General features: G+C 45.0%; 3 protein-coding genes and 2 long non-coding RNA genes across 6 annotated transcripts; 2 read left to right on the plus strand and 3 right to left on the minus strand.

Annotated features, from left to right (window-relative positions):
- Positions 1-4,401: 4,401 nt before the first annotated feature.
- On the minus strand, positions 4,402-6,777 carry LOC118381484 (uncharacterized). Its single transcript, XR_004825105.2, has 2 exons — positions 5,107-6,777; positions 4,402-5,010 (listed from the first exon to the last, which is right to left on the minus strand). It is a non-coding gene; the product is annotated as an uncharacterized LOC118381484 (long non-coding RNA).
- Positions 6,778-6,924: 147 nt separating this feature from the next.
- Positions 6,925-13,524, plus strand: LOC118381472 (heterogeneous nuclear ribonucleoprotein H-like). Its single transcript, XM_035768415.1, has 10 exons — positions 6,925-7,076; positions 7,623-7,726; positions 8,019-8,174; positions 8,340-8,483; positions 9,264-9,402; positions 10,367-10,551; positions 11,892-12,004; positions 12,082-12,217; positions 12,343-12,519; positions 12,648-13,524. The coding sequence occupies exons 2-10, from the start codon at positions 7,642-7,644 to the stop codon at positions 12,731-12,733; spliced, it is 1,221 nt and encodes a 406-aa protein (XP_035624308.1). The 5' UTR covers positions 6,925-7,076; positions 7,623-7,641; the 3' UTR covers positions 12,734-13,524.
- A 54-nt stretch (positions 13,525-13,578) lies between these two features.
- Positions 13,579-31,319, minus strand: LOC118381448 (RUN and FYVE domain-containing protein 1-like). 2 transcript variants are annotated; one of them, XM_035768396.2, is made up of 15 exons: positions 30,969-31,319; positions 28,327-28,497; positions 27,890-28,109; positions 27,562-27,747; positions 27,284-27,419; positions 17,860-17,961; positions 17,633-17,749; positions 17,309-17,476; positions 17,082-17,179; positions 16,846-16,965; positions 16,632-16,761; positions 16,458-16,552; positions 15,752-15,800; positions 15,446-15,523; positions 13,579-14,573 (listed from the first exon to the last, which is right to left on the minus strand). In XM_035768396.2, the coding sequence occupies exons 1-15, from the start codon at positions 31,291-31,293 to the stop codon at positions 14,427-14,429; spliced, it is 2,142 nt and encodes a 713-aa protein (XP_035624289.1). In that variant the 5' UTR covers positions 31,294-31,319; the 3' UTR covers positions 13,579-14,426. The 2 variants fall into 2 exon arrangements, with proteins under 2 accessions (XP_035624289.1, XP_035624281.1); XM_035768388.2 differs by having other exon boundaries at positions 28,327-28,500.
- LOC127927961 (uncharacterized) lies at positions 22,844-25,859 on the minus strand. The gene is made up of 2 exons (XR_008129728.1): positions 24,047-25,859; positions 22,844-24,014 (listed from the first exon to the last, which is right to left on the minus strand). It is a non-coding gene; the product is annotated as an uncharacterized LOC127927961 (long non-coding RNA).
- Positions 31,320-34,483: 3,164 nt separating the features above from the next.
- On the plus strand, positions 34,484-40,526 carry LOC118384060 (proheparin-binding EGF-like growth factor). The gene is made up of 6 exons (XM_052514732.1): positions 34,484-35,300; positions 36,298-36,534; positions 37,382-37,574; positions 37,912-38,070; positions 38,572-38,660; positions 38,868-40,526. The coding sequence occupies exons 1-5, from the start codon at positions 35,258-35,260 to the stop codon at positions 38,642-38,644; spliced, it is 705 nt and encodes a 234-aa protein (XP_052370692.1). The 5' UTR covers positions 34,484-35,257; the 3' UTR covers positions 38,645-38,660; positions 38,868-40,526.
- The last annotated feature ends 30,988 nt before the right edge of the window (positions 40,527-71,514 follow it).

Here is a 71,514-nt window from a genome sequence, read left to right on the forward strand (position 1 = left end):
GTGTGTAGGCTGATTAGTCGGGCTATGTTAACCAGTAGGCCCGCCTGCTCTTTGTGCGGGATTGTTTTGTGTGTAGGCTGATTAGTCGGGCTATGTTAACCAGTAGGCCCGCCTGCTCTTTGTGCGGGATTGTTTTGTGTGTAGGCTGATTAGTCGGGCTATGTTAACCAGTAGGCCCGCCTGCTCTTTGTGCGGATTGTTTTGTGTTGCTCTGAGCACGTTCGATGTTGGCGTGTTTCGTTCTTGGGTTTTTTTCCGGACTGTTTGAGTCCCCGTGTTTGGGGCATTTGTTTTGTGTGCGCCCTGTGTTTCGTGGGGTGGCTTATGTTCGCCGTGTGTGCAATAAATAGCACTACCCTGTACTCTCTGCTTCCTGTGCCTGACTTCACACCCACTACTCCCAGAGTGTTACACCAAGTGAAGTACCCCTGAGCAACAAAGGGGGTTATAAAACAAGGTCATTTGAATACATCCCATTGGTCAGCATACTGCAAAAATAGCAAGTAATGAAGAGGTCTGGACCACCTTGAATCAAGACCAAAAGCCACATCATGATGAGATTCTAGAAGACTTTACAGACGGTGAATTGTTCAAATCCCAACCTAACAAAGCAGAGCCTCCGTCTGCAGTTTTACGTAGATGAATTGAAAGTTGTCAATCCACTGGGTTCTAAAAAAAGCAAGCACAAATTGACCACTGTGTACTTTAGATTAGGAAATCTTGACCACAAGGATACTCCCCAACTCCAGAATATATACCTCGCCACATTGGTTCATCACCGCCTCATTCGAATACAAGTCACCACTTACTAAGAAGCATTGGAGCATTTGATACGTGACATCCAGGAATTGGAAGCACTGGGTGTAAAGTTAACATGCAATGGTGAAAACAAAACCTTCTGAATAACAATCACAACAGTCTCAGCAGACAATCTCTCCTCACGCAGGGTTGCGAAAAAACGTTTCCTCTGGTCGCATTTGTCGCTTCCAGACATTGCATCGATGTATTGGCATCAAAAAAGCCTGTTGCTTCTCTCAGCTGAATCACGTGCCATCTCCCATTATGTATCTGTTTCCACCAGACGTCATACATAACATTCACGAGGGCATCATACCCACATTGCTCAGACTGGTGTTAATTACTCTTCACAATTACTCTTGTCCAGATCAACAATGAGATTGAGAACTTGTCTTATGGCAACGAGATGTGTATTCTAAACCTGCTCCACTATCCGAGAGAGTCCAAAGGAAGAATGGCCATCTATCAGGAAGTTCATCAGAACAATTTGCACGTTTTCGTTTACTCCCCAAAATGATTGGTAGTCAAATACAAAATGGCAGTGCTTGGAATCTGTCACGTTCTGTCCATCGTTCGTATGTGTTTTCCTTGTTTTAGTGTTGGTCAGGACGTGAGCTGGGTGGGCATTCTATGTTGTGTGTCTGGTTTGTCTATTTCTATGTTTGGCCTGATATGGTTCTCAATCAGAGGCAGGTGTTAGTCATTGTCTCTGATTGGGAACCATATTTAGGTAGCCTGTTTTGTGTTGGGTTTTGTGGGTGATTGTTCCTGTCTCTGTGTTTTGCACCAGATAGGGCTGTTTTTGGTTTTCCACGTTTATTGTTTTGTAGTGTTCATGTTTATCCATTTTTATTAAACATGAGTCAATATAACCACGCTGCGTTTTGGTCCTCCTCTACTTCACTACAGGAAAACCCTGACAGAATCTCTACCTCCTGTTTCGAGTGGTATCTGATGTCATCTTGGCCAGCGTTTTAAGAAGATCCTAGATCCCATATCTGGCAGAAAAAAAATCACTGAATTTCAAGCTCTCTTCCAGGGAAGACAATCGCAAAGATGCACTACCTCGTCCACTACCCTAGCCTGCTATGGACCTTTGATGCACTACCTCGTCCACTACCCTAGCCTGCTATGGACCTTTGATGCACTACCTCGTCCACTACCCTAGCCTGCTATGGACCTTTGATGCACTACCTCGTCCACTACCCTAGCCTGCTATTGACCTTTGATGCACTACCTCGTCCACTACCCTAGCCTGCTATTGACCTTTGATGCACTACCTCGTCCACTACCCTAGCCTGCTATGGACCTTTGATGCACTACCTCGTCCACTACCCTAGCCTGCTATGGACCTTTGATGCACTACCTCGTCCACTACCCTAGCCTGCTATTGACCTTTGATGCACTACCTCGTCCACTACCCTAGCCTGCTATGGACCTTTGATGCACTACCTCGTCCACTACCCTAGCCTGCTATGGACCTTTGATGCACTACCTCGTCCACTACCCTAGCCTGCTATGGACCTTTGATGCACTACCTCGTCCACTACCCTAGCCTGCTATGGACCTTTGATGCACTACCTCGTCCACTACCCTAGCCTGCTATGGACCTTTGATGCACTACCTCGTCCACTACCCTAGCCTGCTATGGACCTTTGATGCACTACCTCGTCCACTACCCTAGCCTGCTATGGACCTTTGATGCACTACCTCGTCCACTACCCTAGCCTGCTATGGACCTTTGATGCACTACCTCGTCCACTACCCTAGCCTGCTATGGACCTTTGATGCACTACATCGTCCACTACCCTAGCCTGCTATGGACCTTTGATGCACTACCTCGTCCACTACCCTAGCCTGCTATGGACCTTTGATGCACTACCTCGTCCACTACCCTAGCCTGCTATTGACCTTTGATGCACTACCTCGTCCACTACCCTAGCCTGCTATGGACCTTTGATGCACTACCTCGTCCACTACCCTAGCCTGCTATGGACCTTTGATGCACCAGTCCTCCATGCGATTTGAAGCGAAACACCAGTATTTCAAGAGGCTCTTAGCAGTTGTGGAAAACCTTAAAAATACAATGAAGACCCTGGCTAAAAGACATTAGCTCAGACAATGCTGGGAGCAAACCAACAACAACTGCCTTGGCAACAACAACACACTGTATGGACCAATAGACTTCTAACTGAGACGTCCCACTGCATGCACTTCCAAACTCTGCCCATGTAGTGTTAAGTGCCAGATTCGGAGAAACCATCAGAGCAAAATGTGTCACCAAGACAATGTCCATTGCAGTGAACAACGAGCGGTACAATGTAGGAGACTATCTGGTTATCGACACTCATTCAGAATGGACAAGTGTGGACCTGATCCTACAACAGCACTCTGAGATGCTTTGTGAATAAAGGACATTTAGCCTTTTTCTATAGACTTTGATCGTGTTTGATGCTGTATGTATCAACATTTGATGATATTTATATTTGAGTTTCAGATTGAGATTGGTGAGGATTCCTTCAGTCAAGAGTTACATGTTGAACAGATGCAGGTGGACTGCCAAGAAAAGAGACCGAACATAAGTTCCCTACAAGACTAAATGAAAAGGAATGAAAAAGGAAGTTTTTATGAAACAAGGTACCAAGGATATCTTAAAACTGTGCCCAGCACTCCATTTGTCAGCCATTGTAGAAAGAAATTGTAAAAAACACAACTAATGTAGAATAGCCAAGAACTGTCATCTGAATCTAAGATATATTAATAATGCATTATAAACAAATAGACTTTCAGATTTTCTCAGAGATGAGAAGCAAATTCGGTATGGATGTGGACAAACATTCTGTCCGGATTTGACCCAATGGCCGCCAAAATCATTGCAGAGGGGGGTGTGCCGTGGAGTTGCTGAATCTCTACAATAATGCAGCTGTTCTAATTCTATTGATTCTAATCCAGCCATTTTATTACACACCCCATTACACAGGTCTGAAGGTCACTGCAGCAATTTTATTACACACCCTATTACACAGGCCTGAAGGTCACTGCAGCCATTTTATTACACACCCTATTACACAGGCCTGAAGGTCACTGCAGCCATTTTATTACACACCCTATTACACAGGCCTGAAGGTCACTGCAGCCATTTTATTACACACCCTATTACACAGGTCTGAAGGTCACTGCAGCCATTTTATTACACACCCTATGACACAGGTCTGAAGGTCACTGCAGCCATTTTATTACACACCCTATTACACAGGCCTGAAGGTCACTGCAGCCATTTTATTACACACCCTATTACACAGGTCTGAAGGTCACTGCAGCCATTTTATTACACACCCTATGACACAGGTCTGAAGGTCACTGCAGCCATTTTATTACACACCCTATTACACAGGTCTGAAGGTCACTGCAGCCATTTTATTACACACCCTATTACACAGGTCTGAAGGTCACTGCAGCCATTTTATTACACAGGTCTGAAGGTCACTGCAGCCATTTTATTACACACCCTATTACACAGGTCTGAAGGTCACTGCAGCCATTTTATTACACAGGTCTGAAGGTCACTGCAGCAATTTTATTACACACCCTATTACACAGGACTGAAGGTCACTGCAGCCATTTTATTACACAGGTCTGAAGGTCACTGCAGCAATTTTATTACACACCCTATTACACAGGTCTGAAGGTCACTGCAGCCATTTTATTACACAGGTCTGAAGGTCACTGCAGCAATTTTATTACACACCCTATTACACAGGTCTGAAGGTCACTGCAGCCATTTTATTACACACCCTATTACACAGGTCTGAAGGTCACTGCAGCCATTTTATTACACAGGTCTGAAGGTCACTGCAGCCATTTTATTACACACCCTATTACACAGGTCTGAAGGTCACTGCAGCCATTTTATTACACAGGTCTGAAGGTCACTGCAGCCATTTTATTACACACTCTATTACACAGGTCTGAAGGTCACTGCAGCCATTTTATTACACACTCTATTACACAGGTCTGAAGGTCACTGCAGCCATTTTATTACACACCCTATTACACAGGTCTGAAGGTCACTGCAGCCATTTTATTACACACTCTATTACACAGCTCTAAAGGTCACTGCAGCCATTTTATTACACACCCTATTACACAGGTCTGAAGGTCACTGCAGCCATTTTGCTCCTCCCCTACCTCTTCAAAGAAGATCCAAGTGGGCTGTACGTCACAGACAGGGTATGTATTTCAGACAAATAAATACATGCAAAGTTAGTAGTAATGTGTGAGGTGTGATGTGCTCAGTTGTTAACTTACTGTTTGAAATATGATTGAGTAACCTTCATCATGAGAGCCACATTCAACTCTTCCTGGATGTGGAGGAGCTACTCACTGAAGAGCTGGAGGACATCTCCATGGGATTGGGAGTGGCAATGGGGGGTCCATTTCCTTTTTAATATTGAGTATGCAGCATCATTAAAAAGCACTACGCTGTTCATTCAGAAATGTGTTCTGGGAATTGATGAGGGAAACTTTTTGCTGTAGAGAGGGATAAGGGAGACCAGAGATTTCTGTGAAGTCTGCAAGTGAGATTTCTGGGACTTTTAAAGTTAATAAAATGAATTTGTGACTTTACAAGTTCACCACTCAATGTTATTTGTATTACTATTGTTAATAGTATTATTGTTATTGTTCATAATGGAATACATGGGACATAAAAGTTTCCTACGGGAACCTTAACACCCTAAAAGGTTATTTGAGGAGCATTTTTAAAAGATTCCTTGGGGAAAAGGTTCCTGAAAGCAAAGAGAGTTCCAAACCTCTCTGCCAATGGGCGAATTCGATTATAGACCGGACACCGGTCTGTGGCCTGTACATGTTGTCAACAAGGCAGCATGTTGCATCATCCAGAAACGCACATCTCTTTTCTACAAAATACATGTTCGATTTTTATTAAAAGCTATTACTTTTGCATGTGAAAACACATAATCCCACTCATTACCTTTAGTACTTAACCAGGTCACATTTGTTTTGTGCAGACTTCGCAGTGGGCTTTGAACTGGGCACCTGCCTCATGCCTGGGAGGAAGCCCGGTTTCAAAACTAATCCAATCAATTTTCACCCGGTGCAAAACACGCATACTGTCACGATATCCACTGAAGGTGGATCCTCTCCCTGTTCGTGCGGTGCTCGGCGATCCATTTTTTTTATTTTCGTTTGTGTCTGTCTGTTTTTTCTTTACACCTGTGTCCTATTATTTATTAACCTACGCTGCCTGCTATTATGTGTGCGGGATTATTTGCTGTTATTATTTGCTGTTGTTGCTATGTTAGGGGTGCGTGTTTGCGCCACGGGATTTTCTTTTAGGAGTAGAGGTTTCTCCTCCGTGTGTTGCGTTTATTCCCTGTGTGTGGCGACTTCGTTTGGGCGTGTTCTCCCACCTGTTGTTGTTGAGTTGGTACTTCTAATAAACGATTGTGCTACTGGGGCTTCCTTGCTCTCCTGCTCATGATTCCTGAACCTCCCTCATTTTAGAAGGCACGCAACACATACCCAGGGCAGATTAATCAAATCCCCTCATCCTCCGCTATTTTTCAGCATCCTTGGCCAATTGTGCGTCGCCCCACGGACCTCCCGGTCGCACTAGCGCGAACCCAGAGTCTCCGGTGGCACCGCTGGCGCTGCCTTAGACCACTGCACCACCCGGGAGTTAACTCAATTAAATGTGTGTTCCTCTGTGAACTTGAAATTTGAGATTTAAGGCACGTTCCAGTATAGGTTGTTTTCATTTGCCAGGCACTCTTCACAGATGATCAGATGAGAAATGCACTTAATCCCATTGCGCCACACTAATAAAAAAGGTTTCTGGAGGCACCTTTAGGTGTTCCTCAGATTGCAACACTGGCGGAACCCCTATAGGTGCTTAAATGTTATATTAGGAATGTACCTTAGAGTAATGTGAGTGCATTTTTTTTCTCAAGAGCTTTGGAAAGCTATGGAAATTTTAAATTTGAAAGCAAGAAATAGCTTGCAAGTTTCACAAGAAACTAGATAGGTGTCGTTTAGTCTTCAGCATTGGTACAGTTTTCATTTGAAAGATTCCTCAGTGAAATGGGGCCAGAGACAGGGCCCAGATAGGCTACGTCATACTTTTTGGGCGTGGACCAAGTTAGCAAGCTAGGAGCTAGCTAGCAGAAACAGACCGCCCTGACACCCCGAAACACAGCTAGCTAGCTATACCACCAATCGTGGTAGTGATAATATTGTCACTGAATTCTAATTAACAGGTATCTATGTTTATTTTTCAACGAATGTGATTTGTGATAATACCTTTAGCTTGTGAGTCCTTGCTTGCTGTTTAGGTCAGCCAATTTGATCAAGCTAGCAAGCCAGGTAGCGAACGTTAAGCGCTAACTTATCTAGCTAACGCCAGGCCTGACATTTGTGTCGTGACTGTCGACGATAATTAAATTATTCTTATCTAATAACGTTAGACACATTGACTTAATCTAGCTAGTTTGTTATGTGTAAATGAAATAGTATGTTTCGTGATAATGTATTTAGCTAGCCAGCTAAATGAATATAACTGACGTTAGCTAGCTAGAAGCAACAATGCGCTAGCTACATTCATAATGCGCTCGCCTGTTAGATAGCTAATCATGTCTTGTGACGTTATACATTCTAAATCGCTGCAAATGCTACATAACTTCATTCACTTACCTAAAAGTAAAATACAATGTAGATGGCCAGCTAGGTAACTAGCTAGCTGAGTAAAGGTAATTAGCTAACGTTATCTAAGCATTGGTACCCTGATGCTTCTTTACTTTCCTCAGGTTTAAGAGAATACCAACCATGTCTGATGGAGAGGGTTACGTGGTGCGTGTGAGAGGCCTACCATGGTCCTGCTCTGTGGATGAAGTACGGAGGTTCTTCTCAGGTAACACCTTTACGATAAAACCTGAATAATAATATATAATAATAATAATAATAATATAATATAATATATAATAATATATATGCCATTTAGCAGACGAAAGCGACTTACAGTCATGTGTGCATACATTCTACGTATGGGTGGTCCCGGGAATCGAACCCACTACCCTGGCGTTACAAGCGCCATGCTCTACCAACTGTGCTACAGAAGGACCGCTTGCTACAACACCTTTATAGCCAACACCTCTCACATCTGAGATAACTGTGAGTCCCTCTACCCTCTTCTTGGCATATAGATTGTAAAATCGCCAACAATGGCACCAGCATCCATTTTACCTCCACGCGTGAGGGCCGACCCAGCGGAGAGGCCTTCGTTGAGCTGGAGAATGAGGATGACCTGAAGATCGCTGTGAAGAAGGACAGAGAAACCATGGGCCACAGATATGTGGAAGGTGTGTGTGTCACTGTCCAAGTCTTCCTGGAGTTTGTGTTTGCAGCTGAAGCATAATATGTGCCTTGGGACTTCACTTTAGTCTACATTTCTTAACCTTTTACACTATGTAACACTAGCAGTAGTGACTTTGGTCTTTGTGTTGACTTGACTTGTTTGTCCACAGTTTTTAAATCCAACAACGTGGAAATGGACTGGGTGATGAAACATTCTGGTCCAAACAGCCCAGAAACGACTGGAGACGGCCTAGTCAGGCTCCGAGGCCTCCCCTTCGGCTGCAGCAAGGAGGAGATTGTCCAGTTCCTCTCAGGTACCAGTAGCTAGCTCCCACTGGTTCACATGAACACCCCCATAACATCCTGGAGGAGGTAAACCGTACTCAGCCCTCATCAATGATCCAGGATCATTTACATATTTCAGTCATTTAGCAGATAATCTTATCCAGAGCGACTTACATTATATAAGCTATAGTTTGTCCAGGATTTCCCCCATCACCTAAGTTTCTCTATCACTGGTTTGGTCCCAACAAACACTTTTTAAAATGAATTATTCTGTACAATAATTTGGCCTGACTTGCTAGTCCCGTCTGTCACTTTTCTTTGACAGTTGTCCTTTGGTGTTTTCCCATGAACCCACTATATCATAACAAAGATGTAATTCATCCCACTGGGACAATTATAGAATGGGTGGGTACTAAAGGTAACACAAGTACTGCCAGAGCCACTTATTTTCATTCCTTCACACCTACAGTCGCTTCCTCTTCTGTATCCTTCTCGCTCTCATTTTCTCCCCCTAATTTTCTCCCTAATTTCCTCTCTCTAATTTTCTCCCTCATTTTCTCACCTTTTCTCTCTCTCGACACTCTTTCCTCTCATCCTCCTTTATGTTCCCCCAAATGCAGTAAAAGTAAGTAGCCTGAATGGTTGCTGAGTCTCATTGGTTAAAAATACTCACCTGGTATGTACAGTACATGTCGTAATGCATAGTTTTCATGAATAAATCAAGCAACAAACAGAGAAAGCTACCTTTCTGTAACTGGGCATGTGATTTACTGTGTCCCCCACTGGGGTTATCTGTCCTTGGGTTGAAGGGTTGGAAATCGTGCCAAATGGGATAACATTGCCGCTGGACTTCCAGGGGAGGAGTACGGGGGAGGCCTTCGTGCAGTTTGCTTCACAGGATATAGCTGAAAAGGCTCTAAAGAAACACAAGGAAAGAATAGGGCACAGGTGGGGATGGTTGGTTGGTTGGCTGGATAAAGTTGCTGTTCTTATGGTGTACAACTTACAAGCATTAACAGGTATACCTGACACTCAACAGAACAGTTAATTTAAGACAACACATACTCAGATATTGATTGTAAAGACACATAGTTACAATATCAGATCAGAACACACTAACACTCATTCACTCACAGCAGTCTTTGGGAAAATGAAGCACATTATCTTGTTCTTAAACCATTGGGAGATAGATCATATTCTGAGTTTAGTGCCGAGGTGTCTTGTAAGCTCTCAGGTTTGTCACCAAGTTTGGTTGAGAGTGCAGAGTAAAAATTGCAGTTGAATTTGGGCATATCCATTTGACCCTGATTCTTAAGAGTGAAGCTGATTGGTTCCTGGGCACTAAACATCACTACAGGTAGCCAATAGACAGACAGGATTCTCCCAGGTGTTCTAACTCACTGAGGGCCAATCAACACGAGGACACGGACCCTGCACACTGTCACTCACAGGTAATGCTCAGAGAGTGGGTCTCCATGGATAACAACAGAACAATGACCATAGCAGGGACACAGATTGTACTGTAACATCACTGTTAACTGTATCGGGTATCTGCAGGTGACCATAAGAAAAGTGCCTGTTGTACTGTCAAGGCTTTTATACTAGACAGTATACTGTTACCCACCAGATCAAGTCTCACATAGATCAAGACTCACCTACCTATGGAGCAGTACTGCACTTGGCAGCACTTGTCCTGAATTGCCCAACTTTATCAGTACCCTCAATGACAAGCAAATACACCAAAATGTCAGCTTATCACCTGCATATTGAACACCCAACTTTATTGGTACCCTTTCCATTTGAACAGACACATTGATTCAGCCTTAGGAGCTGTACAGTAACTAGCTCTATTCTACACCTCCTCCTGTGTGTGGTGGTCTTCATGGTGGTGTGTGTACTGTATGTATCTCAGGTACATTGAGATCTTCAAGAGCAGCCGTGCCGAGGTGAGGACCCACTATGAACCCCAGAGGAAACCTATGGGGATGCAGAGACCGGGGCCCTATGACAGACCGTCTGGGGGCCGTGGGTACAACATGATGGGGGGCCGAGGAGGGGGCTCCTACGACAGGGCTAGACGCGGAGGCTATGGTGGAGGTGTGTGTTGGGGAGAGGGTGTGTGTGATGTCTGCACAGTGTAAGAAGATCTTGTTTTGTTTCAGCCGACTGGATTAATTGGGAGCCATTATCAGTCATAAATGTTTATCATAACATGATGGTCTCCCAGTCATGCTCTTCCTAGCCCTCTATCATGACAGTATGATTTCTCCAGTCATGCTCTTCCTAGCCCTCTATCATGACGGTATGTCTCCAGTCATGCTCTTCCTAGCCCTCTATCATGACGGTATGATGTCTCCAGTCATGCTCTTCCTAGCCCTCTATCATGACGGTATGATGTCTCCAGTCATGCTCTTCCTAGCCCTCTATCATGACGGTATGATGTCTCCAGTCATGCTCTTCCTAGCCCTCTATCATGACGGTATGATGTCTCCAGTCATGCTCTTCCTAGCCCTCTATCATGACGGTATGATGTCTCCAGTCATGCTCTTCCTAGCCCTCATATCTATCATGACGGTATGATGTCTCCAGTCATGCTCTTCCTAGCCCTCTATCATGACGGTATGATGTCTCCAGTCATGCTCTTCCTAGCCCTCTATCATGACGGTATGATGTCTCCAGTCATGCTCTTCCTAGCCCTCTATCATGACGGTATGATGTCTCCAGTCATGCTCTTCCTAGCCCTCTATCATGACGGTATGATGTCTCCAGTCAGTCATCTATCATGCGGTATGATGTCTTCATGCTCTTCCTAGCCCTCTATCATGACGGTATGATGTCTCCAGTCATGCTCTTCCTAGCCCTCTATCATGACGGTATGATGTCTCCAGTCATGCTCTTCCTAGCCCTCTATCATGACGGTATGATGTCTCCAGTCATGCTCTTCCTAGCCCTCTATCATGACGGTATGATGTCTCCAGTCATGCTCTTCCTAGCCCTCTATCATGACGGTATGATGTCTCCAGTCATGCTCTTCCTAGCCCTCTATCATGACGGTATGATGTCTCCAGTCATGCTCTTCCTAGCCCTCTATCATGATCATGACGGTATGATGTCTCCAGTCATGCTCTTCCTAGCCCTCTATCATGACGGTATGATGTCTCCAGTCATGCTCTTCCTAGCCCTCTATCATGACGGTATGATGTCTCCAGTCATGCTCTTCCTAGCCCTCTATCATGACGGTATGATGTCTCCAGTCATGCTCTTCCTAGCCCTCTATCATGACGGTATGATGTCTCCAGTCATGCTCTTCCTAGCCCTCTATCATGACGGTATGATGTCTCCAGTCATGCTCTTCCTAGCCCTCTATCATGACGGTATGATGTCTCCGTGTCCCAGACCAGTCTCTCCATAACTAAGGTGTATGTGTCTAACCTCAGGTGTGTCTGATGGGCGGTATGGTGACAGTAGCTCCTCCTTCCAGAGCACCACGGGTCACTGTGTTCACATGAGGGGTCTGCCCTACAGAGCCACAGAGACTGACATCTACAATGTGAGTTCTAGGATATACTACTAAGAATGGTCTGTGTGAGAGATGAGAATAACACTGCTCCCTCTCTCTCCCCGTAGTTCTTCTCTCCTCTGAACCCAGTGAGAGTGCATGTAGAGATCGGTCCTGACGGCAGAGTGACAGGAGAGGCTGACGTGGAGTTTGCTACACATGAGGATGCTGTGGCAGCCATGTCGAAGGACAAGGCCAACATGCGTGAGTCTTTATACATGTTTTAGCCGGCCACCGCCATTATGAAAGGCACTCTTAAATGTTTCTCTCTTCCTCCCCACCTTAATATGATGAAATGCATGTACTAACCAGCTGTCTCTGTCCTGCAGAGCACCGCTATGTGGAGCTGTTCCTGAACTCTACAGCAGGGGGCAGTAATGGCTCGTACGGCAGTCCGATGCAGGGGGGTATGGGAAGCCAGTCCTCCTATAGCAGTGGAGGGCTGAGCTCTGGATACTCTGGAGGCTACAGCAGCCAGGGCAGCATGGGAGGTTACAGTGACTATAGTGAGTATCAGCTCTGTAAAACACACCCACCTGTTCACATGTATCTACGCATGACCCGGACTATCAAGCTTTAGACTGTGTGATCTCTGAACTCCTCGGTCCTATAGTGTGTATCTCTCTCCTGTCAGGTAACCAGGGCGGTATGAGCAGCAGTTACTATGGCGGCAGTGGAGGCAGGAGTTCCAATGGCCTGGGGTCAGGATGGGGGATGTAGGTCTTTAACCCAGCATGTGTTCGGCTGGAAGGAATGGAATTGTAGTTCCCACCTGGTCTTTTGGATGGGTTTTGTAGTTCTGAGCCAATTTATAGTGAGGGTTGGGAAATGTATTGTTTTAGGCTGATTGTATTCATGGTTGAGGCTCCTTTGAAGTTAGGTTGGTAGAAATGAGCCGTTTTGTTTCCATCCTCTCATCCTGTTGTTAATGACAGGACTGCAGCAACAAACCGTGGTTGTTTCATCTTTACCAGGAAGTGTGTGTTTTGTTTTAACGAAGATTCAAAACAACCAACTGTGATTTACCCAACAGTAGTTCACTTTATGTTGATCTGAGCTTTTATTTGACCATTAAGTGACTGACTTCAGGGTTGGGGTAAATTCAATTTAAATTCCAGTCAATTCAGAAAGTAAACCAAATTCCAATTCTACATTTTCATAAGTGAAAAGCATTGACCCTGCCGGACTGTCATATCTGAGCGTATGAACCAACACTTCTGTAAATAGTCTTCTAGATGTTCCTGGACTTTTCTCCAGTAGCTGCAAAGATATCTAGCCTTTCTGTTGAAGTCTGAAACAATGTTAGAATAATGGTGTGTGAAGTTGTCATTTTACATGGTGAACCAAGAGCACGTTTAAGTTTTATATGAGAGGGTTTGGGGGAATTCTCCACGAGGGATGGATGCTTTACTTAGTTGGCAAACAAACCTGAACTGTTTAAGGTTTCTTTCTGCCTATGCAGAATTCTTTGTATTTCTTGTAAAGTGAATACAATTTGAAGATGTTTTACATGTCTTTGTTTGTCTTGTTTGAGGTGAGTAGTTTCCTATACAGTAAAGAAGAAACTCATTCAGATAAGTTTATTAAATATCTTGATAGAAAACGTTGCTCAATGACTGGCCTGGCTGTTAGTATGCATAAAACTCATACATTCTGAAATAACATCAAGATACTAAGAACATTCCTTTGTGTCACGAAGTGAAACTTTCTAATGATTCTATCTATATAAATCAGCTCTAAGACTGTTTCAAAGCTAAATGAAAAACTTCTGCTCTAAATTACTATAATAAAGTCAATCAACGTTGCTATTCTTGAACTGACCTTCAATAATAGTATTGAATTTAAATAGTTCATCTAACATGTCCCCACAATTGAGGGATTGTTGCATAGTCGGTCATTCATATTACAACAAACACTGATGTTCCAATACCCTGTGGCTCCCTTCAACGACAACTATCATTTTAAATGTGGCATCTTAGAGGGTATATATGGAGTATAACTGGGAATGGAGTTTGTTCGTAACAATGAACAATTAGCCCCGCTGACTCACTATTGTTTATTGATCTTATTTAGTGAAATCCCTCCAGATGAGTTTAAAAGAGAGAAGGCAGTATTAGCCCAAGAGGAGGGTAGAACCCTCTACTGTTCAAAAGTCAACAGTGTCCAAAAAAATTCCATCCCGAATTTCAGGTAAGTGGCGAAACAACTTTATAGCTCACACCAAATCTCCTGCTCAAATTGGATTAATATGTGTTCTCAATGACCAAGAGTACTGTGGGCTTTGAGCACAGCCTCGAGAGAAGAAAGATTGAGTGTCTGCGTGTGTGTGTGTATGAGGGTCTGCTTGTGTGTGTGTCAAGGAGTGTGTGTATGAGAGTCTACTTGTGTGTGTATGAGGGTCTACTTGTGTGTGTCAAGAGGAGGTGGAAGAGGTGCTCCTCTGCAGCAGTAGGGAGTGGCAGATGTCACAGACCCGTACAGGTCGAGGGTAGGAGGGCAGGGCCAACTCATTACTAGAACAACTGTTACAGTAGATATCTCCACAGTTCCTACAGTGGTGCTGCAGAGAGGGAGAGAAAACAATGTATAACTATTTGTAACACTTGTGGCAAATGAGAGCGTTTCAAAAAGGCATTTATATACTGAACAAATTTTAAAAACGCAACATGTAAAGTGTTGGTTTCATGAGGTGAAAAGAACATCCCAGAAATGTTCCAAACGCACTAAAAGCTTACACTTAAATTTTGTGCACAAATGTGTTTACATCCCTGTTAGTGAGCATTTCTCTTTTGCCAAGATAATCCATCCACCTGACAGGAGTGGCAAATCAAGAAGCATGATCATTACACAGGTGCACCTTGTACTGGGGACAACAAAAGGCCACAAAAATGTGCAGTTTGTCTAAAGTTAAGGGCACGTGCAATTAGTATGCTTGACTGCAGGAATGTCCACCCGAGCTGTTGGCAGAAAATTCAATGTTAATTTCTCTACCTTAAGCAGCCACTAATGTCATTTTATGGAATTTGGCAGTACGTCCAACCGGCCTCACAACCGCAGACCACATGTAACCACGCCAGCCCAGGACCTCCACATCCGGCTTCACCTGTGGGATTGTCTGAGACCAGACACCCGGACAGCTGATGAAACTGAGGAGTATTGCTGTCTGAAATAAAGTCCTTTTGTGGGGAATAACTCATTCTGATTTAGTGGGCCTATTCCCTCCAGGTTCCACCCGTGGCTACACCCCTACCCAGTCATGTGAACTCGATAGATTAGGGCCTCATTTATTTATTTCAATTGACTGATTTCCTTATATGAACTAACTGTAACTCCGTAAAATTTTTGTCATGTTGCGTTTCTTTTCGTTCAGTATAAATCTTTTACATTTGCCACAGACCATCGTCCACAACTGATGGATGGACAGAGCTTTACCTTTCTGCGAGCGATAGAGAACTCCTTCTGACAGTGTTTACACTGTGTAGCCTCATCGTCTTTCAGCCAGGCTTGGCCCTGATGGACACGGACAGAAAACAATGCTCAATCACAAATTATTACAGAAATTAGTGAGCGTGTGTCTGTCGTGTATGTGGGGGTCATAGACTTCTCCTTGTACCTGAAGGACCCTATGACCAGCGGTGAGTTTCTATGTTTCGTCTGTTCTTCACTTGTAAACTCCATAGAGACTTGGTATAACGGTGGGCTAGGGGAAGTGTTACTGTAGGACAGGGAACCCCTTACCTTCAGAGCTTTGTTGACCTCTTTGAAATCCTCCATCTTCAGTTTAGACCTAAGAGAGTCACACAAAGATAAAACAGATGGAACAAAGGAAGTAAATGAAGAGGGATGTTAAGAGGATTAGGAGTGGGCCTAGTTCAGTACTCACTGGCTGAGGTGTAGGCCCATCTCCTGTAAGGCTGTCTAGTATAGTACTCACTGGCTGAGGTGTAGGCCCATCTCCTGTAAGGCTGTCTAGTTCAGTACTCACTGGCTGAGGTGTAGGCCCATCTCCTGTAAGGCCGTCTAGTACAGTAGTCACTGGCTGAGGTATAGGCCAATCTTCTGTAAGGCTGTCTAGTACAGTACTCACTGGCTGAGGTGTAGGCCCATCTCCTGTAAGGCTGTCTAGTACAGTACTCACTGGCTGAGGTGTAGGCCCATCTCCTGTAAGGCTGTCTAGTTCAGTACTCACTGGCTGAGGTGTAGGCCCATCTCCTGTAAGGCCGTCTAGTACAGTAGTCACTGGCTGAGGTATAGGCCAATCTTCTGTAAGGCTGTCTAGTACAGTACTCACTGGCTGAGGTGTAGGCCCATCTCCTGTAAGGCTGTCTAGTATAGTACTCACTGGCTGAGGTATAGGCCCATCTCCTGTAAGGCCGTCTAGTACAGTACTCACTGGCTGAGCTGTAGGCCCATCTCCTGTAAGGCTGTCTAGTATAGTACTCACTGGCTGAGGTGTAGGCCCATCTCCTGTAAGGCCGTCTCCTGCTCCTGACAGGTCAGCTGGAGCTGCTTCTTCTCCTGACGAACTTCCTGCAGCTCCTAGAAACCCACAGAAACCAGCTCAGAAGAAAAACGGGAGGTAGACTTCTCTCTCCGAGTGTGTGAGAGAGACACTGACCATGTGTAGCCCCTGTATCTGTTGTAGTTGGGTGCGTAGCTCGGTGCTGTTGTCCTGTTCTCTCTGTAGAGCTCTCTGAATGGCCTGTCTCTGCTCCTTCTCACTGCGCAGATCACTCTCCAGACCCAGCCTAGAGAGACAGGGGAGAGTGGATCACAACGTGTGTGTGTGTGTGTGTGTGTGTGTGTGTGTGTGTGTGTGTGTCCATACGTACCTCAGTGTGTCCAGGTCAGACAGCTGTTTCTGTAGGGAGTCTACTCTGCCCTCCAACTCGGTCCTCATGTCTCTCTCTGTCTGGTCACTCTGTCTTCGATCACGCTCAGAGTTCTGCAGTCTGAAAATACAATTAGTTTTCAATCATGTTAAAACACAGAAACCATTAAGGACACCACAAATGTAGTATGTTTACTATTCTTGTGGGGACTTCTGGTTAAACACGTCCACACAAACCTCTGCTCCATCTCTTTAATGGTGGTCTCCATCTGGTTAATCTTCTCCTCCAGTTGTCCCTCTTCCTCCTCCTTCCTCTGGGCCTCGCGCTCACAGTCCTACACACACACACACACACACACACACACACACTCTCTCTGTCAAGAGGTGTTGCTGCGTAAGTGAGAGTGTGTGTCATGTTTGTGTGAGCTTGTGTGTGTTTGTGTATTTCTGTCTGTGTGTGTTACCTGTGTTTTATGGAACATCTGCAGGTTGAGGGTTTTGACCTGGTCTAGTTGTTGTCGGAGGGCTTGCAGTGTGTCCTGTTTCTCATGTGTGTCTTTCTCCAGCAGCCTCATGGCCATCTCCATCTCCTGCTTTAGTCCTACCTGCAGCTTCAGCTCCCTCTCCAACTCCTACACACAGGAATAAAAGGTACAGGAACACACACACCTATTGTAGAGGCAATATAACACATGCTAGTTAGCTAGGATCTCAAAGAAATGTAGAGAGTTGTTTATCTTGCTGTTTCTCACACACACACACACACACACACACACACACACACACACCTGTCTGATGCGTTTCTCCTCCTGGTACTGTTTCCACACCACACTGTACATCTCATCCAGGCCCTGTCGTGTCTGTCTGTATGTCTCCAGCTCTACTGCACTGTCCTCCAGGGTCGCCTAGGAAGTCACACAGGATGTGAAATGCCATATCTTCATATTGTCTGACTTAGATGACAGTCGTACAGACTGAAAACGGTTGTAGATGCATAGGAAGTGAGTGTCCCGACCTCCTCTTTCTTCTGACTGCTCTGGACGATGGTCTCATTCTCATGTCTCAGGGTTTCTTGTTCCTCCCGTAAAGAGTTAATCCTGTCTGTCGCTGCCGTCAGCTGTAGGGTTATAACACATCCATAAGCACTATGTAGGGTTATAACACCCCCATAAGCACTAGGGTTAGAACACATCCATAAGCACTTTTTCCCCCTTGTGATTAATCTCATTGTGTGAAAGTGTTAAAATACACAGAAAACATCTAAACAGATCATCTATACAGCTAAAATCTACAATGCCATGTAAAAACAAGTTGACATTGAGGTTAAAGTGTGCTTTTCTCAATTTACCTAATTTTGCTAACTTACAAAATGAAGACGTCAATATTCTTGTAAAGTTTAGCAATTAACTTGATAATAATATTTTATTTTTATTGACAGCCCTAGACAATAGGGTTATAACTAGGTATGTGAATCTTTCCATGTATCTACATACATGGGCTCAGATACGTTTTAGTTGGAAATGAGTCGGTGCAATTCGTTTTGATTAGAGCAACGAATCAATGCGATCCGATGCACTAACATTTGTTGCCAAAACACATGACTTTTCCATAAAAAAATGTAATCTGCTGCTGAAGGATCTCATGAGCTAGGCCCCTGAGCTGAGTTGTGTGGGTGCTAGTAAGTGATGGATACTGACCAAAAACAAAAGCAACATGTAAAGTGTTGGTCCCATGTTTCACGAGTTGAAATAAAACATACCATAAATATTCCATATGCACAAAGGTTATTTCTCAAATTTTGTGCACAAATGTGTTTACATCCCTGTTAGTGATCATTTCCAAGATAATCCATCCACCGGACAGGTGTGGCATATCAAAAAAATGATTAAAACAGTATGATCGTTACATAGATGCACCTTATGCTGGGGGTAATAAAAGGCCACTCTAGAATGGGCAGTTGTCACAACACAATGCCACAGATGTCTCAAGTTGAGGGAGAGTGCAATTGGCATGTTCACTGCAGGAATGTCCACCAGAGCTGTTGGCAGAGAATTCAACGTTCATTTCTCTACCATATGTCATATTAGAGAACTTGACAGTACATCCAACCGACCTCACAACTGCAGACCACGTGTAACCACGCCAGCCCATGAACTCCACATCTGGTTTCTTAACCTGCGTGATCGAGTCCAGCCACCCGGCTCAGCTGATGAAACTGTGGGTTTGTACAACAGAAGAATTTCTACACACACGGTCAGAAAGCGTCTCAAGGAAGCTCATCTGCGTGCTCGTTGTCCTCACCAGGGTCTTGACCTGACTGCAGTTCGGCGTCATAACCAACTTCAGTGTGCAAATGCTCACCTTCCATGGCCACTTGAACACTGGATAAGAGAAGTGTGCTTTTCACGGATGAATCCCAGTTTCAACTGTTCCGGGCAGATGGCAGACAGCATGTATGGCGTTGTGTGGGCAAGTGGTGTGCTGATGTCAATGTAGTGAACAGAGTGCCCCATGGTGTCGGTGGGGTTAGGGTATGGTGCAGGCATAAACTACGAGCAACAAACACAATTGCATTTTATCAATGGCAATTTGAATGCACAGGGGTACAGTGACGGGATTCTGCGGCCCATCGTCGTGCCATTCATCCGCCACCATCACCTCATGTTTGAGCATGATAATGCACAGCCCCATGTTGCAATAATCTGGACACAATTCCTGCACACTCACCAGACACGTCCCCTTTCTTCCATGGCCTGCACACTCACCAGACACGTCCCCTTTCTTCCATGGCCTGCACACTCACCAGACACGTCCCCTGCACACTCACCAGACACGTTTCTTCCATGGCCTGCACACTCACCAGACACGTCCCCTTTCTTCCATGGCCTGCACACTCACCAGACACGTCCCCTTTCTTCCATGGCCTGCACACTCACCAGACACGTCCCCTTTCTTCCATGGCCTGCACACTCACCAGACATGGCCTGCACACTCCCCTTTTCTTCCATGGCCTGCACACTCACCAGACACGTCCCCTTTCTTCCATGGCCTGCACACTCACCAGACACGTCCCCTTTCTTCCATGGCCTGCACACTCACGTCCCCTTTCTTCCATGGCCTGCGACACGTCCCCTTTCTTCCATGGCCTGCACACTCACCAGACACGTCCCCTTTCTTCCATGGCCTGCACACTCACCAGACACGTCCCCTTTCTTCCATGGCCTGCACACTCACCAGACACGTCCCCTTTCTTCCATGGCCTGCACACTCACCAGACACGTCCCCTTTCTTCCATGGCCTGCCACTCACCAGACATGGCTCACACTCAGACACGTCCCCTTTCTTCCATGGCCTGCACACTCACCAGACACGTCCCCTTTCTTCCATGGCCTGCACACTCACCAGACACGTCCCCTTTCTTCCATGGCCTGCACACTCACCAGACACGTCCCCTTTCTTCCATGGCCTGCACACTCACCAGACACGTCCCCTTTCTTCCATGGCCTGCACACTCACCAGACACGTCCCCTTTCTTCCATCACCAGACACGCCTTTCTTCCATGCACACTCACCAGACACGTCCCCTTTCTTCCATGGCCTGCACACTCACCAGACACGTCCCCTTTTCTTCCATGGCATGGCCTGCACACTCACCAGACACACCAGACCCCCCTTTCTTCCATGGCCTGCACACTCACCAGACACGTCCCCTTTCTTCCATGGCCTGCACACTCACCAGACACGTCCCCTTTCTTCCATGGCCTGCACACTCACCAGACACGTCCCCTTTCTTCCATGGCCTGCACACTCACCAGACACGTCCCCTTTCTTCCATGGCCTGCACACTCACCAGACACGTCCCCTTTCTTCCATGGCCTACACACTCACCAGACACGTCCCCTTTCTTCCATGGCCTGCACACTCACCAGACACGTCCCCTTTCTTCCATGGCCTGCACACTCACCAGACACGTCCCCTTTCTTCCATGGCCTGCACACTCACCAGACACGTCCCCTTTCTTCCATGGCCTGCACACTCACCAGACACGTCCCCTTTCTTCCATGGCCTGCACACTCACCAGACACGTCCCCTTTCTTCCATGGCCTGCACACTCACCAGACACGTCCCCTTTCTTCCATGGCCTGCACACTCACCAGACACGTCCCCTTTCTTCCATGGCCTGCACACTCACCAGACACGTCCCCTTTCTTCCATGGCCTGCACACTCACCAGACACGTCCCCGTCTTTGGATTGATGTGAACGACAGCGTGTTCCAGTTCCGGCCAATATCCAGAAACTTTCCACAGCCATTGAAGAGGAGTGGGACAACATTCCACAGCCATTGAAGAGGAGTGGGACAACATTCCACAGGCCACATTCAGCCTGATCAACTTTATGTGAAGGAGTTGTGTCGTGCTCCATGAAGCAAATTGTGTGTGGGGGGGTAGAAGTTGTCAATGTAAATAGTTTGGGTAGCCATTTGATTAACTGTGTTCAGTAGTCTTATGGCTGGGGGGGGTAGAAGCTGTTAAGAAGCCTCTTGGACCAACAAGGCTGTCATTGTTGTCGGTGATCAGGCATACTACTGTTGTGTTGTCAGAAAACATAATGAGGGTGTTGGAATCATGCTTGGCCACACAATCGAGGAGGAACAGGGAGCACAGGAGGGGACTAAACACTGGGGCCCCTCAGGGGTGCGTGCTAACAGTGAGTGTGGCAGATGTGTTGTTGCCACCCTTACCACCTGGGGACGGCCCGCCAGGAAGTCCAGGATCCAGTTGTGTTTAGTCCCAGGGTCCTTAGCTTAGTGATGAGCTTTGTGGGCACTATGGTGTTGAACGCTGAGCTGTAGTCAATGAACCAAATTTTCACATAGGTGTTCCTTTTGTCCAGGTGGGAAAGGGCAGTGTGGATTGACATTGCGTCATCTGTGGCCAGCCTTTCAAAGCACTTCATGGCTACCGACGCGAGTCATTTAGGCAGGTTACCTTCGCTTTCTTGGGCACAGGGTCTATGGTGGTCTGATTGAAACATGTAGGTATTATATATATATATATATATAGTCAGGGAGAGGTTGAACATGTCAGTGAAGACATAACAAAAAATATGTACTAACCCCTCCACCACCCTCTTCGGAGTGAAAACATTTGCCAGATGTTCCGCGCATGCTCGGAGTACACTTCCTGTTAATCCGTCTGTCTCCGCTGAATGTTGACCTGTTTAAAAGTCTTGTTCACGTCGGCTACGGAGAACGTGATCATACAGTCGTCCGGAATAGCTGGTGCTCTCATGCATGCTTCAGTGTTGCTTGCCTCGAAGTGAGAATAAAAGGCATTTAGCTCATTTGGTAGGCTCGCATCACTGGGCAGCTCGCATCACTGGGTTTCCCTTTGTAGTCCATAATAGTTTGCAAGCCCTGCCACATCCAACGAGCGTCAAATCCGGCCGGTGTAGTATGATTCAATCTTAGTCTTGTATTGACGCTTTGCCTCATCTGAGGGTATAGCAGGATTTCTTATAAGTGTCTGGATTAGTGCCCAGCTCCTTGAAAGCGGCAGCTCTAGCCTTTAGCTCGGTGCAGATGTTGCTTGTAATCCATGGCTTCTGTTTGGGATATGTATGTACAGTCACTGCGGGGACAACGTCATCAATGCACTTATTAATGAAGCCAGTGACTGAGGTGGTGTACTCCTCAATGCCATTGGACAACTCGGAGTGAGCTTCTCTTCTTCTCCCGCTTCGACCATGCAGTGCGGGTAGCAAAAGTGATGTCCTAGTTATTAAACTATTAAAGTTACCCTGTATATGATCATATATACTGATTGTTTAAAGCAAAACTACCAAAACTATTGCTGATAATAATCCAAAATATAATGTAATCCTCGATCAGCATGCAGGCTCTGACCAGATGAGAGTAAGGTCTCCAGTAGTATTTTAAGGTCATTTCCATGAGCACCAACACGTGAAGTTCATAGGAACATTACAACAAAATTGGGTGTCAAATGAAAGGTAAGAGTCTATATTTTAGAGTAATTAAGGCAAAGAATTATAATATATACAGTTGAAGTCGGAAGTTTACATACACTTAGGTTGGAATCATTAAAACTCGTTTTTCAACCACTGCACAAATGTCTTGTTAACAAACTATAGTTTTGGCAAGTCGGTTAGGACATCTACTTTGTGCACGACAAGTCATTTTTCCAACAATTGTTTACAGACATATTATTTCACTGTATCACAATTCCAGTGGGTCAGAAGTTTACATACACTAAGTTGACTGTGCCTTTAAACAGCTTGGAAAATTCCAGAAAATGATGTCATGGCTTTATAAGCTTCTGCTAGGCTAATTGACATTATTTTAGTCAATTGGAGGTGTACCTGTGGATGTATTTCAAGGCCTCCCTTCAAACTCAGTGCCTCTTTGCTTGACATCATAGGAAAATCAAAAGAAATCAGCCAAGACCTCAGAAAAAAAAAAAATTGTAGACTTCCACAAGTCTGGTTCGTCCTTGGGAGCAATTTCCAAACACCTGAAGGTACCACGTTCATCTGTACAAACAATAGTATGCAAGTATAAACACCATGGGACGACGCAGCCGTCATTCCGCTCAGGAAGGAGACATGTTCTGTCTCCTAGAGATGAATGTACTTCAGCGCGAAAAGTGCAAATCAAATCCCAGAACAACAACCTTCTGTTTTACACTGCCCTGGTGCGGAGGACCTTCTGTTTTACACTGCCCTGGTGCGGAGGACCTTCTGTTTTACACTGCCCTGGTGCGGAGGACCTTCTGTTTTACACTGCCCTGGTGCGGAGGACCTTCTGTTTTACACTGCCCTGGTGCGGAGGACCTTCTGTTTTACACTGCCCTGGTGCGGAGGACCTTCTGTTTTACACTGCCCTGGTGCGGAGGACCTTCTGTTTTACACTGCCCTGGTGCGGAGGACCTTCTGTTTTACACTGCCCTGGTGCGGAGGACCTTCTGTTTTACACTGCCCTGGTGCGGAGGACCTTCTGTTTTACACTGCCCTGGTGCGGAGGACCTTCTGTTTTACACTGCCCTGGTGCGGAGGACCTTCTGTTTTACACTGCCCTGGTGCGGAGGACCTTCTGTTTTACACTGCCCTGGTGCGGAGGACCTTCTGTTTTACACTGCCCTGGTGCGGAGGACCTTCTGTTTTACACTGCCCTGGTGTGGAGGACCTTCTGTTTTACACTGCCCTGTCTTGTGTAGTGCACTGGAACAGTGAGACAGTGGTCCTGACAGAGGCTGGTCCACCTGTCTGATGTGATGGCCAGCTTTGGCACGTCCTTCAGCTCAGTCATCACATTGGCCTTTTCTACACCAGATAGAATGAATGTGTCACTGCGGTAACTCCTGGAGGGAGGGGTAAATTTGGGGTTGAGTGCCTTGCTCATCTCCCTACATTAAAAAAAAAGATTGTGTTGAATTATCATTATTGAATTATTGTGTTGTGTATTGTGGAGTGATGGGACTAACATACAACCCTTTTATACTACTGTATCCTAAAAATGAATACAACTCAATATACAGTGGGGTAAAAAAGTATTTAGTCAGCCACCAATTGTGCAAGTTCTCCCACTTAAAAATATGAGGCCTGTAATTTTCATCATAGGTACACTTCTACTAAAAAATATCCAGAAAATCACATTGTAGGATTTTTTATTAATTTATTTGCAAATTATGGTGGAAAATAAGTATTTGGTCACCTACAAACAAGATTTCTGGCTCTCACAGACCTGTAACTTCTTCTTTAAGAGGCTCCTCTGTCCTCCACTCGTTACCTGTATTAATGGCACCTGTTTGAACTTGTTATCAGTATAAAAGACAACTGTCCACAACCTCAAACAGTCACACTCCAAACTCCACTATGGCCAAGACCAAAGAGCTGTCAAAAATTGTAGACTGAATCTGCAATAGGTAAGCAGCTTGGTTTGAAGAAATCAACTGTGGGAGCAAACATTAGGAAATGGAAGACATACAAGACCACTGATAATCTCCCTCGATCTGGGGCTCCACGCAAGATCTCACCCCAGAACCACACGGGGGGACCTAGTGAATGACCTGCAAAAGGTAACAAAGCCTACCGTCAGTAACACACTACGCCGCCAGGGACTCAAATCCTGCAGTGCCAGACGTGTCCCCCTGCTTAAGCCAGTACATGTCCAGGCCCGTCTTAAATTTGATAGAGAGCATTTGGATGATCCAGAAGAAGATTGGGAGAATGTCATATGGTCAGATGAAACCAAAATATAACTTTTTGGTAAAAACTCAACTCGTCATGTTTGGAGGACAAAGAATGCATACCTACTGTGAAGCATGGGGGTGGAAACATGCTTTGGGGCTGTTTTTCTGCAAAGGGACCAGGACAACTGATCCGTGTAAAGGAAAGAATGGGGCCATGTATCGTGAGATTGAGTGAAAACCTCATTCCATCAGCCAGGGCATTGAAGATGAAACGTGGCTGGGTCTTTCAGCATGACAATGATCTCAAACACACCGCCCGGGCAACGAAGGAGTTGCTTCGTAAGAAGCATTTCAAGGTCCTGGAGTGGCCTTGCCAGTCTCCAGATCTCAACCCCATAGAAAATCTTTGGAGGGAGTTGAAAGTCTGTGTTGCCCAGCAACAGCCCCAAAACATCACTGCTCTAGAGGAAATCTGCATGGAGGAATGGGCCAAAATACCAGCAACAGTGTGTGAAAACCTAGTGAAGACTTACAGAAAACATTTGACCTCTGTCATTGCCAACAAAGGGTATATAACAAAGTATTGAAATAAACTTTTGTTATTGTCCAAATACTTATTTTCCACCATAATTTGCAAATAAATATTAAAAATCCTACAATGTGATTTTCTGGATTTTTTTTTCTCATTTTGTCTGTCATAGTTGAAGTGTACCTACGATGAAAATTACAGGCCTCATCTTTAAGTAGGAGAACTTGCACAATTGGTGGCTGACTAAATACTTTTTTGCCCCACTGTATACTGACAGAGTGTTACCTAAAGCCCTTGGACTCCACTGTTGCAAAAGGGTGTAGGCCTTTCACTATGAACTTGAGCATGGCTAGGTGTCACTCATTCACCCTCTCCTCAAGTCATCCTCCCACTAACTGCTAGCGTGAAGGGGCTTTGGACTGGTCTTTGGCTTGGACCTGCGGCATTAGAGGGAGGAGTGGGTTAGTTCATTGTAGCTGCAACTTTAACAAAAAAGTAACAAGATCTTTAAATGGGTGATTGAATTTCTGAACGCACCCATAGCTAAACAATCAGCTGGCTAATGGTTCCTTTTGATCATGAACCCATGTTCTCATAATTTAGTTGGACAGATTTCTCGTGTTTCCGCCCTTACAAGAAAAAGTATTGCGGCAACGAACATTGTCAGCATCGCCTCTGGTGTAACAAACACTTTTAAACATTTAGTTCTCTCCGCCATCGTCACTAATTAAGAGCAGGGTCTTTCGTGTGTGTGTGTGTGTGTGTGTGTGTGTGTGTTGTAGCGTCAGAGATCTCTTCTGGATAGGGAATAGAAAAAATGCAACAGATGAATGTCTTCATTTTATTGCAAATTAGAAATGGTTTATGAGAAAATGTGCAAGATAATGTTTATGTAGCAATAATAATTAGGAAATGTATTTTCTAAATTTCACCAGTCCTGAAAGAAGAACTCATAACATCGGAGCTTATCGATACTACAGTCTTTCATAATTTAGCCCCGGTGCCGGCCCGGTACCCATCCCTACTAATTAGTGACCTTAATTCATCAATCAAGGAAAAGGGAGGAGCGAAAATTCGCAGACACTCTGCCTTCTGTGGAATGAGTGACACCTGTGCCATTAATTGTTTTTGGGATAAAAACATTGAATTTGGCCTTAATGCTTTTAGCCCATAGAAACACATGGAATAATAGCTTCATACATGGATAAACATTTAACATGTCTTTAACCCCTTATTTTAGGCACTACACTATCTCCATATACCGTCGTATACACACACTTCCATTCATTTTTTAAACTGGTATCTGGCTAACTTCAGACTAGCCTTGTGGGGGTTGTGGGCATCCTAGAGCAAAACGTATGTGTTTGTGAGAGACTCACCTTTCCACAGAGGGGTCCTATTAATGTGTAGCCCAAACTGTTGGGACGTTACAGACAGAAGTTGGCAGATCGGCTGTACCTACTTCAGACGAGTACCAAGACGCTTGTGGAGGTCGTAGGGCAAAACGGAGAACACCATCGTGTTCGTGAGAGATTCTTCTTTCCATAGAAATAATAGTTTTACAGGCAAAACAATTTGGACGCAAAGACGTGTTTGTGAGAAGAACGATTTTAGGGATGCCTTATGGTCTGCAGTGAATTGAGATGCATCCCAAATAGATCTCTAACTTAATAAATCACTACAACACAGAAGCTCCTCTGACCTCCTCAATGAGCTTGCTGTTGGTCTTCTCTATGGAGTCCATCTTGGCCTGCAGGTCAGTGACGGTGCAGCTCAGGTGTCTGTTCAGCTCCTCGATGTAGTGCTTCTGGTCCAATATGGCCGTCAACTTAGCATCACTGACAGAGAGAGAGAGGAGTGTGGTTTATGTTGATGGTTTATCTTTGTATCACTGAGAAAGAGAAGTGAGAGGAAAGGAAAATAGGACAAAACAAAGACAGGAGTGTGTTTGGTGTGAGGGAGGAAAGACACCATACTTACTCCTTAGTGGTCTCAGTGGTCATAGGGTCCTTCAGGTACAAGGAGAAGTCTATGACGCCCACCTGGGAGTCCAGGTCCTCTCCTTTGATACAGAGGTTAGCATCAATGACGTTTAGCCCCACCAGCATCCCTCCTATCACTGTCCCCTCCTCCCTCATCATCAACGATCCTGGGTCGTAGAACTCACTGTGGGAGGAAGGCGGCAGAGAGATTTCCTAAGATAGATATAATAACTACTGTAAACATGAATAGACTCAAAATGCTTAGCGGTATTACATGTTTATTACACGGATTCAGTTCTAGCAACAGAGCCTTGTGCTGTACTCACCCTAGGATGTCTTTACGGTCCAGCAGGGCTTTCAGGTAGTCAGACAATTTCTTCTGCATCAGGGCCAGATGCAGCCAGGCCCGAGCCCGACCCAACCCAGTCTTTATCCCTGGCAGGTCTCTGGCACTGGTGGTAATATCAGTAGAATCAGGACACAGCTTCTGAACCAGCTCCAGAGGACCCCAGATAGACTTATTCTGATTGATGAATGACTTCTTCACTACAGAGGGAGAGAGAAAGAGAAGAAAGGAGAATGTTTAGGTTGTGTTCAAAGGGTGGAAACTAGTGCCGCAAGAATGCTACAGCAATTGGTTGTGCAGGCTTTCACTCCAGCACTGCAGTAACAAAACTGACTGAGCTAATCAAGTCCGCAACACACCTAGTAGCGCTCCAGACTGAGGGTTGTCCTGTCACCCCTGTTCTAGAGCAAGTCTCACCTTTCAGTCCGTGTTTGAGGCACTGCTCCAGAACCACAAAGAACTGCTGCAGAGGCGGGTAGTCAGAGTCCAGGGTTCTGCCCAGACTCAGAGAAGACTGGATCAGACCCTTAATACTCAGCTTCATCATACTGTACAGGTTGGAGCGCTCCACAGCCATATGGTCCTTCACTGCTACAGACAGAGAGAACGAGAGAGAGAAATTGCTCAATGTAATTGAAGAATCCATAGAATCTAACCCCTTTGAGAAAAACTCTAAACAAACAACACAAAGAGTTATCTTTCCAAAATGGAGTTGTATGGATAAACCACTTCTCCAAAATGGAGTTGTATGGATAAACCACTTCTCCAAAATGGAGTTGTATGGATAAACCACTTCTCCAATCTGTTTGTTATGGAGCCAAAGAACAAACAGTAAAAACATATACATGATCAAATATAAATCCTAGAATCAACTATTAAAGACTACCAGAATCCACTGGATTCTCCAATTACCTGGAATGAACTAAAAGACAAAATACAAACCCTCCAATCCAAAAAGGCCTGTGGGGTTGATGGTATCCTAAATTAAATATACAGACCACAAATTCCAATTGTCTATACTTAAACTCTAACATTATCCTCAACTATAGCATCTTCACCGATATTCGTAACCAAGGACTGATCACCCCAATCCACAAAAGGGGAGACAAATTTGACCCCAATAACTACCGTGGGATATGTGTCAACAGCAACCTTGGGAAATCCTCTGCATTATCATTAACAGCAGACTCATACATTTCCTCAGTGAAAACAATGTACTGAACAGATGTCAAATTGTCTTTTTTACCAAATTACTATATGACAGACCATGTATTCACCCTGCACACCCTAATTGACAAACAAACCAAAACAAAGACAGTCTTCTCATGCTTTGCTGATTTCAAAAAAGTTTTGGACTCAATTTGGCACGAGGATCTGCTATACAAACTGATGGAAAGGGGTGTTGGGGGAAAAACATACAATGTTATAAAATCCATGTACACAAACAAGTGTGCGGTTAAAATTGGCAAAAAACACACAAATATCTTCCCACAGGGCCGTGGGGAGAGACAGGGATGCAGCTTAAGCCCCACCCTCTTCAACATCTATATCAACGAATTGGTGAGGGCACTACAACAGTCTGCAGCACCCGGCCTCACCCTACTAGAATCTTAAATCAAATGTCTACTGTTTGCTGATGATCTGGTGCTTCTGTCACCAACCAAGGAGGGCCTACAGCAGCACCTAGATCTTCTGCACAGATTCTGCCAGACCTGGGCCCTGACAGTGAGTCTCAATAAGACCAAAATAATGGGGTTCTACAAAAGGTCCAGTCGCCAGGACGACAAATACAAATTCCATCTAGACACCATTGCCCCAGATCACACAACAAACTATACATACCTCGGTCTAAACATCAGCGCCACAGGTAACTTCCACAAATCTGTGAACGATCTGAGATACAAGGCAAGAAGGGACTTCTATGCCATCAAAAGGAACATAAAATTCAACATACGAATTAGGATCTGGCAAAAAAATACTTGAATCAGTCAGAGCCCATTGCCCTTTATGCTTGTGAGGTCTGGGGTCCGCTCACCAGCCAAGAATTAACAAAATGGGACAAACACCAAATTGAGACTCTGCATGCAGAATTTGACAAAAATATCCTCAGCGTACAACGTGAAACACCAAATAATGCACGCAGAGCAGAATTAGGCTGAGACCCTCTAATTATGAAAATCCAGAAAAGAGACGTTAAATTCTATAAACACTTAAAAGGAAGCGATTCCCAAACCTTCCATAACAAAGCAATCACCTTGAGAGAGATGAACCTGGCAAAGAGTCCCCTAAGCAAGCTGGTCCTGGGGCTCTGTTCACAAACACAACCTACAGAGCCCCAGGACAGCAGCACAATTAGACCCAACCAAATCATGAGAAAACAAAAAGATAATTACTTGACAAATTGGAAAGAATTTATAAATATAAAAACAGAGCAAACTAGAATTCTATTTGGCCCTAAACAGAGTACACAGTGACAGAATACATGACCACTGTGACTGACCCAACATTAAGGAAAGCTTTGACTATGTACAGACTCAGTGAACATAGCCTTGCTATTGAGAAGGCCGCTGTAGGCAGACATGGCTCTCAAGAGAAGATGGGCTATGTGCACACTGCTCACTAAATGAGGTGGAAACTGAGCTGCACTTCCTAACCCCCTGCCAAATGTATGACCATATTAGAGACACATATTTCCCTCAGATTACACAGACCCACAAATAATTTAAAAAACAATCTATTGGGTGAAATGCCAGTGTGCCATCACAGCAGCAAGATTTGCGACCTGTTGCCACAAGAAAAAGGGCAACCAGTGAAGAACAAACACCATTGTAAATACAACCCATATTTATGTTGATTTATTTTACTATTTTTGTACTTAGATATAGACTGTTAGTCTAGATTTATATTGCTTAAGCATGTCATTCTAATTTCCTCGCCAGGCAGGAGTCATGTGCTGTGTTGACAGCAGCGATGCAGAAGAGTGAAGTAGTTCAGCACGTAACTCCCTAGTAAGTTTATATGCTTCCATATGGGCGTGAAATACAATAACCTTTACGTGCCTGGTGGGTATTGGTTGGTGTCATTCTCGGTAGACTTCTGTTTAGTCGGACTGGTAGGAGAGCTAGCGGCAGATCCCGACGATGTTGCGTTTCCCAAAGCTGCACCGTAGCTGACCCCACTGCTTATAGTCTCGGTCGCCTTCCGTGCCAGCGACAGGATCGGTGTTGACCAATTGCTCTCGGTCGCCGGTTTGTCTATTGGCGCCTCTTCATCGCTACTAATGCCAACAGGGTGGCTGTCTGGAAGAACTTCCAAAACTTTGGGTTCCTCTTTGACGTCGCTTTCTTCAACAACTGTGTTTGTTTCCCTTACCTCGTCAGCCATTTTTATTTTTTACTAATAGAACATGTGACTGCAGGCCAGAGCAATCGTCTATGATGCCTGCGTGAAGTCCAAAGTAATCGTGTTATGATTTTCAGTGATTCAGTAAGTGTTCTTGGATTCGTTTCACATCGTTTAACGTGTTTTCATTCCATATAAATAGGCAAAACAATAGGTTACGACATTTTTAAGCGAAGCTAACTATTGGGGACAACAGACAATGTTTATGAGGTTATAGATGTGTATCCATTTCAAGCCACTAGATGTCCCTATTGATATTGTCCGGTGTCCTTCAGGTGTGTATCCATTGCGTATGAAGGTATATGATGAAACTGAGGTTACAGACCTTGAACTGCATTCAGATCAGTAGCTTTTGGTTGACAACATATTATTATAGATTTAAACCAGTTTAAAACATGTTTAGCTGGTTTCCAGGTTATAGATTAAGTCTAGTCCTGGACTAAGTGGATCTTTCAATAGGGAATCTCCATTGAATCTCCATGGTTTTTAGTCCATGACCAGGCGTATTAAACTGTGCCCCATTATTAAACTGACCCCGAATGTCATAATTTGCAATATTTTTCTATTAATGTAGTCACAGGTCAAACGCTAACTTTTCACAAGTCCTTTATTCACATTCATTCAAATGATACAGAACGAGGCACAATATGATCAGCAATATTTTTTTAATTTAATTTTACCTTTATTTAACCAGGCAAGTCAGTAAAGAACATATTCTTATTTTCAATGACGGCCTGGGAACAGTGGGTTAACAGTGGGTTAACTGCCTGGGCAGAACAACAGATTTGTACCTTGTCAGCTCAGGGGTTTGAACTCGCAACCTTCCAGTTACTAGTCCAACGCTCTAACCACTAGGCTACACTGATGTGACACAATGCACTTTTCTGTTATCTTTTTCAACTAAAATGCAGTCAACAAAATTAGACACATTTTTATTTAGCCTACATTCGTTTGTTGTAACTTTATAACCCATGTATATGGCTTAAACCACTCTATAAGTACATTTGAAGTGGGAAGTTTACATCTCCCTGAGGTTGGAGGCATTAAAAGTTGTTTTTCAACCACTCCACAAATTTATCGTTAACAAACTATAGTTTTGGCAAGTCGGTTAGGACATCTACTTTGTGCATGACGCAAGTAATTGTTCCAACAATTGTTTACAGACAGATTATTTCACTTATAATTCACTGTATCACAGTTACAGTGGGTCAGAAGTTTAAAAACACTATGTTGACTGTGCCTTTAAACAGGTTGGAATATTAAAGAAAATGACAGGCTAATTGACATACTTTGAGTCAATTGGAGGTGTACCTGTGGATGTATTTCAAGGCCTCCCTTCAAACTCAGTGCCTCTTTGCTTGACATCATAGGAAAATCCAAATAAATCAGCCAAGACCTCAAAAAAATAATTGTAGACCTCCACAAGTCTGGTTCATCCTTGGGAGCAATTTCTAAACGCCTGAAGGTACCACGTTAATCTGTACAAACAATAGTATGCAAGTATAACCACCATGGGACGACGCAGCTGTCATACTATACAGGAAGGAGACACGTTCTGTCTCCTAGAGATGAACATACTTTGGTGCGAAAACTGCAAAACAATCGCAGAACAACAGCAAAGGACCTTGTGAAGATGCTGGAGGAAACAGGTACAAAATTATCTATGTCCACAGGAAAACAAGTCCTATATTGACATAACCTGAAAGGCCGCTCAGCAAGGAAGAAGCCACTGCTCCAAAACCCCAATATGGGTCTTCCAAATGGACAATGACCCCAAGCATACTTCCAAAGTTGTGGCAAAATGGCTTAAGGACAACAAAGTCAAGGTATTGGAGGTGCCAACACAAAGCCCTGACCTCAATCCTATAGAAAATGTGTGGGCAGAACTGAAAAAGCATGTGCGAGCAAGGAGACCGAAAACCTGACCCAGTTACACCAGCTCTGTTTGGCCCATTCCTCCATGTAGATCTCCATGTAGATCTCCTCTAGAGCAGTGATGTTTTGGGGCTGTTGCTGGGCAACATGGACTTTCAACTCCCTCCAAAGATTTTCTATGGGGTTGAGATCTGGAGACTGACTAGGCCAATCCAGGACCTTGAAATGCTTCTTACGAAGCACCATAATTTGCAAATAAATTAATTAAAAATCCTACAATGTGATTTTCTGGATTTTTTTCTCATTTTATCTGTCATAGTTGAAGTGTACCGATGATGAAAATTACAGGCCTCTCTCATCTTTTTAAGTGGGAGAACTTTTTTTTTTCACAATTGGTGGCTGACTAAATACTTTTTTGCCCCACTGTATTTGGCTAAGGTGTATGTAAACTTCCGACTTCAACTATACAAACCACTATAATTAGGTGTATAGCATGTAAACATGTTGTGATAATTACATTGAGCAAAAATACTAATGCAACATTGACCAGCATCCCAAACATGCTCAATGGGTGACATGTCTGGTGAGTATACAGGCCATGGAAGAACTGGGACATTTTCAGCCTCCAGGAATTGTGTACATATCCTTGCGACATGGGGCTGTGCATTATCATGCTGAAACATGTTGTGATGGGGGCGGATGAACGGCACAACAATGGGCCTCAGGGTCTTGTCACGGTATTTCTATGCATTCACATTGCCATAGATAAAATGTAAATTTGTTTGTTGTCCGTACCACCCTCACCATGGGGCCCTCTGTTCACAACGTTGACATCAGCAAACCGCTCACCCACATGCCGCCATCTGCCCGGTACAGTTGAAATCGGGATTCACCCGCGAAGAGCACACTTTTACAGCCAGTGGCCATTGAAGGTGAGCAGTTTCCCACTGAAGTCAGTTACGATGTCGAACTGCAGTCAGGTCAAGACCCTGGTGAGGACATTGAGCACGCAGATGAGCTTCCCTGAGACAATTCCTAACAGTTTGTGCAGAAATTATTCGGTTGTGCAAACCCACAGTTTCATCAGCTGTCTGGGTGGCTGGTCTCAGATGATCCCAAAGGTTTGAAGTCAGATGTGGGGGTGCTGTGCTGGCGTGGTTACACGTGGTCTGCGGTTGTGAGGCCGGTTGGACATACTGCCAAATTCAATTCTCTGGAAACAGCTGGTGGACATTCCTGCAGTCAGCATGCCAATTGCATGCTCCATCAAAACATCTGTGGAGTTGTGTGACAATACTGCACATTTTAGAGTGGCCTTTTATTGTCCCCCAGCACAAGGTGCACCTGTGTTTTAACATTTTATTTTACCTTTATTTAACTAGGCAAGTCAGTTTAGAACAAATTGTTATTTTCAATGATGACCTAGGAACAGTTGGTTAACTGCCTGTTCAGGGGCAGAACGACAGATTTGTACCTTGTCAGCTTGGGGATTTGAACTTGCAACCTTTTGGTTACTAGGCCAGCGCTCTAACCACTAGGCTATGCTGTTTAATCTGGTTCTTGATATGCCACAGCTGTCCGGTGGATGGATTCTTTTGGCAAAGGAGAAATGCTCACTAACAATGATGTAAAGACATTTGTCAACAAAATTACAGAGAAATAATATATGTGTGCATATGGAACATTTCTGGGATATTATGTTTCAGCTCATAAATCATGGGACCAACACTTTACATGTTGCGTTTATATTTTTGTTCAGTGTAGATTACAGTAGCCTGCCTACCTACTGTCGAGGCGTGGTCGAGCCAGTCTATATAAATCGTGACGCCTTTAGTCTGGCGCTCCTTCTACTCGTCCCGACTCTGCCACGGCTGTGTTTGTGTGCCCCACCGTAAACTGCTACCCGAGACGCGTCCGGCATCTTGAATAAGAAAGTCCCACGAAGAAAAGGCATAGGCCTACTAGGAACTTTTTAAGAGTAGCAATATCGAGTACGTGGACAATATATAGGAAAACGACATACAGTGATTTTTGCAGAATTACAGTTGGTGGTGATTTGAAGTTCTAAGACATGAGGATTCTACGAGTTGCGCTCCTGCTCGTCCATGCCTTTGGTAAGTATCCAGTTACACTTTTATATCTCAAGTCAGATGACATAGTTCCTTTTCTGTAGCGTTTATACTTTAACACTTGATTAACTATTGGTGGTACTAGTTTCTCCAAGACTTGATTCCTCCTAAGTGGTCTATTTCGTATTCATAAGAGACAGGTCTTGGAGTTACACTTGTTGACTGTACAAGAGTGTGAACTTTTCAAGCATGACCTTCTGAGCATGTCTCATAAACTTTTAAAAGAAGAGTTAATGATTTCCATAAGGTGTAGGCCAGCCTATGCTATTCAAGAACGAAGTGTGGTCATCTTTCTATTTTAAAACATGCTTTATGTAACTGGATATACTTATTTTTAACTCATATTCTTGTACATTAGGTAACTGTCTGTCTATGCAACATGTTGTGTACCATAGCCAAGCAGGATTATAGTCTCCCCTGTACAGAATACTGTCTATGCAACATGTTGTGTACCATAGCCAAGCAGGATTATAGTCTCCCCTGTACAGAATACTGTCTATGCAACATGTTGTGTACCATAGCCAAGCAGGATTATAGTCTCCCCTGTACAGAATACTGTCTATGCAACATGTTGTGTACCATAGCCAAGCAGGATTATAGTCTCCCCTGTACAGAATAGTGCACAGGCATGATGTTTTTGAGCGCCTCACAGTTCTTGGAGCTGAAATGCAACTATCCAGTTGTATAGGCTCACCTGAAGGGGTCATGGGGCCTCATGCAGGACTCTTAGTCTAGAGTCATGTTTCAACTTACCCACTCAAACCCCTCTATTTTCTTTGCACCTGAATGAATGACTGTGTTGGAAAGTAAAGCTTGTGTTCTCAGTGAGCAAAACTGCTTGAAAATACCCCATTTCAACCAGTGTTGTTCACTTGGTTAACTCCTCACAGTGTCAGTCAGAATCTAGTGTACATCTCTAAACCACAGACTACTGAATGGTGTAGCATCAATAATGATAACACGTTAACCTTGTGTTTTCCAGTGGCCTCGAGGTTGGTGAGCGGAGCTGTGGTGGACAGGTATGAGAGTGAGAGGCCACCGCAGCACACAGCATTTATCAACCTGTTGGATGTCCTGAGCGACAGAAGGATGGAGGGAGGGAGGGAGAAGAGTCATCACGGCGTGGAGGGTCCAGTGTTGGAGGATGAGGAGTACTATGATTACTACCATGAAGATGAAGAAGATGCCTCAGGGGAATATGAGGTGGAATTACCTCGAGGTATTTAGTAACTCGCTGTGATTTGTTTGTTTATTGCTCTGTTGTAAAACATCATCCTGTTTATAGGTTCTGGAATCCTGACTGACACATGTATTAGAATACCCTTTATAATTTATTACACTGTTATTCATGAGTTTATCTGGCAGGTTATCAATCAGTTCCATTTTAACACCTGTTGCTATGTAACCTCTAGTTAAATCGCTGGTTCGAATATCTGAGCCGACAAGGTGAAAAATCTGCCGGCGTGCCCCTGAGCAAGGCACTTAACCTTCATTTGCTCCAGGGGTGCCATACTACTATGGCTGACCCTGTAAAACAACACATTGCACCTATCCGGTGTATGTGACAGTAAAAATGTGTTCTATGAGGTGTGTTGGCTAGATCTGTGGTGTGTTGGCGAAAGGTGTGTGAATTCAGTTGTCTGTGTTCTATGAGGTGTATTGGCTAGATGCGTGGATTCAGTTGTCTGTGTTCTATGAGGTGTGTTGGCTAGATCTGTGGATTCAGTTGTCTGTGTTCTATGAGGTGTGTTGGCTAGATCTGTGGATCCAGTTGTCTGTGTTCTATGAGGTGTGTTGGCTAGATCCGTGGATTCAGTTGTCTGTGTTCTTTGGGGTGTGTTGGCTAGATCCGTGGATTCAGTTGTCTGTGTTCTTTGGGGTGTGTTGGCTAGATCCGTGGATTCAGTTGTCTGTGTTCTTTGAGGTGTGTTGGCTAGATCCGTGGATTCAGTTGTCTGTGTTCTTTGAGGTGTGTTGGCTAGATCCGTGGATTCAGTTGTCTGTGTTCTTTGAGGTGTGTTGGCTAGATGTGTGGATTAATTTGTCTGTGTTCTTTTCTTTTTTAGTTGCATTGTCGACTAAACCTAAAGACCCATCGGCCATCTTGGAAGCTGAGAGGAGTGAGGGGAAGAGGAGGAGAGGAAAGGGGAGGAAGAAGGGAAAGGGAAAGAAGAGGAACCCTTGTCTGAAGAAGTATAAGGACTTCTGTATCCATGGCAGCTGTCATTACCTGAGGGACATCAAAGCTCCGTCATGCATGTAAGAAACCTGTCTGTCTCTGTCTGTCTCTGTCTGTCTCTGTCTGTCTCTGTCTGTCTCTGTCTGTCTCCAGAGGAACAAAATGCCTGTTGTACTTTATGTTGCATGAGTACCATCTCACCTCTCTCTCTCTCCCTCTCCCTCTCCCTCTCCCTCTCCCTCTCCCTCTCCCTCTCCCTCTCCCTCTCCCTCTCCCTCTCCCTCTCCCTCTCCCTCTCCCTCTCTCTCTCTCTCTCTTTCTCCCTCCCTCTCTCTCTCTCTCTCTCTCTCTCTCTCTCTCTCTTTCTTTCTTTCTCCCTCTCCCTCTCCATCTCTCTCTCTTTTTCTCCTTGTGCAGATGTCGTCCCAGTTACTCTGGGGAGCGGTGTCACCTGTTCACGCTGGCTTCAGAGGGGAGGGACGTGGGAGGATACAGCCGGACCACAGCTCTGGCTGTGGTGGCAGTGGTGTTGTCCTCTGTCTGTCTCACCATCATAGGCCTGCTGCTGGTGCTCAGGTCAGTACTACAGCCTACACACACACACACACACACACACACACACACACACACACACACACACACACACACACACACACACACACACACACACACACACACACACACACACACACACACACACACACACACACACACACACACACACACACACACACACACACACACACACACACACACACACACACACACACACATACACACACACACACCACCGGTACAGCTGTATGACACAATGCATTATGCAGCAGCTGGAGATTGATACAGTCAGTATTGGCACTGTATTGTGGAAATGGACAAACAGGAAATAGTACACAACCTAACTGAATGTAGAGGAATGGGAAATGAGGCTATAACAAACATGACAGGGTAGATCAGCATGGTTATAGTTTAGCGCTATTGTTCTCACCTGACAACAATAATTATTGTAACCACAGGTGCTGTTGTTGTTCCAAAACATTTCCAGGATCCACAGGTCTTAACCCTGTTGTTTTTCTCCAGGTTTCACAAGCGAGGAGCGTACGACATAGAGCACGAGGAGAAGGTCAAACTGGGATCAGCACCCAACCATTGAAGAGCTGGAGAGAAGGGTGAGTTACCAAGGAAACACCAAACTCCTCTCTTTTCAAGTCCTGAACTGAAATGTTAGTTCCCCTCCTAAATTGATAGGAGTTAGACAGAAAGTAAAATGTCATCATAACATTACAGTATGATTGTGAAAGATTAGTCTGGGTTTTGTTTTCACACGGTCTGAGTGTTGAAAGAAACTTGATTGCTTATTGTGTCTTTTATTTCAGGACAGGATAGGGAAATTCTACCTCAAAATAGAAAAGAAGTGAAAAAAAGCCAAGAGAGAACGCAGAAAGACCTGGAAGGTATGGCAGAGAGGGGGACTGGATGGCTGTGACCTGGACACATAGCCCCAACCCATCTCACTGATGAACAGATGTGATTGGGTAGCTCGATTCTGCGGTAAGCCCTGCAACCTATCAGGAGAGAGCCTGGCTAAAACTGGAACTCTGATTGGCTGGGAGAAAAGACTGGAGTGGTGATGACAATATGGAAGCTGAGATGAAGAGAAGGAACATTTCTGGGCCCGTATCCACAAAGTGTCTCGAGGAAGGAGAGCTGATCTTGGATCAGTTTTGCCTTTAGATCATTGTGAATAACATTATATTGACAGGCCCTATATCAGCACACTCCTATCAGAGATGCTTTGTGGAAACGTCCCTGGATCAGTGCTGCTTCTTGGCTATGTTAAAAAAGACTACCAGGAGTCTCAGCCTAAAAGGACACCATCTTCTCTTCATCTGCCAGAAACAGAGAGAACCATGGTCTTTCTTCAACAGGAAGTGTTTTTACCAATCAGCATTTTGTATTTTCCTTCATATGCTCATTCTTTGTCGTTTTCTAGTGTACTGTAAAACTGTTATTTATACCATATATTTGTCTTTTAATTTATTTATTGATGTGATGTTGCTATATTTATGCAGATATTTAACTCCTTTCAACCAAAGATGCACTTCCAGTTTGTAAAGGTTATCTATAAGGTCATCCTTGTGTTTTTATATTTAAATGTTAAATAATATTTATTGATGAAAATGAAGATAAAATGAATAAAAAGTGTACAGTATATTTGGAGAAATAGACATTTGAACGTAAGCGTTCTCTTGGTCTCATAGATGCACCTGATTGCTGACTTTGATATCAGCACTCTGTGTACAGGCTGCTGAGAACACACACCACTGTGATTAGTTGGTTGCTTGATTGATTGATTCAATAAACAACAGTGTGTTGTACTATACCAATGTACCACTGACAGGTCTCTCTGTGTGTGCCATTATGACGTGGTTGAATTGGTCTTCTGTGTTTGACTCTGTGAAGAAGACACACAAAACATCCAGACATAGAAGTGAATTGAATAGAATTTACTCTATTCTAGAATCCCAAAATATAGAATATAGGAAATATTCTAGAATGTTTAATCTAGAATCCAGTTTAAATATTTCTGTATTACAATCAGGATGTGGAATAGATCCAATGCAAACTCTGGTGCCTTGTTGAGTTCAGTCATTGTAGTGAGTGTTGGAAAATAGAAACATACACAAGTGGTGTACTTTTTATTGTCTTTGAGAAATTAGTAGGACATAAATCTCCAAAAATGTTATCTCCAATTTCTGTTACCATGCCAGTTGTGTTGTCTTGTTTTAGCATGGTGGGTGTGGTTAGGGATATACTATAGTTACTATAATATGGATATTTACTGTACTGTAATATACACTGAGATCCATGCTAAGATCATGATCAAATGTGAATTCATTCAAGTGTTCAGCCTTTTTAAAAACGAATAACCCTCCCCTAGAAAAACATCCTGGACACAACCTGCAGTTTTGAAGTGATTTCTAGTAAAAAAAAATGTTTTTCTTCTCAGAAAATAAAGTATTTTTTTCTCTGAATCCCCGAAGTCATTGTATTATGCATTATCTGTATTACGAAGGCTGCATTTACACAGACAGAACAATTCTGATTTGTTTCTACTAATTGGTCCTTTGACCAATCAGATCAGATTTTTTGCCAATAATTGGGCTGCATGTGTAAAAGCTGTAATAACTCATATCCTGTATCCTGTTGCTATCTATACACTGAGTGTTTTAACCTTAGGATCATGATGCTACAAAGTTCCCTCTAGACACTGATCTAATGTCAGTTTAGGGTCTGTTGTTTTGGATTGGAAGGAAGGCATCTTAATCAAGATTCAAGATCTGAGGTAGTTAAAATATATATATATATTTTACCTCAAGTTGCTTCTATCTGTTATTATAAGTTAATAACATTTCTATACTAATGGTCTAGGCTTCAACTTGATAGTTAAGGTCACCATTATTATAGCTATCTGGTTAACTTCCTGTATTGAGTGTGTCACTATGGCCTCATATTGAAGTGATACTTAGGAGAGACCTGTCTGGGACGACAACACTACTGTGTCCTTTTGGTCTTTCAGTCACTGGCTGTAATTATAGAAAGGATAATATTTATGTTCCATTCTCACCCCCTCCCTTTTACCCCTCCTCTCCTCCCCTCCCGTGCTTCAGCTACTCCTTTCAACCAGAGCACCTGTATCCTGGCCAAGGGTCACCTTCAGGATGTGCAGCCAGCAAGCGTTCTGAAGAGTTCCCTCTTATGTAATTTCCTAAGTAACTTAAGTCTACTCTTAACTTCGTAAGAACATTTTCTCTTTCCATAAATCCTCTCGACATGTGTTCATGCCAATGACAGAAGGGCTGGCAAAATGACAAGCAGACCTGACAGCTATTCTCCAGTGACTTTTATTTTATTTAACTAGGCAAGTCAGTTAAGAACAAATTCTTATTTTCAATGACGGCCTAGGAACAGTGGGTTAACTGCCTTCTTTTAGGGGCAGAATGACAGATTTGTACCTTGTCAACTCGGGGATTTGAATTTGAAACCTTTCGGTTGCAAGCCCAACGCTCTAGGCTACCCTGCCACCCTACAGTAATCTCGTATATCCACAGCTGTTCTGCATCGATCTACAGTTAGCTAGCATATCCACAGCTGTTCTCCTTTGATCTACAGTAATCTAATATATCCACAGCTGTTCTCCTTTGATCTACAGTAATCTAATATATCCACAGCTGTTCTCCTTCGATCTACAGTAATCTAGCATATCCACAGCTGTTCTCCTTTGATCTACAGTAATCTAGTATATCCACAGCTGTTCTCCTTTGATCTACAGTAATCTAGTATATCCACAGCTGTTCTCCTTCGATCTACAGTAATCTAGTATATCCACAGCTGTTCTGCATCGATCTACAGTTAGCTAGCGTATCCACAGCTGTTCTCCTTTTATCTACAGTAATCTAGTATATCCACAGCTGTTCTCCTTTGATCTACAGTAATCTAGTATATCCACAGCTGTTCTCCTTTGATCTACAGTAATCTAGTATATCCACAGCTGTTCTCCTTTGATCTACAGTAATCTAGTATATCCACAGCTGTTCTGCATCGATCTACAGTTAGCTAGCGTATCCACAGCTGTTCTCCTTTTATCTACAGTAATCTAGTATATCCACAGCTGTTCTCCTTTGATCTACAGTAATCTAGTATATCCACAGCTGTTCTCCTTTGATCTACAGTAATCTAGTATATCCACAGCTGTTCTCCTTTGATCTACAGTAATCTAGTATATCCACAGCTGTTCTCCTTCGATCTACAGTAATCTAGTATATCCACAGCTGTTCTCCTTTGATCTACAGTAATCTAGTATATCCACAGCTGTTCTCCTTTTATCTACAGTAATCTAGTATATCCACAGCTGTTCTCCTTTGATCTACAGTAATCTAGTATATCCACAGCTGTTCTCCTTTGATCTAGAGTAATCTAGTATATCCACAGCTGTTCTCCTTTGATCTACAGTAATCTAGTATATCCACAGCTGTTCTCCTTCGATCTACAGTAATCTAGTATATCCACAGCTGTTCTCCTTTGATCTACAGTAATCTAGTATATCCACAGCTGTTCTGCATCGATCTACAGTTAGCTAGCGTATCCACAGCTGTTCTCCTTTTATCTACAGTAATCTAGTATATCCACAGCTGTTCTCCTTTGATCTACAGTAATCTAGTATATCCACAGCTGTTCTCCTTTGATCTACAGTAATCTAGTATATCCACAGCTGTTCTCCTTTGATCTACAGTAATCTAGTATATCCACAGCTGTTCTGCATCGATCTACAGTTAGCTAGCGTATCCACAGCTGTTCTCCTTTTATCTACAGTAATCTAGTATATCCACAGCTGTTCTCCTTTGATCTACAGTAATCTAGTATATCCACAACTGTTCTCCTTTGATCTACAGTATTCTAGTATATCCACAGCTGTTCTCCTTTGATCTACAGTAATCTAGTATATCCACAGCTGTTCTCCTTTGATCTACAGTAATCTAGTATATCCACAGCTGTTCTCCTTTGATCTACAGTAATCTAGTATATCCACAGCTGTTCTCCTTCGATCTACAGTAATCTAATATATCCACAGCTGTTCTCCTTCGATCTACAGTAATCTAATATATCCACAGCTGTTCTCCTTCGATCTACAGTAATCTAGTATATCCACAGCTGTTCTCCTTTGATCTACAGTAATCTAGTATATCCACAGCTGTTCTCCTTTGATCTACAGTAATCTAGTATATCCACAGCTGTTCTCCTTCGATCTACAATAATCTAGTATATCCACAGCTGTTCTCCTTTGATCTACAGTAATCTAGTATATCCACAGCTGTTCTCCTTTGATCTACAGTAATCTAGTATATCCACAGCTGTTCTCCTTCGATCTACAGTAATCTAATATATCCACAGCTGTTCTCCTTCGATCTACAGTAATCTAATATATCCACAGCTGTTCTCCTTCGATCTACAGTAATCTAGTATATCCACAGCTGTTCTCCTTTGATCTACAGTAATCTAGTATATCCACAGCTGTTCTCCTTCGATCTACAGTAATCTAATATATCCACAGCTGTTCTCCTTCGATCTACAGTAATCTAGTATATCCACAGCTGTTCTCCTTTGATCTACAGTAATCTAGTATATCCACAGCTGTTCTCCTTCGATCTACAGTAATCTAATATATCCACAGCTGTTCTCCTTCGATCTACAGTAATCTAATATATCCACAGCTGTTCTCCTTCGATCTGCAGTAATCTAGTATATCCACAGCTGTTCTCCTTCGATCTACAGTAATCTAGTATATCCACAGCTGTTCTCCTTTGATCTACAGTAATCTAATATATCCACAGCTGTTCTCCTTCGATCTACAGTAATCTAGTATATCCACAGCTGTTCTCTTTTGATCTACAGTAATCTAATATATCCACAGCTGTTCTCCTTCGATCTACAGTAATCTAGTATATCCACAGCTGTTCTCCTTTGATCTACAGTAATCTAGTATATCCACAGCTGTTCTCCTTCGATCTACAGTAATCTAATATATCCACAGCTGTTCTCCTTCGATCTACAGTAATCTAATATATCCACAGCTGTTCTCCTTCGATCTGCAGTAATCTAGTATATCCACAGCTGTTCTCCTTCGATCTACAGTAATCTAGTATATCCACAGCTGTTCTCCTTTGATCTACAGTAATCTAATATATCCACAGCTGTTCTCCTTCGATCTACAGTAATCTAGTATATCCACAGCTGTTCTCTTTTGATCTACAGTAATCTAATATATCCACAGCTGTTCTCCTTCGATCTGCAGTAATCTAGTATATCCACAGCTGTTCTCCTTCGATCTACAGTAATCTAGTATATCCACAGCTGTTCTCTTTTGATCTACAGTAATCTAATATATCCACAGCTGTTCTCCTTCGATCTACAGTAATCTAGTATATCCACAGCTGTTCTCCTTTGATCTACAGTAATCTAGTATATCCACAGCTGTTCTCCTTCGATCTACAGTAATCTAATATATCCACAGCTGTTCTCCTTCGATCTACAGTAATCTAATATATCCACAGCTGTTCTCCTTCGATCTGCAGTAATCTAGTATATCCACAGCTGTTCTCCTTCGATCTACAGTAATCTAGTATATCCACAGCTGTTCTCCTTTGATCTACAGTAATCTAATATATCCACAGCTGTTCTCCTTCGATCTACAGTAATCTAGTATATCCACAGCTGTTCTCTTTTGATCTACAGTAATCTAATATATCCACAGCTGTTCTCCTTCGATCTGCAGTAATCTAGTATATCCACAGCTGTTCTCCTTCGATCTACAGTAATCTAGTATATCCACAGCTGTTCTCCTTTGATCTACAGTAATCTAATATATCCACAGCTGTTCTCCTTCGATCTACAGTAATCTAATATATCCACAGCTGTTCTCCTTCGATCTGCAGTAATCTAGTATATCCACAGCTGTTCTCCTTCGATCTACAGTAATCTAGTATATCCACAGCTGTTCTCCTTTGATCTACAGTAATCTAATATATCCACAGCTGTTCTCCTTCGATCTACAGTAATCTAGTATATCCACAGCTGTTCTCTTTTGATCTACAGTAATCTAATATATCCACAGCTGTTCTCCTTCGATCTACAGTAATCTAATATATCCACAGCTGTTCTCCTTTGATCTACAGTAATCTGAAGATATAAGACTACGTAGTTGTGATGACAGAACCCCATCAGGATCCCTGACAGATAAATCTGACATTACTAAGTGGCTGGTTACAGTGGGTGGTGGGGGACATGAACCTGCTGCACACTAGCCAGGAACAGGAACAGGAACAGGAAGCCTTTGGGGGAGCAGATGAAGTTGGGACACCTGATCTGAGAGTACACCGCATCATTCCACTACACCACCACAGTATTAGTCACACAGACAACAAATGGCACGCTCAGAGACGATGCCTACTAATGTAACATATGAGTAACTCTACTACCACTCCTGAACACGCACACACACACGTGTGCAACAATACTACTACACTTAATCCTTCCACCCCTGAGCACCCCTGTATACCAACACCCCACAGAGGTGATGTAGAGCTCACACCAGCTCCTTACAGTAAATACCCTGTGGCTAAACAACAATGCTGTGCTGCTGTGTAACATAACATCGCCTGGCTTAATGGTCTGATTTATGCGGCACACATAGACAGAGACAGGCTGAGACAGGATGAGACTCAACAGGAATCATAGACAGAGACAGGATGAGACTCAACAGGACTCATAGACAGAGACAGGCTGAGACTCAGCAGGACTCATAGACAGAGACAGGATGAGACTCAGCAGGACTCATAGACCGAGACAGGATGAGACTCAACAGGACTCATAGACAGAGACAGGCTGAGACTCAGCCGGACTCATAGACAGAGACAGGCTGAGACTCAACAGGACTCATAGACAGAGACAGGCTGAGACTCAGCAGGACTCATAGACCGAGACAGGATGAGACTCAACAGGACTCATAGACAGAGACAGGCTGAGACTCAGCAGGACTCATAGACAGAGACAGGCTGAGACTCAACAGGACTCATAGACCGAGACAGGATGAGACTCAACAGGACTCATAGACAGAGACAGGCTGAGACTCAGCAGGACTCATAGACAGAGACAGGCTGAGACTCAACAGGACTCATAGACAGAGACAGGCTGAGACTCAACAGGACTCATAGACCGAGACAGGATGAGACTCAACAGGACTCATAGACAGAGACAGGCTGAGACTCAGCAGGACTCATAGACAGAGACAGGCTGAGACTCAACAGGACTCATAGACCGAGACAGGCTGAGACTCAACAGGACTCATAGACAGAGACAGGCTGAGACTCAGCAGGACTCATAGACAGAGACAGGCTGAGACTCAACAGGACTCATAGACCGAGATAGGCTGAGACTCAACAGGACTCATAGACAGAGACAGGCTGAGACTCAACAGGACTCATAGACCGAGACAGGCTGAGACTCAACAGGACTCATAGACCAAGATAGGCTGAGACTCAACAGGACTCATAGACAGAGACAGGCTGAGACTCAGCAGGACTCATAGACAGAGACAGGCTGAGACTCAGCAGGACTCATAGACCGAGACAGGCTGAGACTCAGCAGGACTCATAGACAGAGACAGGCTGAGACTCAGCAGGACTCATAGACAGAGACAGGCTGAGACTCAGGAGGACTCATAGACAGAGAGGCTGAGACTCAGCAAGACTCATAGACAGAGACAGGCTGAGACTAAGCAGGACTCATAGACATAGACAGGCTGAGACTAAGCAGGACTCATAGACAAAGACAGTCGGAGACTCAGCAGGGCTCATAGACAAAGACAGGCTAAGACTCAGCAGGGCTCATAGACAGAGACAGGCTGAGACTCAGCAGGGCTCATAGACAAAGACAGGCTGAGACTCAGCAGGGCTCATAGACAGAGACAGACTGAGACTCAGCAGGACTCATAGACAAAGACAGGCTGAGACTCAGCAGGACTCATAGACAGAGACAGGCTGAGACTCAACAGGACTCATAGACCGAGACAGGATGAGACTCAACAGGACTCATAGACAGAGACAGGCTGAGACTCAGCAGGACTCATAGACAGAGACAGGCTGAGACTCAGCAGGGCTCATAGACAGAGACAAGCTGAGACTCAGCAGGATTCATTGAGAGAGACAGGCTGAGACTCAGAAGGACTCATAGACAGAGACAGGCTGAGACTCAGCAGAACTCATTGAGAGAGACAGGCTGAGACTCAGAAGGACTCATAGACAGAGACAGGCTGAGACTCAGCAGGACTCATTGAGAGAGACAGGCTGAGACTCAGCAGGACTCATAGACAGAGACAGGCTGAGACTCAGCAGGACTCATTGAGAGAGACAGGCTGAGACTCAGCAGGACTCATAGACAGAGACAGGCTGAGACTCAGCAGAACTCATTGAGAGAGACAGGCTGAGACTCAGAAGGACTCATAGACAGAGACAGGCTGAGACTCAGCGGGAGTCATAGACAGAGACAGGCTGAGACTCAGCAGAACTCATTGAGAGAGACAGGCTGAGACTCAGAAGGACTCATAGACAGAGACAGGCTGAGACTCAGCGGGAGTCATAGATAGAGACAGGCTGAGACTCAGCCGGACTCATAGACAGAGACAGGCTGAGACTCAACAGGACTCATAGACAGAGACAGGCTGAGACTCAGCAGGACTCATAGACCGAGACAGGATGAGACTCAACAGGACTCATAGACAGAGACAGGCTGAGACTCAGCAGGACTCATAGACAGAGACAGGCTGAGACTCAACAGGACTCATAGACCGAGACAGGATGAGACTCAACAGGACTCATAGACAGAGACAGGCTGAGACTCAGCAGGACTCATAGACAGAGACAGGCTGAGACTCAACAGGACTCATAGACAGAGACAGGCTGAGACTCAACAGGACTCATAGACAGAGACACGCTGAGACTCAGCAGGACTCATAGACAGAGACAGGCTGAGACTCAGCAGGGCTCATAGACAGAGACAGGCTGAGACTCAGCAGGGCTCATAGACAGAGACAGGCTGAGACTCAGCAGGGCTCATAGACAAAGACAGGCTGAGACTCAGCAGGACTCATAGACAAAGACAGGCTGAGACTCAGCAGGACTCATAGACAGAGACAGGCTGAGACTCAACAGGACTCATAGACCGAGACAGGATGAGACTCAACAGGACTCATAGACAGAGACACGCTGAGACTCAGCAGGACTCATAGACAGAGACAGGCTGAGACTCAGCAGGGCTCATAGACAGAGACAGGCTGAGACTCAGCAGGGCTCATAGACAAAGACAGGCTGAGACTCAGCAGGGCTCATAGACAGAGACAGACTGAGACTCAGCAGGACTCATAGACAAAGACAGGCTGAGACTCAGCAGGACTCATAGACAGAGACAGGCTGAGACTCAACAGGACTCATAGACCGAGACAGGCTGAGACTCAACAGGACTCATAGACAGAGACAGGCTGAGACTCAGCAGGACTCATAGACAGAGACAGGCTGAGACTCAGCAGGGCTCATAGACAGAGACAGGCTGAGACTCAACAGGACTCATAGACCGAGACAGGATGAGACTCAACAGGACTCATAGACAGAGACAGGCTGAGACTCAGCAGGACTCATAGACAGAGACAGGCTGAGACTCAACAGGACTCATAGACAGAGACAGGCTGAGACTCAACAGGACTCATAGACCGAGACAGGATGAGACTCAACAGGACTCATAGACAGAGACAGGCTGAGACTCAGCAGGACTCATAGACAGAGACAGGCTGAGACTCAACAGGACTCATAGACCGAGACAGGCTGAGACTCAACAGGACTCATAGACAGAGACAGGCTGAGACTCAGCAGGACTCATAGACAGAGACAGGCTGAGACTCAACAGGACTCATAGACCGAGATAGGCTGAGACTCAACAGGACTCATAGACAGAGACAGGCTGAGACTCAACAGGACTCATAGACCGAGACAGGCTGAGACTCAACAGGACTCATAGACCGAGACAGGCTGAGACTCAACAGGACTCATAGACAGAGACAGGCTGAGACTCAGCAGGACTCATAGACAGAGACAGGCTGAGACTCAGCAGGACTCATAGACCGAGACAGGCTGAGACTCAGCAGGACTCATAGACAGAGACAGGCTGAGACTCAGCAGGACTCATAGACAGAGACAGGCTGAGACTCAGGAGGACTCATAGACAGAGAGGCTGAGACTCAGCAAGACTCATAGACAGAGACAGGCTGAGACTAAGCAGGACTCATAGACTTAGACAGGCTGAGACTAAGCAGGACTCATAGACAAAGACAGTCGGAGACTCAGCAGGGCTCATAGACAAAGACAGGCTAAGACTCAGCAGGGCTCATAGACAGAGACAGGCTGAGACTCAGCAGGGCTCATAGACAAAGACAGGCTGAGACTCAGCAGGACTCATAGACAAAGACAGGCTGAGACTCAGCAGGACTCATAGACAGAGACAGGCTGAGACTCAACAGGACTCATAGACCGAGACAGGATGAGACTCAACAGGACTCATAGACAGAGACACGCTGAGACTCAGCAGGACTCATAGACAGAGACAGGCTGAGACTCAGCAGGGCTCATAGACAGAGACAGGCTGAGACTCAGCAGGGCTCATAGACAAAGACAGGCTGAGACTCAGCAGGGCTCATAGACAGAGACAGACTGAGACTCAGCAGGACTCATAGACAAAGACAGGCTGAGACTCAGCAGGACTCATAGACAGAGACAGGCTGAGACTCAACAGGACTCATAGACCGAGACAGGCTGAGACTCAACAGGACTCATAGACAGAGACAGGCTGAGACTCAGCAGGACTCATAGACAGAGACAGGCTGAGACTCAGCAGGGCTCATAGACAGAGACAAGCTGAGACTCAGCAGGACTCATTGAGAGAGACAGGCTGAGACTCAGAAGGACTCATAGACAGAGACAGGCTGAGACTCAGCAGAACTCATTGAGAGAGACAGGCTGAGACTCAGAAGGACTCATAGACAGAGACAGGCTGAGACTCAGCAGGACTCATTGAGAGAGACAGGCTGAGACTCAGCAGGACTCATAGACAGAGACAGGCTGAGACTCAGCAGGACTCATTGAGAGAGACAGGCTGAGACTCAGCAGGACTCATAGACAGAGACAGGCTGAGACTCAGCAGAACTCATTGAGAGAGACAGGCTGAGACTCAGAAGGACTCATAGACAGAGACAGGCTGAGACTCAGCGGGAGTCATAGACAGAGACAGGCTGAGACTCAGCAGAACTCATTGAGAGAGACAGGCTGAGACTCAGAAGGACTCATAGACAGAGACAGGCTGAGACTCAGCGGGAGTCATAGATAGAGACAGGCTGAGACTCAGCCGGACTCATAGACAGAGACAGGCTGAGACTCAACAGGACTCATAGACAGAGACAGGCTGAGACTCAGCAGGACTCATAGACCGAGACAGGATGAGACTCAACAGGACTCATAGACAGAGACAGGCTGAGACTCAGCAGGACTCATAGACAGAGACAGGCTGAGACTCAACAGGACTCATAGACCGAGACAGGATGAGACTCAACAGGACTCATAGACAGAGACAGGCTGAGACTCAACAGGACTCATAGACAGAGACAGGCTGAGACTCAGCAGGACTCATAGACAGAGACAGGCTGAGACTCAACAGGACTCATAGACAGAGACAGGCTGAGACTCAACAGGACTCATAGACCGAGACAGGATGAGACTCAACAGGACTCATAGACAGAGACAGGCTGAGACTCAGCAGGACTCATAGACAGAGACAGGCTGAGACTCAACAGGACTCATAGACCGAGACAGGCTGAGACTCAACAGGACTCATAGACAGAGACAGGCTGAGACTCAGCAGGACTCATAGACAGAGACAGGCTGAGACTCAACAGGACTCATAGACCGAGATAGGCTGAGACTCAACAGGACTCATAGACAGAGACAGGCTGAGACTCAACAGGACTCATAGACCGAGACAGGCTGAGACTCAACAGGACTCATAGACCGAGACAGGCTGAGACTCAACAGGACTCATAGACAGAGACAGGCTGAGACTCAGCAGGACTCATAGACAGAGACAGGCTGAGACTCAGCAGGACTCATAGACAGAGACAGGCTGAGACTCAGCAGGACTCATAGACAGAGACAGGCTGAGACTCAGCAGGACTCATAGACAGAGACAGGCTGAGACTCAACAGGACTCATAGACAGAGACAGGCTGAGACTCAGCAGGACTCATAGACAGAGACAGGCTGAGACTCAACAGGACTCATAGACAGAGACAGGCTGAGACTCAACAGGACTCATAGACCGAGACAGGATGAGACTCAACAGGACTCATAGACAGAGACAGGCTGAGACTCAGCAGGACTCATAGACAGAGACAGGCTGAGACTCAACAGGACTCATAGACCGAGACAGGCTGAGACTCAACAGGACTCATAGACAGAGACAGGCTGAGACTCAGCAGGACTCATAGACAGAGACAGGCTGAGACTCAACAGGACTCATAGACCGAGATAGGCTGAGACTCAACAGGACTCATAGACAGAGACAGGCTGAGACTCAACAGGACTCATAGACTGAGACAGGCTGAGACTCAACAGGACTCATAGACCGAGACAGGCTGAGACTCAACAGGACTCATAGACAGAGACAGGCTGAGACTCAGCAGGACTCATAGACAGAGACAGGCTGAGACTCAGCAGGACTCATAGACCGAGACAGGCTGAGACTCAGCAGGACTCATAGACAGAGACAGGCTGAGACTCAGCAGGACTCATAGACAGAGACAGGCTGAGACTCAGGAGGACTCATAGACAGAGAGGCTGAGACTCAGCAAGACTCATAGACAGAGACAGGCTGAGACTAAGCAGGACTCATAGACTTAGACAGGCTGAGACTAAGCAGGACTCATAGACAAAGACAGTCGGAGACTCAGCAGGGCTCATAGACAAAGACAGGCTAAGACTCAGCAGGGCTCATAGACAGAGACAGGCTGAGACTCAGCAGGGCTCATAGACAAAGACAGGCTGAGACTCAGCAGGACTCATAGACAAAGACAGGCTGAGACTCAGCAGGACTCATAGACAGAGACAGGCTGAGACTCAACAGGACTCATAGACCGAGACAGGATGAGACTCAACAGGACTCATAGACAGAGACAGGCTGAGACTCAGCAGGACTCATAGACAGAGACAGGCTGAGACTCAGCAGGGCTCATAGACAGAGACAGGCTGAGACTCAGCAGGGCTCATAGACAAAGACAGGCTGAGACTCAGCAGGGCTCATAGACAGAGACAGACTGAGACTCAGCAGGACTCATAGACAAAGACAGGCTGAGACTCAGCAGGACTCATAGACAGAGACAGGCTGAGACTCAACAGGACTCATAGACCGAGACAGGATGAGACTCAACAGGACTCATAGACAGAGACAGGCTGAGACTCAGCAGGACTCATAGACAGAGACAGGCTGAGACTCAGCAGGGCTCATAGACAGAGACAAGCTGAGACTCAGCAGGACTCATTGAGAGAGACAGGCTGAGACTCAGAAGGACTCATAGACAGAGACAGGATGAGACTCAACAGGACTCATAGACAGAGACAGGCTGAGACTCAGCAGGACTCATAGACCGAGACAGGATGAGACTCAACAGGACTCATTGAGAGAGACAGGCTGAGACTCAGCAGGACTCATAGACAGAGACAGGCTGAGACTCAGCAGAACTCATTGAGAGAGACAGGCTGAGACTCAGAAGGACTCATAGACAGAGACAGGCTGAGACTCAGCGGGAGTCATAGACAGAGACAGGCTGAGACTCAGCAGAACTCATTGAGAGAGACAGGCTGAGACTCAGAAGGACTCATAGACAGAGACAGGCTGAGACTCAGCGGGAGTCATAGATAGAGACAGGCTGAGACTCAGCCGGACTCATAGACAGAGACAGGCTGAGACTCAACAGGACTCATAGACAGAGACAGGCTGAGACTCAGCAGGACTCATAGACCGAGACAGGATGAGACTCAACAGGACTCATAGACAGAGACAGGCTGAGACTCAGCAGGACTCATAGACAGAGACAGGCTGAGACTCAACAGGACTCATAGACCGAGACAGGATGAGACTCAACAGGACTCATAGACAGAGACAGGCTGAGACTCAGCAGGACTCATAGACAGAGACAGGCTGAGACTCAACAGGACTCATAGACAGAGACAGGCTGAGACTCAACAGGACTCATAGACCGAGACAGGATGAGACTCAACAGGACTCATAGACAGAGACAGGCTGAGACTCAGCAGGACTCATAGACAGAGACAGGCTGAGACTCAACAGGACTCATAGACCGAGACAGGCTGAGACTCAACAGGACTCATAGACAGAGACAGGCTGAGACTCAGCAGGACTCATAGACAGAGACAGGCTGAGACTCAACAGGACTCATAGACCGAGATAGGCTGAGACTCAACAGGACTCATAGACAGAGACAGGCTGAGACTCAACAGGACTCATAGACCGAGACAGGCTGAGACTCAACAGGACTCATAGACCGAGACAGGCTGAGACTCAACAGGACTCATAGACAGAGACAGGCTGAGACTCAGCAGGACTCATAGACAGAGACAGGCTGAGACTCAGCAGGACTCATAGACCGAGACAGGCTGAGACTCAGCAGGACTCATAGACAGAGACAGGCTGAGACTCAGCAGGACTCATAGACAGAGACAGGCTGAGACTCAGGAGGACTCATAGACAGAGAGGCTGAGACTCAGCAAGACTCATAGACAGAGACAGGCTGAGACTAAGCAGGACTCATAGACTTAGACAGGCTGAGACTAAGCAGGACTCATAGACAAAGACAGTCGGAGACTCAGCAGGGCTCATAGACAAAGACAGGCTAAGACTCAGCAGGGCTCATAGACAGAGACAGGCTGAGACTCAGCAGGGCTCATAGACAAAGACAGGCTGAGACTCAGCAGGGCTCATAGACAGAGACAGACTGAGACTCAGCAGGACTCATAGACAAAGACAGGCTGAGACTCAGCAGGACTCATAGACAGAGACAGGCTGAGACTCAACAGGACTCATAGACCGAGACAGGATGAGACTCAACAGGACTCATAGACAGAGACAGGCTGAGACTCAGCAGGACTCATAGACAGAGACAGGCTGAGACTCAGCAGGGCTCATAGACAGAGACAAGCTGAGACTCAGCAGGACTCATTGAGAGAGACAGGCTGAGACTCAGAAGGACTCATAGACAGAGACAGGCTGAGACTCAGCAGAACTCATTGAGAGAGACAGGCTGAGACTCAGAAGGACTCATAGACAGAGACAGGCTGAGACTCAGCAGGACTCATTGAGAGAGACAGGCTGAGACTCAGCAGGACTCATAGACAGAGACAGGCTGAGACTCAGCAGGACTCATTGAGAGAGACAGGCTGAGACTCAGCAGGACTCATAGACAGAGACAGGCTGAGACTCAGCAGAACTCATTGAGAGAGACAGGCTGAGACTCAGAAGGACTCATAGACAGAGACAGGCTGAGACTCAGCGGGAGTCATAGACAGAGACAGGCTGAGACTCAGCAGAACTCATTGAGAGAGACAGGCTGAGACTCAGAAGGACTCATAGACAGAGACAGGCTGAGACTCAGCGGGAGTCATAGATAGAGACAGGCTGAGACTCAGCCGGACTCATAGACAGAGACAGGCTGAGACTCAGCAGAACTCATTGAGAGAGACAGGCTGAGACTCAGAAGGACTCATAGACAGAGACAGGCTGGGACTCAGCGGGAGTCATAGACAGAGACAGGCTGGGACTCAGCGGGAGTCATAGACAGAGACAGGCTGAGACTCAGCAGAACTCATTGAGAGAGACAGGCTGAGACTCAACAGGACTCATAGACAGAGACAGGCTGAGACTCAACAGGACTCATAGACCGAGACAGGATGAGACTCAACAGGACTCATAGACAGAGACAGGCTGAGACTCAGCAGGACTCATAGACAGAGACAGGCTGAGACTCAACGGGACTCATAGACCGAGACAGGCTGAGACTCAACAGGACTCATAGACAGAGACAGGCTGAGACTCAGCAGGACTCATAGACAGAGACAGGCTGAGACTCAACAGGACTCATAGACCGAGACATGCTGAGACTCAACAGGACTCATAGACAGAGACAGGCTGAGACTCAACAGGACTCATAGACCGAGACAGGCTGAGACTCAACAGGACTCATAGACCGAGACAGGCTGAGACTCAACAGGACTCATAGACAGAGACAGGCTGAGACTCAGCAGGACTCATAGACAGAGACAGGCTGAGACTCAGCAGGACTCATAGACCGAGACAGGCTGAGACTCAGCAGGACTCATAGACAGAGACAGGCTGAGACTCAGCAGGACTCATAGACAGAGACAGGCTGATACTCAGGAGGACTCATAGACAGAGAGGCTGAGACTCAGCAGGACTCATAGACAGAGACAGGCTGAGACTAAGCAGGACTCATAGACATAGACAGGCTGAGACTAAGCAGGACTCATAGACAAAGACAGTCGGTGACTCAGCAGGGCTCATAGACAAAGACAGGCTAAGACTCAGCAAGGCTCATAGACAGAGACAGGCTGAGACTCAGCAGGGCTAATAGACAAAGACAGGCTGAGACTCAGCAGGTCTCATAGACAGAGACAGACTGAGACTCAGCAGGACTCATAGACAAAGACAGGCTGAGACTCAGCAGGACTCATAGACAGAGACAGGCTGAGACTCAGCAGGACTTATAGACAGAGACAGACTGAGACTCAGCAGGACTCATAGACAGAGACAGGCTGAGACCCAGCAGGGCTCATAGACAGAGACAGGCTGAGACTCAGCAGGGCTCATAGACAGAGACAAGCTGAGACTCAGCAGGACTCATTGAGAGAGACAGGCTGAGACTCAGAAGGACTCATAGACAGAGACAGGCTGAGACTCAGCAGAACTCATTGAGAGAGACAGGCTGAGACTCAGAAGGACTCATAGACAGAGACAGGCTGAGACTCAGCAGGACTCATTGAGAGAGACAGGCTGAGACTCAGCAGGACTCATAGACAGAGACAGGCTGAGACTCAGCAGGACTCATTGAGAGAGACAGGCTGAGACTCAGCAGGACTCATAGACAGAGACAGGCTGAGACTCAGCAGAACTCATTGAGAGAGACAGGCTGAGACTCAGAAGGACTCATAGACAGAGACAGGCTGAGACTCAGCGGGAGTCATAGACAGAGACAGGCTGAGACTCAGCAGAACTCATTGAGAGAGACAGGCTGAGACTCAGAAGGACTCATAGACAGAGACAGGCTGAGACTCAGCGGGAGTCATAGATAGAGACAGGCTGAGACTCAGCCGGACTCATAGACAGAGACAGGCTGAGACTCAGCAGAACTCATTGAGAGAGACAGGCTGAGACTCAGAAGGACTCATAGACAGAGACAGGCTGAGACTCAGCGGGAGTCATAGACAGAGACAGGCTGACACTCAACAGGACTCATAGACCGAGACAGGATGAGACTCAACAGGACTCATAGACAGAGACAGGCTGAGACTCAGCAGGACTCATAGACAGAGACAGGCTGAGACTCAACAGGACTCATAGACCGAGACAGGCTGAGACTCAACAGGACTCATAGACAGAGACAGGCTGAGACTCAGCAGGACTCATAGACAGAGACAGGCTGAGACTCAACAGGACTCATAGACCGAGACAGGCTGAGACTCAACAGGACTCATAGACAGAGACAGGCTGAGACTCAACAGGACTCATAGACCGAGACAGGCTGAGACTCAACAGGACTCATAGACCGAGACAGGCTGAGACTCAACAGGACTCATAGACAGAGACAGGCTGAGACTCAGCAGGACTCATAGACAGAGACAGGCTGAGACTCAGCAGGACTCATAGACCGAGACAGGCTGAGACTCAGCAGGACTCATAGACAGAGACAGGCTGAGACTCAGCAGGACTCATAGACAGAGACAGGCTGAGACTCAGGAGGACTCATAGACAGAGAGGCTGAGACTCAGCAGGACTCATAGACAGAGACAGGCTGAGACTAAGCAGGACTCATAGACATAGACAGGCTGAGACTAAGCAGGACTCATAGACAAAGACAGTCGGTGACTCAGCAGGGCTCATAGACAAAGACAGGCTAAGACTCAGCAGGGCTCATAGACAGAGACAGGCTGAGACTCAGCAGGGCTAATAGACAAAGACAGGCTGAGACTCAGCAGGTCTCATAGACAGAGACAGACTGAGACTCAGAGACAGGACTCATAGACAAAGACAGGCTGAGACTCAGCAGGACTCATAGACAGAGACAGGCTGAGACTCAGCAGGACTTATAGACAGAGACAGACTGAGACTCAGCAGGACTCATAGACAGAGACAGGCTGAGACCCAGCAGGGCTCATAGACAGAGACAGGCTGAGACTCAGCAGGGCTCATAGACAGAGACAAGCTGAGACTCAGCAGGACTCATTGAGAGAGACAGGCTGAGACTCAGAAGGACTCATAGACAGAGACAGGCTGAGACTCAGCAGAACTCATTGAGAGAGACAGGCTGAGACTCAGAAGGACTCATAGACAGAGACAGGCTGAGACTCAGCAGGACTCATTGAGAGAGACAGGCTGAGACTCAGCAGGACTCATAGACAGAGACAGGCTGAGACTCAGCAGGACTCATTGAGAGAGACAGGCTGAGACTCAGCAGGACTCATAGACAGAGACAGGCTGAGACTCAGCAGAACTCATTGAGAGAGACAGGCTGAGACTCAGAAGGACTCATAGACAGAGGCAGGCTGAGACTCAGCGGGAGTCATAGACAGAGACAGGCTGAGACTCAGCAGAACTCATTGAGAGAGACAGGCTGAGACTCAGAAGGACTCATAGACAGAGACAGGCTGAGACTCAGCGGGAGTCATAGATAGAGACAGGCTGAGACTCAGCCGGACTCATAGACAGAGACAGGCTGAGACTCAACAGGACTCATAGACAGAGACAGGCTGAGACTCAGAAGGACTCATAGACAGAGACAGGCTGAGACTCAGCGGGAGTCATAGACAGAGACAGGCTGACACTCAACAGGACTCATAGACCGAGACAGGATGAGACTCAACAGGACTCATAGACAGAGACAGGCTGAGACTCAGCAGGACTCATAGACAGAGACAGGCTGAGACTCAACAGGACTCATAGACCGAGACAGGCTGAGACTCAACAGGACTCATAGACAGAGACAGGCTGAGACTCAGCAGGACTCATAGACAGAGACAGGCTGAGACTCAACAGGACTCATAGACCGAGACAGGCTGAGACTCAACAGGACTCATAGACAGAGACAGGCTGAGACTCAACAGGACTCATAGACCGAGACAGGCTGAGACTCAACAGGACTCATAGACCGAGACAGGCTGAGACTCAACAGGACTCATAGACAGAGACAGGCTGAGACTCAGCAGGACTCATAGACAGAGACAGGCTGAGACTCAGCAGGACTCATAGACCGAGACAGGCTGAGACTCAGCAGGACTCATAGACAGAGACAGGCTGAGACTCAGCAGGACTCATAGACAGAGACAGGCTGAGACTCAGGAGGACTCATAGACAGAGAGGCTGAGACTCAGCAGGACTCATAGACAGAGACAGGCTGAGACTAAGCAGGACTCATAGACATAGACAGGCTGAGACTAAGCAGGACTCATAGACAAAGACAGTCGGTGACTCAGCAGGGCTCATAGACAAAGACAGGCTAAGACTCAGCAGGGCTCATAGACAGAGACAGGCTGAGACTCAGCAGGGCTAATAGACAAAGACAGGCTGAGACTCAGCAGGTCTCATAGACAGAGACAGACTGAGACTCAGCAGGACTCATAGACAAAGACAGGCTGAGACTCAGCAGGACTCATAGACAGAGACAGGCTGAGACTCAGCAGGACTTATAGACAGAGACAGACTGAGACTCAGCAGGACTCATAGACAGAGACAGGCTGAGACCCAGCAGGGCTCATAGACAGAGACAGGCTGAGACTCAGCAGGGCTCATAGACAGAGACAAGCTGAGACTCAGCAGGACTCATTGAGAGAGACAGGCTGAGACTCAGAAGGACTCATAGACAGAGACAGGCTGAGACTCAGCAGAACTCATTGAGAGAGACAGGCTGAGACTCAGAAGGACTCATAGACAGAGACAGGCTGAGACTCAGCAGGACTCATTGAGAGAGACAGGCTGAGACTCAGCAGGACTCATAGACAGAGACAGGCTGAGACTCAGCAGGACTCATTGAGAGAGACAGGCTGAGACTCAGCAGGACTCATAGACAGAGACAGGCTGAGACTCAGCAGAACTCATTGAGAGAGACAGGCTGAGACTCAGAAGGACTCATAGACAGAGACAGGCTGAGACTCAGCGGGAGTCATAGACAGAGACAGGCTGAGACTCAGCAGAACTCATTGAGAGAGACAGGCTGAGACTCAGAAGGACTCATAGACAGAGACAGGCTGAGACTCAGCGGGAGTCATAGATAGAGACAGGCTGAGACTCAGCCGGACTCATAGACAGAGACAGGCTGAGACTCAGCAGAACTCATTGAGAGAGACAGGCTGAGACTCAGAAGGACTCATAGACAGAGACAGGCTGAGACTCAGCGGGAGTCATAGACAGAGACAGGCTGACACTCAACAGGACTCATAGACCGAGACAGGATGAGACTCAACAGGACTCATAGACAGAGACAGGCTGAGACTCAGCAGGACTCATAGACAGAGACAGGCTGAGACTCAACAGGACTCATAGACCGAGACAGGCTGAGACTCAACAGGACTCATAGACAGAGACAGGCTGAGACTCAGCAGGACTCATAGACAGAGACAGGCTGAGACTCAACAGGACTCATAGACCGAGACAGGCTGAGACTCAACAGGACTCATAGACAGAGACAGGCTGAGACTCAACAGGACTCATAGACCGAGACAGGCTGAGACTCAACAGGACTCATAGACCGAGACAGGCTGAGACTCAACAGGACTCATAGACAGAGACAGGCTGAGACTCAGCAGGACTCATAGACAGAGACAGGCTGAGACTCAGCAGGACTCATAGACCGAGACAGGCTGAGACTCAGCAGGACTCATAGACAGAGACAGGCTGAGACTCAGCAGGACTCATAGACAGAGACAGGCTGAGACTCAGGAGGACTCATAGACAGAGAGGCTGAGACTCAGCAGGACTCATAGACAGAGACAGGCTGAGACTAAGCAGGACTCATAGACATAGACAGGCTGAGACTAAGCAGGACTCATAGACAAAGACAGTCGGTGACTCAGCAGGGCTCATAGACAAAGACAGGCTAAGACTCAGCAGGGCTCATAGACAGAGACAGGCTGAGACTCAGCAGGGCTAATAGACAAAGACAGGCTGAGACTCAGCAGGTCTCATAGACAGAGACAGACTGAGACTCAGCAGGACTCATAGACAAAGACAGGCTGAGACTCAGCAGGACTCATAGACAGAGACAGGCTGAGACTCAGCAGGACTTATAGACAGAGACAGACTGAGACTCAGCAGGACTCATAGACAGAGACAGGCTGAGACCCAGCAGGGCTCATAGACAGAGACAGGCTGAGACTCAGCAGGGCTCATAGACAGAGACAAGCTGAGACTCAGCAGGACTCATTGAGAGAGACAGGCTGAGACTCAGAAGGACTCATAGACAGAGACAGGCTGAGACTCAGCAGAACTCATTGAGAGAGACAGGCTGAGACTCAGAAGGACTCATAGACAGAGACAGGCTGAGACTCAGCAGGACTCATTGAGAGAGACAGGCTGAGACTCAGCAGGACTCATAGACAGAGACAGGCTGAGACTCAGCAGGACTCATTGAGAGAGACAGGCTGAGACTCAGCAGGACTCATAGACAGAGACAGGCTGAGACTCAGCAGAACTCATTGAGAGAGACAGGCTGAGACTCAGAAGGACTCATAGACAGAGACAGGCTGAGACTCAGCGGGAGTCATAGACAGAGACAGGCTGAGACTCAGCAGAACTCATTGAGAGAGACAGGCTGAGACTCAGAAGGACTCATAGACAGAGACAGGCTGAGACTCAGCGGGAGTCATAGATAGAGACAGGCTGAGACTCAGCCGGACTCATAGACAGAGACAGGCTGAGACTCAGCAGAACTCATTGAGAGAGACAGGCTGAGACTCAGAAGGACTCATAGACAGAGACAGGCTGAGACTCAGCGGGAGTCATAGACAGAGACAGGCTGACACTCAACAGGACTCATAGACCGAGACAGGATGAGACTCAACAGGACTCATAGACAGAGACAGGCTGAGACTCAGCAGGACTCATAGACAGAGACAGGCTGAGACTCAACAGGACTCATAGACCGAGACAGGCTGAGACTCAACAGGACTCATAGACAGAGACAGGCTGAGACTCAGCAGGACTCATAGACAGAGACAGGCTGAGACTCAACAGGACTCATAGACCGAGACAGGCTGAGACTCAACAGGACTCATAGACAGAGACAGGCTGAGACTCAACAGGACTCATAGACCGAGACAGGCTGAGACTCAACAGGACTCATAGACCGAGACAGGCTGAGACTCAACAGGACTCATAGACAGAGACAGGCTGAGACTCAGCAGGACTCATAGACAGAGACAGGCTGAGACTCAGCAGGACTCATAGACCGAGACAGGCTGAGACTCAGCAGGACTCATAGACAGAGACAGGCTGAGACTCAGCAGGACTCATAGACAGAGACAGGCTGAGACTCAGGAGGACTCATAGACAGAGAGGCTGAGACTCAGCAGGACTCATAGACAGAGACAGGCTGAGACTAAGCAGGACTCATAGACATAGACACGCTGAGACTAAGCAGGACTCATAGACAAAGACAGTCGGTGACTCAGCAGGGCTCATAGACAAAGACAGGCTAAGACTCAGCAGGGCTCATAGACAGAGACAGGCTGAGACTCAGCAGGGCTAATAGACAAAGACAGGCTGAGACTCAGCAGGGCTCATAGACAGAGACAGACTGAGACTCAGCAGGACTCATAGACAAAGACAGGCTGAGACTCAGCAGGACTCATAGACAGAGACAGGCTGAGACTCAGCAGGACTTATAGACAGAGACAGACTGAGACTCAGCAGGACTCATAGACAGAGACAGGCTGAGACCCAGCAGGGCTCATAGACAGAGACAGGCTGAGACTCAGCAGGGCTCATAGACAGAGACAAGCTGAGACTCAGCAGGACTCATTGAGAGAGACAGGCTGAGACTCAGAAGGACTCATAGACAGAGACAGGCTGAGACTCAGCAGAACTCATTGAGAGAGACAGGCTGAGACTCAGAAGGACTCATAGACAGAGACAGGCTGAGACTCAGCAGGACTCATTGAGAGAGACAGGCTGAGACTCAGCAGGACTCATTGAGAGAGACAGGCTGAGACTCAGCAGGACTCATAGACAGAGACAGGCTGAGACTCAGCAGAACTCATTGAGAGAGACAGGCTGAGACTCAGAAGGACTCATAGACAGAGACAGGCTGAGACTCAGCGGGAGTCATAGACAGAGACAGGCTGAGACTCAGCAGAACTCATTGAGAGAGACAGGCTGAGACTCAGAAGGACTCATAGACAGAGACAGGCTGAGACTCAGCGGGAGTCATAGATAGAGACAGGCTGAGACTCAGCCGGACTCATAGACAGAGACAGGCTGAGACTCAGCAGAACTCATTGAGAGAGACAGGCTGAGACTCAGAAGGACTCATAGACAGAGACAGGCTGAGACTCAGCGGGAGTCATAGACAGAGACAGGCTGAGACTCAGCAGAACTCATTGAGAGAGACAGGCTGAGACTCAGAAGGACTCATAGACAGAGACAGGCTGAGACTCAGCGGGAGTCATAGATAGAGACAGGCTGAGACTCAACAGGACTCATAGACCGAGACAGGATGAGACTCAACAGGACTCATAGACAGAGACAGGCTGAGACTCAGCAGGACTCATAGACAGAGACAGGCTGAGACTCAACAGGACTCATAGACCGAGACAGGCTGAGACTCAACAGGACTCATAGACCGAGACAGGATGAGACTCAACAGGACTCATAGACAGAGACAGGCTGAGACTCAGCAGGACTCATAGACAGAGACAGGCTGAGACTCAACAGGACTCATAGACCGAGACAGGCTGAGACTCAGCAGGACTCATAGACAGAGTCAGGCTGAGACTCAGAAGGACTCATAGACACAGTCAGGCTGAGACTCAGCGGGAGTCATAGACAGAGACAGGCTGAGACTCAGCAGAACTCATTGAGAGAGACAGGCTGAGACTCAGAAGGACTCATAGACAGAGACAGGCTGAGACTCAGCGGGAGTCATAGATAGAGACAGGCTGAGACTCAGCCGGACTCATAGACAGAGACAGGCTGAGACTCAGCAGAACTCATTGAGAGAGACAGGCTGAGACTCAGAAGGACTCATAGACAGAGACAGGCTGAGACTCAGCGGGAGTCATAGACAGAGACAGGCTGAGACTCAGCGGGAGTCATAGACAGAGACAGGCTGAGACTCAGCAGAACTCATTGAGAGAGACAGGCTGAGACTCAGAAGGACTCATAGACAGAGACAGGCTGAGACTCAGCGGGAGTCATAGATAGAGACAGGCTGAGACTCAGCCGGACTCATAGACAGAGACAGGCTGAGACTCAGCAGAACTCATTGAGAGAGACAGGCTGAGACTCAGAAGGACTCATAGATAGAGACAGGCTGAGACTGAGCGAGACTGATAAACAGAGACAGACTTTAGACTCAACCAACTGTTACTCACACAGTGAAATCACTTTCTGTCCAGATGCTGATGCTGGTGGTGTGTGTGTATGTGTGTGGGTGACCTGCTTCCCCTGGCCGAGGGCCTGTCTGTTTGATGTGGTATCTTTGCTGGTTTAGAAACCCGTCTGGAATGCAGTGAGGGTGAGCAGGTAGGAGAGATGAACCTCTGTGGAGTGCAGTGAGAGTGAGAGGGTAGGAGAGATGAACCCCTGTGGTGTACAGTGAGAGTGAGAGGGTAGGAGAGATGAACCCCTGTGGTGTACAGTGAGGGTGAGCGGGTAGGAGAGATGAACCCCTGTGGTGTACAGTGAGAGTGAGAGGTTAGGAGAGATAAACCTCTGTGGAGTGCAGTGAGGGTGAGAGGGTAGGAGAGATGAACCCCTGTGGTGTACAGTGAGGGTGAGCGGGTAGGAGAGATTAACCCCTGTGGTGTACAGTGCGGGTGAGCGGGTAGGAGAGATGAACCCCTGTGGTGTACAGTGAGGGTGAGCGGGTAGGAGAGATTAACCCCTGTGGTGTACAGTGCGGGTGAGCGGGTAGGAGAGATTAACCCCTGTGGTGTACAGTGAGGGTGAGCGGGTAGGAGAGATTAACCCCTGTGGTGTACAGTGAGGGTGAGCGGGTAGGAGAGATTAACCCCTGTGGTGTACAGTGAGGGTGAGCGGGTAGGAGAGATTAGCCCCTGTGGTGTACAGTGAGGGTGAGCGGGGAGGAGAGATTAACCTCTGTGGTGTACAGTGAGGGTGAGCGGGTAGGAGAGATTAACCCCTGTGGTGTACAGTGAAGGTGAGCGGGTAGGAGAGATTAACCCCTGTGGTGTACAGTGAGGGTGAGCGGGTAGGAGAGATGATCAAGTGTTATTGTTGCTGGATCTGACGTTGCTGACTCATGAACAGTTATGTTAGAACAGTCCAGTCCCGGTGAAGTAAAGTACACATCACACAGCTAAAGGTCTAGTTAAAGGTCTAGTTTAAGGTCTAGTTAAAGGTATATCTGAAGGTCTAGTTAAAGGTCTAGTTTAAGGACTAGTTAAAGGTCTAGTTTAAGGTCTAGTTAAAGGTCTAGTTAAAGGTCTAGTTTAAGGTCTAGTTAAAGGTATATCTGAAGGTCTAGTTAAAGGTCTAGTTAAAGGTCTAGTTAAAGGTATATCTGAAGGTCTAGTTAAAGGTCTAGTTAAAGGTCTAGTTAAAGGTATATCTGAAGGTCTAGTTAAAGGTCTAGTTAAAAGTATATCTGAAGGTCTAGTTAAAGGTCTAGTTAAAGATATATCTGAAGGTCTAGTTAAAAGTATATCTGAAGGTCTAGTTAAAGGTCTAGTTAAAGATATATCTGAAGGTCTAGTTAAAGGTCTAGTTAAAGATATATCTGAAGGTCTAGTTAAAGGTCTAGATAAAGGTATATCTGAAGGTCTAGTTAAAGGTCTAGTTAAAGGTCTAGTTAAAGGTCTAGTTTAAGGTCTAGTTAAAGGTCTAGTTAAAGGTCTAGTTTAAGGTCTAGTTAAAGGTATATCTGAAGGTCTAGTTAAAGGTCTAGTTAAAGGTCTAGTTAAAGGTCTAGTTAAAGGTATATCTGAAGGTCTAGTTAAAGGTCTAGTTAAAGATATATCTGAAGGTCTAGTTAAAGGTCTAGTTAAAGGTCTAGTTAAAGGTATATCTGAAGGTCTAGTTAAATGTCTAGTTAAAGGTCTAGTTAAAGGTCTAGTTAAAGGTCTAGTTTAAGGTCTAGTTAAAGGTCTAGTTAAAGGTCTAGTTAAAGGTCTAGTTAAAGGTATATCTGAAGGTCTAGCTGAAGATCTAGTTAAAGGTCTAGTTAAAGGTCTAGTTAAATGTATATTTAAAGGTCAAGTTAAAGATCTAGTTAAAGGTATATCTGAAGGTATAGTTAAAGGTCTAGTTAAAGATATATCTGCAGGTCTAGTTAAAGGTATATCTGAAGGTCTAGCTGAAGATCTAGTTAAAGGTCTAGTTAAAGGTCTAGTTAAATGTATATTTAAAGGTCAAGTTAAAGATCTAGTTAAAGGTATATCTGAAGGTCTAGTTAAAGGTCTAGTTAAAGATATATCTGAAGGTCTAGATAAAGGTATATCTGAAGGTCTAGCTGAAGATCTAGTTAAAGGTCTAGTTAAAGGTATAGTTAAAGGTCTAGTTAAATATATATCTGAAGGTCTAGTTAAAGATATATCTGAAGGTCTAGTTAAAGGTCTAGTTAAAGATATATCTGAAGGTCTAGTTAAAGTTCTAGTTAAAGGTATAGTTAAAGGTCTAGTTAAAGGTATAGTTAAAGGTCTAGTTAAAGGTCTAGTTAAAGATATATCTGAAGGTCTAGTTAAAGTTCTAGTTAAATATATAGTTAAAGGTCTAGTTAAAGGTCTAGTTAAAGGTATAGTTAAAGGTATAGTTAAAGGTCTTGTCAAATATCTAGTTAAAGGTATATCTGAAGGTCTAGCTGAAGATCTAGTTAAAGGTCTAGTTAAAGGTATATCTGAAGGTCTAATTAAAGGTCTAGTTAAAGGTCTAGTTAAATGTCTAGTTAAAGGTCTAGTTTAAGGTCTAGTTAAAGGTCTAGTTAAATATATATCTGAAGGTCTAGTTAAAGGTATATCTGAAGGTCTAGCTGAAGATCTAGTTAAAGTTCTAGTTAAAGGTATATCTGAAGGTCTAGTTAAAGGTCTAGTTAAAGTTCTAGTTAAAGGTCTAGTTAAATGTCTAGTTAAAGGTATATATGAAGGTCTAGTTAAAGGTCTAGTTAAATGTCTAGTTAAAGGTCTAGTTAAAGATATATCTGAAGGTCTAGATAAATGTCTAATTAAAGGTCTAGTTAAAGGTATATCTGAAGGTCCAGTTAAAGGTCTAGTTAAAAATATATCTGAAGGTCTAGTTAAATGTCTAATTAAAGGTCTAGTTAAAGGTATATCTGAAGGTCCAGTTAAAGGTCTAGTTAAAGATATATCTGAAGGTCTAGTTAAAGTTCTAGTTAAATATATAGTTAAAGGTCTAGTTAAAGGTCTAGTTAAAGGTATAGTTAAAGGTATAGTTAAAGGTCTTGTCAAATATCTAGTTAAAGGTATATCTGAAGGTCTAGCTGAAGATCTAGTTAAAGGTCTAGTTAAAGGTATATCTGAAGGTCTAATTAAAGGTCTAGTTAAAGGTCTAGTTAAATGTCTAGTTAAAGGTCTAGTTTAAGGTCTAGTTAAAGGTCTAGTTAAATCTGAAGGTCTAGTTAAAGGTATATCTGAAGGTCTAGCTGAAGATCTAGTTAAAGTTCTAGTTAAAGGTATATCTGAAGGTCTAGTTAAAGGTCTAGTTAAAGTTCTAGTTAAAGGTCTAGTTAAATGTCTAGTTAAAGGTATATATGAAGGTCTAGTTAAAGGTCTAGTTAAATGTCTAGTTAAAGGTCTAGTTAAAGATATATCTGAAGGTCTAGATAAATGTCTAATTAAAGGTCTAGTTAAAGGTATATCTGAAGGTCCAGTTAAAGGTCTAGTTAAAAATATATCTGAAGGTCTAGTTAAATGTCTAATTAAAGGTCTAGTTAAAGGTATATCTGAAGGTCCAGTTAAAGGTCTAGTTAAAGATATATCTGAAGGTCTAGTTAAAGTTCTAGTTAAAGATATATCTGAAGGTCTAGTTAAAGATATATCTGAAGGTCTAGTTAAAGGTCTAGTTAAAGATATATCTGAAGGTCTAGTTAAAGTTCTAGTTAAAGATATAGTTAAAGGTCTAGTTAAAGGTATAGTTAAAGGTCTAGTTAAAGGTCTAGTTAAAGATATATCTGAAGGTCTAGTTAAAGTTCTAGTTAAATATATAGTTAAATGTCTAGTTAAAGGTCTAGTTAAAGGTATAGTTAAAGGTATAGTTAAAGGTCTTGTCAAATATCTAGTTAAAGGTCTAGTTTAAGGTCTAGTTAAAGGTCTAGTTAAAGGTATATCTGAAGGTCTAATTAAAGGTCTAGTTAAAGGTCTAGTTAAATGTCTAGTTAAAGGTCTAGTTTAAGGTCTAGTTAAAGGTCTAGTTAAATATATATCTGAAGGTCTAGTTAAAGGTATATCTGAAGGTCTAGCTGAAGATCTAGTTAAAGTTCTAGTTAAAGGTATATCTGAAGGTCTAGTTAAAGGTATATCTGAAGGTCTAGCTGAAGATCTAGTTAAAGTTCTAGTTAAAGATATATCTGAAGGTCTAGTTAAAGATATATCTGAAGGTCTAGTTAAAGGTCTAGTTAAAGATATATCTGAAGGTCTAGTTAAAGTTCTAGTTAAAGATATAGTTAAAGGTCTAGTTAAAGGTATAGTTAAAGGTCTAGTTAAAGTTCTAGTTAAAGATATATCTGAAGGTCTAGTTAAATATATATCTGAAGGTCTAGTTAAAGGTCTAGTTAAAGATATATCTGAAGGTCTAGATAAATGTCTAATTAAAGGTCTAGTTAAAGGTATATCTGAAGTTCCAGTTAAAGGTCTAGTTAAAGATATATCTGAAGGTCTAGTTAAATGTCTAATTAAAGGTCTAGTTAAAGGTATATCTGAAGGTCTAGTTAAAGGTCTAGTTAAAGATATATCTGAAGGTCTAGTTAAAGTTCTAGTTAAAGATATATCTGAAGGTCTAGTTAAAGATATATCTGAAGGTCTAGTTAAAGGTCTAGTTAAAGATATATCTGAAGGTCTAGTTAAAGTTCTAGTTAAAGATATAGTTAAAGGTCTAGTTAAAGGTATAGTTAAAGGTCTAGTTAAAGGTCTAGTTAAAGATATATCTGAAGGTCTAGTTAAAGTTCTAGTTAAATATATAGTTAAAGGTCTAGTTAAAGGTCTAGTTAAAGGTATAGTTAAAGGTATAGTTAAAGGTCTAGTCAAATATCTAGTTAAAGGTCTAGTTTAAGGTCTAGTTAAAGGTCTAGTTAAAGGTATATCTGAAGGTCTAATTAAAGGTCTAGTTAAAGGTCTAGTTAAATGTCTAGTTAAAGGTCTAGTTTAAGGTCTAGTTAAAGGTCTAGTTAAATATATATCTGAAGGTCTAGTTAAAGGTATATCTGAAGGTCTAGCTGAAGATCTAGTTAAAGTTCTAGTTAAAGGTATATCTGAAGGTCTAGTTAAAGGTCTAGTTAAAGTTCTAGTTAAAGGTCTAGTTAAATGTCTAGTTAAAGGTATATATGAAGGTCTAGTTAAAGGTCTAGTTAAATGTCTAGTTAAAGGTCTAGTTAAAGATATATCTGAAGGTCTAGATAAATGTCTAATTAAAGGTCTAGTTAAAGGTATATCTGAAGGTCCAGTTAAAGGTCTAGTTAAAGATATATCTGAAGGTCTAGTTAAATGTCTAATTAAAGGTCTAGTTAAAGGTATATCTGAAGGTCCAGTTAAAGGTCTAGTTAAAGATATATCTGAAGGTCTAGTTAAAGTTCTAGTTAAAGATATATCTGAAGGTCTAGTTAAAGATATATCTGAAGGTCTAGTTAAAGGTCTAGTTAAAGATATATCTGAAGGTCTAGTTAAAGTTCTAGTTAAAGATATAGTTAAAGGTCTAGTTAAAGGTCTAGTTAAAGGTCTAGTTAAAGGTCTAGTTAAAGGTATAGTCAAAGGTCTAGTCAAAGGTCTAGTTAAAGGTATATCTGAAGGTCTAGCTGAAGATCTAGTTAAAGGTCTAGTTAAAGGTATATCTGAAGGTCTAGTTAAAGGTCTAGTTAAAGGTCTAGTTAAATGTCTAGTTAAAGGTCTAGTTAAATGTCTAGTTAAAGGTCTAGTTAAAGGTATATCTGAAGGTCTAGTTAAAGGTCTAGTTAAAGGTCTAGTTAAATGTCTAGTTAAAGGTCTAGTTAAAGATATATCTGAAGGTCTAGATAAAGGTATATCTGAAGGTCTAGTTAAATGTATATCTGAAGGTCTAGTTAAAGGTCTAGTTAAAGGTCTAGTTAAATTTCTAGTTAAAGGTATATATGAAGGTCTAGTTAAAGGTCTAGTTAAAGGTCTAGTTTAAGGTCTAGTTAAAGGTCTAGTTAAAGGTATATCTGAAGGTCTAGTTAAAGGTCTAGTTAAAGATATATCTGAAGGTCTAGTTAAAGGTCTAGTTAAAGGTCTAGTTAAAGGTATATCTGAAGGTCTAGTTAAAGGTCTGGTTAAAGGTCTAGCTAAAGGTTTAGATAAAGGTATATCTGAAGGTCTAGTTAAAGGTCTAGTTAAAGGTCTAGATAAAGGTATAGTTAAAGGTCTAGTTAAAGGTCTAGTTAAAGATATATCTGAAGGTCTAGTTAAAGGTCTAGTTAAAGGTCTAGTTAAAGGTATATCTGAAGGTCTAGTTAAAGGTCTGGTTAAAGGTCTAGCTAAAGGTTTAGATAAAGGTATATCTGAAGGTCTAGTTAAAGGTATAGTTAAAGGTCTAGTTAAAGGTCTAGTTAAAGGTCTAGTTAAAGATTCAGATGATTGTTTTTCTTCTGATTCTTTTTTCTTTTGAAATCAGCCAGAAATGTGGCTGTAATACACAAGGCGTGTCTCATGGAATCAGGCCAAAAGTGTTCTGATTAAACCATATGTTGAGCAAGAGGGAGAGTGCTGGGGTCATTTGGAGTCAATGCAGCATTGGAAACTGGAAGAACCCCTTCTAAGATGGACTTTGTGTTGTATATACGAGGTTGTCATTGATTTGTACTGTAAAGTCTGCTGTCGTTATTATGCTGTATGGCTTTGACAAATTTTAGTCAAGCTATTGCTGAGTAGTACAGTGATTTCTCAGCATGTGTGTGCTTGTGTGTGTGTGTTGTCGTATGCAGTAGTGGAGCCTCCCATAAGCCTCTCCTCACAGAAATAGTTGAGTGTAGTCACGGTCACATAGCTAGCTGCTATTCCAGGGACTGACAGACCAGCAGGCAGGAGAGACACACGCTACCAGAGAGAGACAGAACTACGGCTTCTCTATGTCTCAGAACACTGATGAGTGAACGTCATGACGTTACACATGGGTTGTCTAGTCCTGAACTAATCATGTTCGTCCACCTCCAGTTGAATCAGGTGCGTTAGTATGGTGACACACAAACAGGCTACAACCACTAATGTTCCCACAACTACCCTTATTTATGAGGGTTCTGAGACGGTTTCTCAGACAAATTACAGGAGAATCGATATATTTATTTTAAAAATGTATCCTTTTTACTCCCCAATTGGCAGTTTCAGTCTTGTCCCATCGCTGAAATTCCCGTACGGACTCGGGAAAGGCGACGGTCGAGAGCTATGCGTCTTCCAAGACACACTGCTTCTTGACAAACTGCTCACTTAGCCCGGAAGCCAGCTGCACCAATGTGTCGGAGGAAACACAGTACACCTGGCGACCATGTCAGGGTGTATGTACCCGGCCCGCCACAGGAGTCAAAAGAGCACGATGGGACAACGACATATTGGCCTGGAAAAATCCTCCCCTAACCCGGGCAATGCTGGGCCAATAGTACGCCGCCCATGCGTCGACTTAGTCAACCTAGCTGCGACCTAGCCTGGTATCGAACCAG

The sequence above is a fragment of the Oncorhynchus keta genome, chromosome 4, assembly GCF_023373465.1.
Source record: "Oncorhynchus keta strain PuntledgeMale-10-30-2019 chromosome 4, Oket_V2, whole genome shotgun sequence".
In the NCBI taxonomy this organism is placed as follows: Eukaryota; Metazoa; Chordata; class Actinopteri; order Salmoniformes; family Salmonidae; genus Oncorhynchus; species Oncorhynchus keta.

What these genes read in the sequence shown, in the direction of transcription:
- LOC118384060 (XM_052514732.1), top strand. Translation starts at nt 35,258, where the DNA reads ATGAGGATTCTACGAGTTGCGCTCCTGCTCGTCCATGCCTTTG. An exon ending in CCTGCTCGTCCATGCCTTTG is followed by an intron (nt 35,301 to 36,297) that starts GTAAGTATCCAG and finishes TGTGTTTTCCAG; the next exon opens with TGGCCTCGAGGTTGGTGAGC. An exon ending in ATCAAAGCTCCGTCATGCAT is followed by an intron (nt 37,575 to 37,911) that starts GTAAGAAACCTG and finishes CTCCTTGTGCAG; the next exon opens with ATGTCGTCCCAGTTACTCTG.
- LOC118381448 (XM_035768388.2), bottom strand. Translation starts at nt 31,293, where the DNA reads ATGGCTGACGAGGTAAGGGAAACAAACACAGTTGTTGAAGAAAGCGAC. An exon ending in CACCAACCAATACCCACCAG is followed by an intron (nt 28,501 to 30,968) that starts GCACGTAAAGGT and finishes CTCTGTCTGTAG; the next exon opens with CAGTGAAGGACCATATGGCT. An exon ending in TCTGACCTGGACACACTGAG is followed by an intron (nt 16,762 to 16,845) that starts GTACGTATGGAC and finishes CTGTCTCTCTAG; the next exon opens with GCTGGGTCTGGAGAGTGATC.
- LOC118381472 (XM_035768415.1), top strand. Translation starts at nt 7,642, where the DNA reads ATGTCTGATGGAGAGGGTTACGTGGTGCGTGTGAGAGGCCTACCATGG. An exon ending in AGTACGGAGGTTCTTCTCAG is followed by an intron (nt 7,727 to 8,018) that starts GTAACACCTTTA and finishes CTTGGCATATAG; the next exon opens with ATTGTAAAATCGCCAACAAT. An exon ending in GGGCCACAGATATGTGGAAG is followed by an intron (nt 8,175 to 8,339) that starts GTGTGTGTGTCA and finishes GTTTGTCCACAG; the next exon opens with TTTTTAAATCCAACAACGTG.